This window comes from Leptosomus discolor, chromosome 1 (genome assembly GCF_034619465.1).
Source record: "Leptosomus discolor isolate bLepDis1 chromosome 1, bLepDis1.hap2, whole genome shotgun sequence".
Lineage (NCBI taxonomy): Eukaryota > Metazoa > Chordata > Aves > Leptosomiformes > Leptosomidae > Leptosomus > Leptosomus discolor.
The window spans coordinates 51,979,028-52,051,116 of NC_141391.1; the positions used below are offsets into that span (position 1 = coordinate 51,979,028).

The 72,089-nt window shown below is 35.5% G+C and overlaps 1 pseudogene; it reads left to right on the plus strand.

Annotated features, from left to right (window-relative positions):
* Window positions 1–1,197: 1,197 nt before the first annotated feature.
* LOC104349789 (uncharacterized) lies at window positions 1,198–37,541 on the plus strand (annotated as a pseudogene).
* The last annotated feature ends 34,548 nt before the right edge of the window (window positions 37,542–72,089 follow it).

A 72,089-nucleotide genomic window follows, 5' to 3' on the forward strand; every position in this document is an offset into this window, starting at 1 on the left:
GAACCTTTGTTCTTGTCGTAGGTGAGCATTGGCTAACAGACACCCACCTGCCCAACCACACGTTCTCTCTCACTCTTCAGAGGGATGAGGAGGCAACAGTATGACAAAGCTTATAGGTAGAGATAAGGACAGGCAGATCGCTTAGCAGTTCCTGTCATGGGCAAAACGGACTTGAGTTGGGGAAATTTAACTATTTTTTCCCTATTAAAATAAATTATGGAAGTAAGAAACAAAGACAAACATTAAACCAGCATTGTTGCTCCCCTCTTCTCCATGCCCAACTTTATTCTTTCATTCCTGACTCCTCTTACCTATACTGACTGGTGCAGTTGACTGGGGCTTGGGAGATTATGTTTATAGTTCACCGCTCCTTCCTTCTCACATTTATCTTTTCTTTTGTAGAGGGCTCCTGCACAGACTGAAGTTCTTCAGGAAAAAATTTGCTCCATCGTGGGTCCTCCATGGGCTTCAGGAATATCTGCTCAGGTACCATGGAGTACCTTCTTCTCCTTCTCTGACCTTGGTGCTTTCTCCATTGTTTTTCACCTTTTTGCCCTTTCTCCTCTTACTGTCAGGCATTTTTTGCCCTTTCTTAAATATGCTTTCCAAATACACCAGCATTTTGGCTGGGGGGTTCAGACTTGCCCTGTGATGGGTCCATTGGAGCCAGCTGGAAGCGGCTTTTTCCAGAATGGGGCAGCCCCAGCCTCTCCTTACCAGTCACCCCTGCAGCCCCCTCTGCCAGTGCCTGAGAACATGCACCCAATACAGTTTCACAGAGCAGAACTTTCCGCCTTTTTAAAAGCTTGTTTATGCTGCTTCCATTTGAAATAGTATCGAAAGCCACCCTGTATGGGATTCATTTGGCTAAGCAGAGACATCTAAAGTGTGAATAAATCTTATTTAGCTAAAATCTTGATTTAGTTCCAAAGAGAAATACCTAAGGTTATAAGAGATGCCAGAACAATCTTCATAATGACAGCACTTGAGAAAGATCTGCGTATTTCAGGGATGCCAAACCTGGTCACAAATGGTATTCCCCTGAGCTCAGTATTGAGCCCTGTTCCGTTAAATATCTTTATCGATTATCTGGATGATGGGATCAAATGCACCCTCTGTAAGTTTGCAGATGGCACCAAGTTGGGTGGGAGTGTTGATTTACTAGACAGGCTGGATCGGTGGGCTGAGGCCAATTGTATGAGGTTCAAGAAGGCCAAGTTCTGGGTCCTACGCTTGGGTCACAGCAACCCCATGCAATGCCACAGGCTTGGGGATAAGTGGCTGAAAAACTGCCAGGCAGAAAAGGACCTGGGGGTCCTGATTGACAGCCGGCTGAACATGAGGCAGCAGTGTGCCCAGGTGGCCAAGAAGGCCAACAGCATCCTGGCCTGTATCAGGAATGGTGTGGCCAGCAGGAGTAGGGAAGTGATTGTCTCTCTGTTCTCGGCACTTATGAGGCCACACCTCGAATACTATGTTCAATTTTGGGCCCCTCAGTATGAGAAAGAAATTGAGGTGCTGGTGTGCGTCTGGAGCTCGTGAAGTGTCTAGAGCACAAGGCTTATGAGGAGCAGCTGAGGGAACTGAGATTGTTTACTCTGGAGAAGAGGAGGCTGAGGGGAGGCCTTATCTCTCTCTACAACTACCTGAAAGGAGATTGTAGCGAGGTAGGTGTTGGTCTCTTCTTCCAAGTAACAAGTGATAAGGCAAGAGGAAATGTCCCCAAGTTGCTCCAGGGGAGGTTTAAATTGGATATTAGGAAAAAAATTCTTCATGGAAAGAGTTATCAAGCATTAGAATAGGCTGCCCAGGGAAGTGGTTGTCACCATCTCTGGAGGTATTTAAAAAACATGTAGATGTGCCGCCTAGGGACATGATTTAGAGGTGGACTTGGCAGTGTTGGGCTTATGGTTGGACTTGATGATCTTAAAGGTGTTTTCCAAACCACGTGATTCTAGGGTTCTACAGCTCTATGACCCAGAGTGAAGATAGTTACCAATTTTTAAGCAATAGTTCTAAATGTAGTGTAGCTATATTTGATTTGTAGTTATACTTTGCTGACAGTTAATAAAGAATGAGTTTAGACTATAATTAAGTTAACCATGATTTTGACATATATTTTAAGATTGATACTTTGCATATCTGATGCCCTAGAGTGTCTGAAACATCCACACAAGTCTGGCAGAAATTGCACAATGCCTGCAAAACCTTGTGACACCTGAAGGCTAAGCAAGATACCCATGTTAGCACGGCACCCTGGCTGAACTCACTCTTCGTCTTATTTAGACCTTGCTGTGATCTCTGTCATTATGCCACATGGACAGCCTGTTCATATAGGAAGGGGATGATAATGCTTTTTATTTCATGTTCAGATTTTCTGTTCTTTCAGAAAAGGGACATCTTGTGTGTTTTTAGAATTTATACCATAGTGAAGTTTTAGTTTCAATATGATCTTCTCTATGTTAGCATTATAAAAACAGAGGAAATTTTTTAGTTTTTTTTTTTTCTTCCCAAATGTGTTATTAACAAAGCTTGCATAAAACAAAGTCATACATATAGCTTCATGAGGCTAAAATATAATGACTAAACGTAGAGGAAAATGTATCACCATTGTTAATGCAGAAGTCTTAAACAAGGTCTTATTCTAACTACCTTGAATTACAAGGTTACACTTGAATATTGAAGGAGAGACTCCACATTGAGAAGAATTAAAATAGTCACTTTAGTAAAAGAATATTTTACCACTGTTCGTACAGAATTAAGAAGTGAAGGTTCTCTGAAGTTTTCAGTGAAATGTTTAATGTTTCACATTTGACTCATTGGCAGTGCTCCTTTCAAAGAACTGCCTTCAATCACCTCACATGGTAAAGTATCTTCTGCCCAAAAAGCCTTGACATTTTGTAGGGGCGATATAGTAGCTGAGCTTTCCTCAGCAAACAGTGAACTCTACACCTCTTGCTGAATGATTTATAAAGAGTCAATGAAAACAGATTACACATCCTGACTTAATGGTTGGACATTCTTTATCCTGGTTAACAGCTTTATCGTGGGGGACAAGGGGAAGGATAGCTTCAAAATCAAATAGTCCCGCATTAGGTATAAAACTTACACTATCCCAGCATATCACAAAATGCCGAATTGACTAATTTCCACGTTGTTACTTGTAATTATGTCCCTGAAGAATTAAATTTTAAGGATAAAGCCGCTATAATGCAAATTTTAACCTAATGCTTTACTTAATGCCATTAAAATGTAAAGCCCAGTTAGAGAATTGCTAGCATTTCTGCTTCTCTCCAGCTCCACACAGATCAGCCTGCAGTACTTAGAGTTACCTTAGAGCAGCATAAAGGGAAGAGGATTGACTTTGTTTTCAGATTTGTCCAGTCACCAGTGGTCATTCAAAGTGAATAACTGGCCTAGCTCTGTTATGAGAAATATGAACCTTAAGCATTAAGGGGCCAGGGGAGGAAGACCACTAGAATTGGATTACTGGATTTGGTGGGTTACTTTGAGAATTTCTTTTTCAGCATCCTTTTTGCTTCAACATTAACTTCTCAATCAACCATTATAAAAATGTCTACCTTTTTTTTCCTTTGAGATTACTATCATCTTTCTGCATCTTGCAAAGGACAGAAGAAACATATAATGGCATCTTATAGTACAAAGTTTCTGTTGACATAAGGTTGGAATTGATAAATCTTTTGCATACAGGTCATTCCAGATGAATATTTTATATCCTTCTATCATGTACGTGCTAAACACGGCAACCTGAAATGGTTGTTATTTATTCTCTACTCTTTGTGTGTTTTAAAACTAGGTATAATTTACCCAACAATATATTTTTTCTAGTTTCAATGGGACCAGAGCAAAGTGCAAACTAGCAATGGTTTCAAAAATAAATAGCTGTGCAACAGTCCCTTATGTCACTACAGACTGGATCCTGTCTGTAGGGCCTGAAACAGGCTTTAGTTGAAACTTAGATGTCTTCATCCAAACTGTGATCCAAATGTCTCTGCAGCTTTAAGCCTTGAGGCATCTCTTTAAAGAAATTTACGGGTTTATTTGATTTTTAGGTTTAGAAGGCTCTTAGGGTGTGATATTTGCCTTAGCTTCAGATAGTTGCAGAATAGAGAAAATAAAGAACTATACATATTTAGGGTCAGACTGACCTATTTTAGCCCAATATCTTAACATGGGATGAATCATACTACATGAAGTGACATTTTTCTCTTCATTAAAGTGAGATTAAGCGGCAATGTATGAATTTACAACAGAAGTGCCTAAAGTTGGTGCAGCGATATCCCACATCCAAAGGTCCTGCTTCTATCCATGTTAAAAACTTCTCCAGCCAGAGTAGGATATGGCTCACCTGTCTGTCGTTTTACCTAAGGCTGTTGAGGATCTCAATTCAGAATGTGTTAGTCTTAACTAATAAATGAATAAATATAAATACAATAATAATATAAAAATATGTAAAATAAAATAAATAAAAATTTAAAACAGCTCTGATGCATGATTTCTATAATTTACTAGTGATAGTATTTACCACTCATTTATAAATTCATCTCCTAAGAATATGCCTTTCAAAACATTATAAGAAAGTGAAGGTAGGAGAAATTGAATTCTCTCTCTCCTTTTGCACTACACTGCAACAAAAATTCAAGACATCTGTGACTGGAAGGTGACATTACAACTGGGAGGATGATTCTAAGGATGACACAAATTTACAGATTATGCTTCAGCATCAGGAGCACCTAAATTTTCATCAGAAGGCCTTCTACCAAGCGTAGTCTACCAAGTAAGTAACTAAATAAGTAAATAAAGAAAGCAAGACTCTAAAACTGGGGATCACTGAGCTCCAGATGGGTGTTAGGTTAGATTACTTTATTTGTATGATTTGATCAAAATTTGCAAACTTGTATAGCAAAATTATAGTTCTCAAAACTCTCAAATGTAAATATGCTTATTTCAGTACTTTGGGACTACTGAGGGAAATGTCAAAGATCTACAGATTTATTTATTAAATAAATCCACTGAATTTATGAAATTACATTTCATTTGAAAGTAAATTATTTAAATACAAACCAAGGTAGGGTATAGCAAGTTTATACATTCAATGCAATTTTATAAATATTTTAATCTTATAGGTCACAGTTACTACAGTAGAAGAAGATGAAAGACTTTAAGAGTACATAGTTAAGAAACTGAAAGATTTGTGTTATGAGTAGATCGAGACAATAAAGATACCCAGGGAAGTTGCGCACTGTGACAATAACAGAAGTTTTGCTGGAAATCCTTAACCTGGCACTAGTGAAATAAAGTGAAAATAACTGTCCATCTCCAGGTTTAGCTCACACCTTTGTCTTATTTTTGCTTTCCTTTAATTCTGAAAACTTTTTGTTCTTTTTCTAGGTATAATTCTTAGTGTAGCTCACATTCTCTTTTTCTGTTCTTTTGTTGTCTATTTTTATTTCTATTTTATATCCCTTTCCTGCTTTAAAATCTTTGTTTCTTTTACTTTCTTTTAATAGCTCTCAGTTATCTGTGCTCAAGCTCTCTTCTTCCTTTGTGATATTTCTGTTGCTTTTATATCACTGTTTTTAGATTTTATTTTTTATTTTATTTAATTTCATTTTGGTTTCTACTTTTCATTAGCTTGCTTTTTTAAAGAAGCTTTGCTTATGCAAACAGTATACTTTTTCAGCTGTCTATCATCTGTCTCACATTGGTAAATTCTGAGTATGATGGCTCATTATCCAAAACTGACAGAAGAGTACAGAGTCTTACAAATAAGGAATTTCCCAATAGGTTTGGGAAAATTGGCAGTTGGCTGGAGGGCAGAGATCCAAATCAATGTACCATCAAATGAAAGGCAGTTACTATAGAAGCCTATTCTGAGAAGCAGCAGCCAAAGATGCTGGTGCTGCTGTCAGCCAGCCCAGTGCATGCTGCAACTTGCCTCACCAAACAGGTGAGGAGCATGGTTGGGCGGCAGCCCCAGACACCAGCAAGAAGAGAACATATGTCAGCAATCTGCAGGAAATTGAGAAGCTTCTTTAGTTTTGTTGCTCATCAACTTTTATTTTCTCCTCTTCCTCCTACACTGCTGAAATTAAGCTAAGACAAATGCTTTGACTTTGGAGAAAGCTGTTGCTGTACTCAAGGTATTGGATTTATCCCTGATATATGCAACAGTGGACTTTCGTGTGCAGGTCAGGAGACAGACCTCTATTCCTGTGTGTACAAAATGGAGTGATACTGGGTGAGCAAAGCAGGTAGTTAGAATTGTAGTTACCAAATAAAAGTGTTTGAGGATTAATGGTCCTAAATTATTGCATAAGAGAAGTCACTAGCACAGTTTCTAAAAGCAGGAATATTTGCATTTCTGTATTTTTATTGTGCCAGAAACAAGAACATTATGTTCAATTTTGCAACATTTTACTTCACTTTAAGGAGTATTTGACAATCTTATTCATTCCAAACAATGAAACAAACGACCCCCTCTAATCTGATTCAAATTAGAAATTTAGGATTCCCAAGTCATCTGTTGCAACAGCGGAAGTACAGCTGAGGAGAAAAATCATGCACTAGGCACACTATAGCTATAGGGATGCTTCTGCTAAAGATACATGCATGAATCTTCAACTAAAGCACATGCAGCACAATAAGTCAATAAGAAGTAGCTAATGGGAAACCAGGCAAGAACATATTTTATAAATTCAGCCATTTAGAAATTTAAAATTTAAAAACAACAGAAAAGCAGAGATAACACTGCAAGAAAGGCCCAGAAGTCCATTCTCTGCAGAAAACAGCACAAGCACATACAGCCTGCTCTCTCTCAAACTCCAAGTGGCTTTATGAAATTACGCTTGTTTTTCCATTTAAGAGAGAAGATGTAGAGTTCCCCTAATTAAAGCCTAATCAATAGGTTTGATGCTATAGACTCTTGTCAAACTGAAGAATTTCATATTTTATTCATATGTACTGGAGAAGGCATAGAATTAAGGTTCCGTATTCTTGCCCAAATACCATAGCCGTAAACTGTATGTAAAAAGTGGGAATAATTTACTTTTCTTCCAGTTACCTCATTTTGAAAAGGATGCATCCGAGTATTTTTGAGACCACATTTTAGTCAATACACAATCCAGTCAGTATATATGAGGTGTATACAGAGTGTATCTCAAATCAGGTTTCACAACAGAAGCATGCAATATTTTATTTACTTTCTGGATCATTTTATGGTTCAGCTGAGAGCCAGGCAACTTGATGTAGATAAGTATGAAAGAACTGGAGAACTTCCAGATCAACAGGGAACAAGCTAGTGAGTTTATGAAATGTCAAGGGCTGACAGGTGTCAGTGTTTTCATCTTTCTCTTGAACAGGTGAGGGCATGAAAAAAAAAAAAAGATTTTTAGAGAAGAATATAAGAGAAAATTATCTGTGTTTTGGAGGAATCTATGGCCTTTACTGGTCTTATCCACGTTTCCCTGAAAAAATATTACTTTATTACAAACTCAGTATTATTTGAACAGGGACCTCTAGATCTATAAAAATAAATGAGAATACACTTGCCAAACAATACTGAAAGCAGACTCTAAAAGGAGATAATCAGGAAGCAAAATAAATATATATATCACACATAAACCAGTGGCTTACAGAAATGATTTGTCAGTTAGTTCTCTATTCACACTTACCTCTGTAATTCTGAGTTCTCTCTCCCAAATCCCTGTTGTTCTTATTCTCCCTTCACTACTCTGCCGTAACCAACCCTCACTGATTCTTATTTTTTCCATCCTATTCTCTACTACCCTTGATCACACTGTATTAGAAATGCCTGCAAGAATGTAATTTAATAAACTTCTTAGCCACTGTTCCTGCTGTTATAGCTATCACTACTTATAATTCTGAATCAAAGGAAGATTTTTTTTAAAGCTTTTATTTTGGTATTCTACCTAATACTAGGATGATCACTGTCAAAAGGTTCTTCTTCTTCATAATGAGGCTGCTGAGAAAGCCATGAGTGAGAATTGTTTTAATTTACCTTTTATATACCTGGAAAGCCTGAAATACTTCCTAAACTATTTCCTGTATTTACTTTTCATTTATTTACTCTGAAATCAAATAAATGTACTTTTAGTTGTCATAAATTAATCTAATCTAGATCATGATTTTAAAAACTAATTTTTAAAAAAATTTTGTACAACATATGTCAAGGTCTGATGCATGGAAATATTCAAACAAGTGAAACACTTTGGATACTAGCTTTCACAGATTAGAAACAATGAGCTATCTGATGCTCACCTAAAAATCATAGGAAGAGGTTTGGATATAAGCCTGTGTGATCAACTTCTAAGGTAAAGAGATGTGCAACTTTGTTACAAACTATAAAATCCACTGAGTTTGGATTCTGTATTTAAATCTTTATCTGGATTTTAAAGAACCAAAATGAAAAAAAAAAAAACACCAAAGTAACACACACACACAAAAACCCCACAAAAAACCTTGCAACCCCCCACCTAAAAAAAAAAAACCAAAAAAACCCCCAAAAAACCAAAAAACAGCACCCAGAAAACCTTCAGGGTAGCTTATCAATCACTGTGCCTCTAGCTAAACAAAGTTCTCATTTTTCCTCCAGCAACAAAGGCAGCAACTACTCCCTGTAATTTACATGCTTACAGTTGTGAAATGTTCATTTCTATACTCTTTTAAACATTGGCTCTTTGAGAAGAGGGGATCATTTTCCTCTTTTAGATCAAAAGGGTAGGAAATAGTGTATTGAATTTCAAAAAATCTTTCTGCTGGAGTGTAAGTAATGACTAAATGAGAAGCCATGAAGTAACAGCTTTATTTGGTTGCTGTTACTGTCATCACCCTGTTTACACACTGAACTGAATTACCTCTTGTACAGCATCTTTGTGTGACTTCAGCAAAACAGCCATAGCTGAAGCTTGTTTCACTACTGAATCAACTACTAGCCAAAGTGCCTGTAAATGCTCTTTGCCTACTGTTGTTGAGCTGGTGCTAACAGAAATAGGAAAAAATTACAGCACAGTTTAGCTAGAAACACACATGCCACTGCGGCAAGCACAGGAGGCACTGAGAACTGAAGCATTCCTTTTGTCAATAGTGAGACAACAGGGGAATTGAGAGCAAAGATCATGGTTTGGTGATCTCACTGGGACCATAATTTAGATTTTTGTTTTGTGTATGCCTGAAAGAGGACACTTATGACTGAGAAAAAAAACTTTGGGAGAGAGGAGAAATTATTTTTGAATAAAATATCTCATGCAAATTCTGTCTTTTTTTTTTTTTTTTCCTTAAAACTGTAATCAATCTCAAAACCACAATTAAACTCTAATGTAGGCTAAGTGACATGAGCATTATGTAATGACTACAGAAACAGAAATGCCATTCTGTCATTTGACAGAAAACCAGAAACTTATCTACAATTTAATTAAGATAGGGAATTTGGCATGCACTTTTTCACTTTTTTAATAACATATTTTTATATTAAAATTTCGAGACACCTTTCAGGCAAGCCACACCAGAAAATAAATTGACAGAAGCCTCTTTTCTACAATTATATTTGTATTTGGAGAAAAACAAACAAGCATAAAACACATGTTGCAATCCAGTACTTGGTTTCCAGTGGCGGTGCTACTTTCTTTTGATCTCACATCTTCTTTCTCATTGTCAGTCATGAGTTGTTGATTTTTTTAACTGTGGAGTTCTATAACGTTATTATGTAAATCTTCCTTTATCCTCCAAAGCAGCAGCCCTTTTCTGAGAAGTCAAGCAATACTGCAGAGCTCTGCGACAAGATTTGAGCACTTGAGATGTGACCTTCGGGTGAATATATTATAACCAAGAAATTTGATTACCATGCATAGGACCATTAGGGACTGTTTCTCCTATGCTTGATTTAAAAAGGCATGGAGCAGTTCCTCCATAAAGCTCAGGTTAGTAGTGCCTATCAGAAAATTCTTCTCTAAATTCCTTAAGTTATGTAATGCCAGGTTTGTCAGCCTTCACACAAAGCCACAGTGAGAAACACAGTACAAGGCTCACACAACCTGTTGAGCAGTTCCACCCATATGACTGACTATGCTGAGTCTATCAATCAACTTTCTCATGCAAGGCATAATCCTCAACTGCTGAAGCACAGAGGCTAGGCATTACATCTTAGTATGTTGAAATTATTCTTGAGGTTAAAAGCCATGTTTCAAGCAATACTCAGAAGCTTACTACATTTCCAGTGAAGAGGAGATAGGATGTAATAAGAAAACAGTTCTTCAGTCTTGCTCAGCTCATTATCTTACATTTTTTCACTCATCCTTCAGAAGTTGGATAGCTTGAGACAAAGGCAAATAATTCTTGGCATCTGATTTAGGTTCATCCTTCCTGTAGTCCTTATTAGTGCTACAGTTCCTTGCTTGACAGGGTAATGAGCAACTTAGATTCTCGCTTCATTCATTCTAAAACATGCTAGTCTTAGAGACATTTATCTGAAGTGAGCAAGTTGTGAAAAAAGACTTTTTTCCCCTTTGTTCAACGAAGTAAATCTATGACGTTTATCCTTGTGCAGTCTGTCCTCTTAACTGATTTTAAAAGAAGAATATGTCAAATTCATCTGGAGGCTTCAGCCAAATCAGATAATTGCCAGCTCATAAAATTTGCTTTTAGGGTCTGATTTTTAATTTACCATTAGCAATCTTAAACTATCCATTAAAGACACTACTGAAGGGAAAAGAAAAAGTCAAATGAATCCCTTACACTGGAGTTGTAATTATGTCCTCAGAACATAATTATTTAGAATTTCTGCATTAGCAGATCTTCTGAATAAGCAGAATTATTAAGAATTTGAATTAATTGACATCAAGCTTTTAACTTTTTTAATATGTATCTTTGGAGAAGAGAGAAGGGTCACCTTAAGGCCAGGATTTTGTAGCTTAACATGCTTGTTTCTTTTGGGCATCTGGGATGTGAGTATCTTTGCAAAAGACAAAAGCTTCCATGGACAAGCCCTAGAATTATTAATATGCATTTTTATGAGTAAAGGATGTAGAAGCTTTTCAAACTATAATTTGCAAACTCAAAAATAAAGTTAACGTCATGCCAAACAATAACAACATACAGGTTGATGGTAAGAGAATGGCTAATATGGAGTTGTTAAAAGCACGTGTTGCTCTATGTAGTCTAGCCAGTAAGAATATTACCTGTAGCGTCACAAGATCATAAAATGTAGATATCTGAAAATGAAGCTTTCAGTTAATTTTCCAATATTTTTTCCTAAATTTCTCGACAGGATTGAGCAATGACGATAGATGAATAAGGGTGTGAATCAGGTCCCTGACTTAAGAGAAATAAGAAGGACATGGTCACTGGCAAATACTGTAGAAGAGCAGAAAATAAAATGCACCTTAAAAGAAAATACATTTCTCACCCTCTGACTAAGAACAAGCATTATGATGGAATAGAATGGCCTGGCAAAACCTCTTATGACGACTCCAAGGTTGGGATTTTACAATTCATATACCAGCTTTATTATCTAATTCAATGCCTTGACTTTCTAAGTCAATGCCTTGACCTTACCTAAGGTCGTATTTTATTTTGCTATTTCAAAACTGATAGCATTTCTATTCACTTTAAAAGTGGTGGTAAACAGATTTCCATCACAATCTGATGCTTCTGTGAGTTGATGCTGCAAATCCTGTGGTTCATCTCACTTCTCTTGGACACTCTTTTTAGAATGGAATAGGATATTCCCTGGAAGAGTTTTCTTCACTGTCTACTGAGGGAGCCTGGACACCAATCTCAAAATAATTTCTGAATAACAATAAAAAGGTGTGGTGAATTATGTTCGTAAAGCCTTACACTGTTTTTCAGAACTGTAATGGAAAGATACTGCTCCATTCCCCTTTCAAGATTCCCCTACTATCAAACATTCGAAGTGATGATTCTTGCTGCAGCCCTTCTATTTATATTCTTTAATGAACATTTAAATATCCACAAAGATGGCCAGCATTTTTCTGGAGGTTTGCAATAAAGTGTTGAAATGGGATCCAGCCACAGGATCTTCATTAACATATGCTGATTATAAAAAATGACGAGAGTTCCTACGATTGATTGATAGGAATAGTCAAGGCATAGTCAACATACTACAGTATGTTCGCCCAAGGCTGTTTAGGGCTTGTGTTGTATAGGGTCTGCAACAGAGAAATGCGACTATGCTTAAACTAACAGTGATGTGTTTTTCAAATATTTAGCTATCGACTTCTGATTGGAAGGAAATTGAGGGCATTTTATATGCTATTTATTTCTTTCTTCCTTTTCTCAAGGATAACATCCCAAGCCCTGAAGTTGTGTGGAAAAAAAAAAAATGAAAATTTACGTGAGAAAAGGAATACCATTAAAAAATAAAGTCCAAGAAAAGGAAACATACATAACCTGACCATATTTAATTATTTTTGAGGTAATCTACATATTCCTATCACTTGTCAAAGTAATTTATTGAATATCATTTTTGCTCCTTGTATTTCATGCTTCTACTGAAATAAGCTATGCTAGGTAAAAGAGAGAGTTTTACAAAAGATTAGGTGCCAGAAATGTATTAAAAAAATATGTAAGCATTACTTTGACTACTTTATGAAAGAAAATTAACATCCTCTTCCCTTCAGCCCTGCTTTTTCTTCAAAATCTACCACAAAGATTTTTCTTTGTTAAGTGCATCTTGAAACATCAAGTGCCATATAAAAATATGCTGAAATATATTTCTGAAAAGCAAGAGCTCCTTCATATTTCAGAAACTGGTCACTGGAAGATTAGTCAAAAACAATCATATCATACTTTAACCTTTGACCTTTCTTTGGTGATGGAATGCTTTTTCTTTACAGCTTATCTACAAATGAGACTTATACTGACCACAGTACATCATGTCTGCCTTATTACTGTGAGTTAATAGTGGTCTGAGGACTCCTTTTGTTCTCAGCTCTGCTGTTTATTCTTTTTACCCAGAGGTCAATAGCTGCTAAAACCATCAGGAATTGCTAAAAACATGCTCACATTTTCTTTTGAACTAGCTGCTGATTCTGAGAGAAAAGACCCCAAATGGAAATACTTACCAGTGAAAGCTGTAACAATATAGTTTTCAAGCATGTGTTAGAGGAGTAATGGAAAGTTCGACAGAATTATTTTGTACGACTTACAGTAGAATTGGTCATTGATCAAAAAAACAAAGGTATTTTATATAGAAATGGAATAATAATACAAAGCAGGGGTGACTGGTGTAGTTACAGGTACAGTGAAATAATTAAATGAGTTATCCGATATTTCCAAAAGATGATGTTCAAACTATTTTTGTAATATTGTAGATAGAAGAATGAGGGAAAATATAATTTTCTAATATTTTGGACAAATTCTGAACTGATTAACTTGTCTTTTAAAAGTAAAAAAATAGTGGAAAACAATTGTAGGGCTTACTTTTCTATTGAAGCCAAATAGTTGAAAATTCTTTCTGTTTCTTCAGTTACAGACACTGGCTGATTTTAAATAGTGGAAAAATCTTTATAAGAATAAACTGCATAATTAGGTTATGTAAACTAGGTAAATCATGGTTCCTCATGTAAATCAAAGGGAAAAGATTTTTAAGCTAGTCCTTCAATGCAAAATTCACCCCAATACTTTGTATCACGTAAGGCTAAATGTGTTAATTTCAGCTCACTGAAAGGTCAGACTAAATAGCACTGGTGCAGAACTCCCTAGTCCTGAAACTGTCTGGAAACTTGCCTGACTTAGGACTGTAGCTTTCAGTTTTAGGATAAGAATAAGCCTAAGAGATGGATTCAGCAAAAATTTCTCTCGAGTGGGACTCAGCTGAAAAATAGGTCTAAGAGCTCACATTCTGATGGCTCTGAAGACATGGGCGGTCTGGCTCTCTGCTTGTTTTTCAGGCCACCTCAGTAAAAGTGCCTCTGCCCAAGTGAAGCATAATAATCACTAATACTCCTCATAAGGCCCTAGAGGAGCTGGCTTAGAATGTACTTAGCACATCAGTTCAGTCAGGGCCACTGCAGGTGGGTGCTACATCAGCAGGAGGCATTACTTTCCAGCGTTCTGTTATAACCAAATTAAGCAGCAGCACAACAGCTATTTCCCCTGAAGCCTGTTGTCTTATACAGATTGCCTGTGTACAATAGCTGGACTTACAAAATAATCAGAGCAAAGCGATTCTCTTACTAAAACGCATCACCGATAGTCTGCTTTATGCCCTGAAACATGATTCTCTGTCTTTTTACAATTTTTTTTTTGATTGATTTATTATGTATCTGTTGATAAACAGATAACTGACAGTCCATGGACTGTTTTTCTGTTTAGAAGTGTAGGTTTACTGAAATCTAAATAGTTAGGAATGAAGTATATTTTAGAAAGATTTTTTTTTTTTTTAATTTTTTTTAGGATAACACTTAAAGAATTGCAGATATGTTAAAATTTTGTTAATACTTTGATTTTTCATTAAATATATTACTTTAACATTTCACTTTAAAACATCTTCTGTTGTAGTAACTAGAAAGAAATTTTTTAACTAATCTGAAAAACATCTCCTTCCAAATTTTATTTTGAAAGTTTGACATTTAATATTTCTTTCAAAGGAAACTCAGAATTTGCACAGAAGATCCAATTCTAATCTGTCTGTATCAAAGGAAAAAAAATACATGTGTGCATTATATATTCATTACACACACATGTGTGTGCACACACACACATAGAAATCCATTAAGAAGATTGAAGCCTATTGTTTTCATAGACTAAATCATCTGTCATTCTTACTGACTAATGCTGGAGCAGCAGTGTTTGTTAATTAATTAAAAAAAAAAACAACCACAAATCAAAAGAACAGAACCAGCAATGGCATTTTCAGTGTTGTCTTATGCAATTTTGTTCAGAAACATAAATTAATTTACCAATTTTGTTCAGAAACCTAAATTAATTTACCATGATAATAAAGTGTGTGAAATCTGTTTACACCTACCGTTCAGTCCCTTGAGGAGCTGCACAACAGAATTATAAGCCACATGGAGACAAGTTGTAGGATTCATGACAGACAGAGAATGAATTGTCTTGTCAGTCTCACAAGTAGAGCGTCTGAGGATTGCAAACGGAGTCTCATCAAAATTAATTTCTATTCCACTTTGTATATCAAATGTCCCAAATAAAATTCCACATTCTACTGTGACTGAAGGACCTTGCTCCTTCTAGACAGCTACATTCTCTGAGCCTGTCAGTACTCTCAAAAGATAACAAAACTGTCCTTAAGAATTAAAAGTGAAAAATGAGATAAACAGAGGAAATTCAGCAATCGTTAGTGCTGTCTTTTTCCTATCTAACGGCAAAGTGAGAAAGACAGGTTTGTTCAGCTTGCATTAAGCATCCTATCATCAAGATCAATGTACTGTTTGGTGAAATGGTGTGGAATACTTGATGTTATGGTAAATTCCTTTGTAAACAAGAACCAAATAGGATAACAATACTTCACTGTCTTCTCTGATTTGCTTCTGTTTTATAAAGCTTTCACATTCTTGTTCCTCTAGAGACCATAAAGTATTGCTCATCTCCTCATAGATCAGGGGTTTATCTGAGGTAGTCTCAGCTACGGTTGAAGCTGCTAGCTATTTTTAAAATCACCAGCAATACCAAAGAATGCAGTCTTTACACATATATTAATTCAAAATTGTAACTTGAAGTTGGAGATTACTTAGGGACCCTCTGACGGGAGCTGACAATGTTGAATATCACCTTCAGCCTAGTCTAGCAGTGATGGCTAAGGAGACAATATCTAGTAGTTCACGTGAGGTGTGGACCAGTGTAAATATGTTTGTGTTTCATTTACTACAAAATGAAAACTGTGATTTCCTGGAGATCCTAACTAGTTCTGATTTGGTAATGACTAGGTTAGTATTTATGCCCATGTTCAGCAGCAAATCCCGTGATGATCTGACAAACCCTTTGAAGCAGGCAGCTTTGCTCTGCAGCAACTTTCCACCAATGGCAGCTCTGTCTTGTCTGGAGGTAAGACGGCACTGCTTAGCTCTCAGTGATTCATTTTCTCTCTGAACACAATAATTCTGAGCTTCTGATTATTCTTTATGTGGAAGTCTGTGTTTTTAATCACACCCAAAAATCACTTCTAACTTTCAGACAACCTTACATGGATAACTGCTGAAGAAATGTGCATACATTATATACAACATACATTTATAGATAAATATAATAGTAAATGGTACCGAAGTATGTAAAGAAGAAACAAACAAGTAAATCCGGATTCACTGTTACTGGAAAAAAAAAAAAAAAAAAAAAAGGAAAACTATGTTAAACTGGATTCAAGATATAAAGCAGATAATATTAGTGTAGGGATTCAAAAAATAACATAATGTTATCCTAAAAGACAAATCCGGAAAATTTAGTGGTAATAAATTAAACCTGAAAATCCATATATATTACTGTATGAAGATGCATTTTCAACAGCTGTAATTCTAGCATGCAAATAATTTGAGTTCCTCTGATGTCACAAAACAACCGTTTAGAATGATGGCTTAACTAACTTTGCTTTTAATCATAACATACAACTACATTGTCTAATTTGAGACTGTCTTCAATTTAGTTTCCACTAGAGTGGAAGTGTGAACACATATTAAAATAACATATTTTAAAGATGACATATGACATTTTTTAATTAATTCATAAAATAAATAACAGTCCTAAATACTCAGAATCCTTTCTTCCGAAGTGAACATCCTCAGTTTAGGGAAAATGCAACATATGCAACTTTTATTGCAAAGGCACTTATTCAAAGCTGGTGTTGACACCTTTTTGACATTTGGCATACAATATGCACCAAGATAACATTCAGATTGCTAATTTATGGATGGAAAGTTTAGAAGAAGGAAAATCGTTGTAGTAGTAATCATAGAAGTGTTAAATCATGTGTTATTTGTACTGAATGTATTGAAAAATAACTTTAGCTTTCTTCCCAGACATGGACAAGAAAATAGAATCATAGAAGCATTAGTTTGGAAGAGATCTCTAAGATCTCTAAGTCCAATCATCGACCGAACACCAACATGCCCACTAAACCATGTCTACAAGCGCTATATCAACACATTTTTTGAACAGCGCCAGGGATGGTGACTCCACCACTGACCTGGGCAGCCTGTTACAATGTTTGACCACTCTTTCAGTTAAGATTTTTTTTCCTAATATCCAATCTGAACTTCTCCTGTTGAATTTGAGGCCATTTCCTTTCATCCTATCACTAGTTACTTGGAAGAAGAGACCAACACCCACCTCACTACAACCTCCTTTCAGGTAGTTGTAATAAAGCAATCAGGTCTCCCCTCAACCTCCTTTTGTCCAGGCTAAACAATCCCAATTCCCTCAGCCGCTCCTCATAAGACCTGTTCTCCAGGCCCTTCACCAGCTTTGTTGCCCTTCTCTGGACATGCTCCAGCACCTCAATGTCTTTCTTGTAGCGAGGGGTCCAAAACCCATACTTCCAGATGCAGCCTCACCACTGCCAAGTACAGAGGCACAATTACTTCCCTACTTCTGCTGGCCACGCTATTTCTGATACAGGCCAGGATGCTGTTGGCCTTCTTGGCCATCTGGGCACACTGCTGCCTCATTTTCAGCCACCTGTCCACCAGCACCCCCAGGTCCTTTTCTGCCTGGCAGCTTTCCAGCCACTCATCCCCAAGCCTGTAGCGTTGCACGGGATTGTTGTGACCCAAGTGCAGGACCCGGCACTTGGACTTGTTAAATCTCATACAACTGGCCTCAGCCCATCAAGATCCCGCCTATCCAGATCCGTCTGCAGAGCCTTCCTACACTCAAGCAAATCAACACTCCCACCCAATTTAGTGCCATCTGGAAACTTACTGAGAGAGCACTCAATCCCCTCATCCAGTTCATTGATAAAGATATTAAATAAGACTGGCCCCCATACTGAGCCCTGGAAAATATTAGATTATATAAATGAGTCCATTTAATATTTTCAAATTGATCTTGATTGATCTGAAGCAATCATATAGTTCTACTGCAAATGGTTTTTTTTAGTCAGTCAATTCTGCTACTAGGTATTTATAAACAATTATCAGAGCCCTATGAGATCAATCAAAATGAACAAAATGTACTTTTTAATTATTTCAGCTAATTATACCAAGCAGAAACTTGGCTGAGAGGGTCAAGTGTCATCATACATGCTCAAAGTGCTCAGTATTCTGGAATTAATTTACTTTGATGTTTGAAAAATCTCATAAAACAGGAATGAACATCTCTAGCTGCATAATTGTATATTTTTCCAATATATGTATTTTCTCTAAAAGATTGTAACAGAGGTCTGGGACTCCACAAAATCAATTTAAGACTATTCACAAAAAGCTTGCTTTCTTGTCATCTAAGCAGAATTTCACAGATCTACAAAGGTCCGGAAAAATAGTCTAAAAATTACAAAATGTATTCTTTCTAAAAAAGTCTTTTTCGTGCAATGAATTGTTTGCCTTATAGGCCCAAACTGCAAATATTGAGGGGAAAAAGAGTGTTGTCTGTTATTTTTCTTTACTTCCAATGTACAGAATATAGCTTCCTATTTACAGAACAGAATAAATATTCTAAGTCATCTGGAAAGCTTGGGGTTCACCATTTGCTTGGTGTTATTTGGTAAGAGTATGGAGAGGGGAAAAAATTGCTCTGCACATGGACTGCAAAGCAAACTCACAGCCCAGTTGGCTATGTCTGTCGTATCTGTGCACATGGCAGAGCAAAAAAGTTGGTTCTTGGTTCTAGCAATGAGAAGTATGGAAAGCAAAGGAAATGTATACATTTAGTATTTAACCACGTTTAATTGTACACATTATTTTTGCAAAATGGACATCTGCTTAAAATTTTGAATGCCTTGTTTGAATTATTTTAGATACAAACAAATGTATGTGGTTTGTTCATTTAGTGCTAATGAATAACTGACAAAGATAAAATGTTATTAATCTGTTAAAAACCTCAGGAACCTACAAAAGAAAAACTTTTTCTATACATTAAATGGATCTCTTAAGAACTCCAAATTATTTGAGTCCTTCATCAGTTTTAAGCCAAAATGTTGAGATTTATATTTCAGGCAGGCTTGAGCAGTTGTTGATTTATTGACCTGCTTAGGACCACATACCACATCCAGACTTCCTAGACTTCAGTTAGGACTGAAGAACTAAACACCTAAGCAACTACTTTGTCAGTATGATTCCTCTTCTCCCCATATCAGAGACTGTCCACAGATTCCTTCCTTTAGAGGTAAACCTGCATCATCCCAGACAAAATTAAGAGTAGTTACATAGTTAGATGGCTTAAAGTACAGCCCAAATAAGTCGTTTGGACAGCAATGTCACTACACATTTAAAAACAGAATTCAACTTCAAATTCAGAACCCTAAATATAAATGTCTATAAAGGAGTTCTCTACATGTGACTTAGCTATCTATGCTTTCATTAGATCCAATGAAGGTTTCTTGAGATGCCAGACTCCCTCTATACTTGATTAAAATAAATAATGTCACTCCTAGCCATTAGAAGGCATGCACCTCTACAATGTTTTAGGCCTTAATTTAGGAATGCCTTCAGTGGTGCCAAGTGTTGCAATTCCAAAGCATGAGTTTGCAAGCATGGCAACTTTTAAATAAGCAACTGACTAGTTTATAATCTTAGCAACTCAGGGTATAGTGTTGGGATAGTAAAAGTATTTATGCAGGACAGCAAGAAGAGCTGGACAGTCCTTAGGTCTTCCCCACCCCCCACCCCCACCCCCTCCTAGACAGGCTAATAAGGAATATGTTTTGTTTGGGGAACCTACAAGAGTTATTTCTCCAGTATGTTCATTATTTGTAGATATTTGTCTTTAAAAATGCTAATTAAAAAATTCTAATTGACAAATGTGCTGCTAAATATCTTTGTCATCCAGATATATAGTATGAGCAAAACTCACCCCTAAGGTAATACTGCAGTACATTAAAGCTAAAAGAAGGAAAATATTTCTCTATACAAGTCACAGTTTCAGAACTGAAAAGCATTTTTCTTTTCCCAAAATACTATTTCACTATTTCACTGAAAGACTGAATTACATCAGAGAGCTTTGTAAGCTTAGAGCTTTGTTTGTTCGTGGATGTATATTTTACCTGTGAGTTTTTAAATTACCATGTTAATGACTTGGGGTTCTTTTTTTTTTTTTTTGCTCAATTGAGAAGAAAACCACAACCACAAAACCCAGAAAAAAGCACTAATGAAAGAAATACACTCCTAGAATGAAGAGGGTATTGCATAAAACTGAGCTGGAGAAAATGTGCGTCTTAACCAAGAGCTGTATTGAATTAATAAGGCAGGAAGAGTTTTCTTCCATGAGTTTCTGAGACAAAGATTTATCACTTGCTTGTTGAGTCTGACTAACTGTGAAAAGAAACAAGTAATTTTACCTCAGAGACAGCACATCTTCAAAATTTAGTGTGACATCCTGACTTTCAAATTTTTAAGTCAAGTCCTCACACCACGTTCTTATGATTCTTTTTGCCAGAACTCAGGCTTAGAGATTAAATGGGTGTCAGAAGTGAAATTTCAAATTTTCAGCTGAAACTGGACCAACTAAATTATTCAGTTTGATACTGCCTTTGAATTTCATCAGGAGATTTACATTTGTGTTAGCTTGTTTTATTGGCTTCATAGGATGTAATGCTTATTGTTAATGCAACATGCTTTGGGGGTTTGTTAGCACTCTCCTTCTGTTTCCTGAATCTGAAAAGAAGTTTCTGGGGTGCTTTGGTCAAGGCAAAGAATTGTCAAGAGATTTTTTTATGGATCAGAGGGCTTTAAAAACAAGCCTGTGCTATATATTCTGTAGGGCCACTGAGGTGAGATTTTATGCAACCGAATTAGAATTAGGTTTCATGAGAGCTCAGCTATTGAAGCCCGCAGAGTTTCTCTGGAGAACACTTAAAGAAAAATTATTTTCCTCAAATCATATGGTTTTTTTAGAGTTGAATATTGAGAGTCTAATTTTATTTCCTATGGAAATCAGGGTCAATGTGAATGCTTCTTGTTTTAGTATGTTTGGAATGTGACAGGCCCTGGAAGGTAGTTTCTCAATGTCCGCTAAATCCCTGCAGGGGATAGCATGGAAGCCAAAGGAAAGCCAAAATCATTGAAATAAAAATGAATTTGCTTTTTCTGCATATTTTTCTGCTCCTTAAAAATAAATCAGTCTTTATTTTTCCTTTTTATAGTTATATGAGACATATATTATATTTCATTTCTTGCTGACTTCATTTCTTTCAAACAAACAATACTTTTCTTTCAAATTATTTAAACCTGATTATTTATGTGCATTTTCACCCAATCTATGGATCCGAATCCAAAATGATAATTCTGCACTAGTATTAAGAATATCTCAGGTGTGATTTTGACCTTTTTAATGAAGTTACCCCTGAGCCTAAGGTTCTTAGATGTGCTGCTGTTTGTTGCTGTGACTTTGGACAGTGACTCTATTTTTAAGTTTTTTTGCTAGGAGTAAGGATTTCACCATAGTGCCTTTGTCTATTCAACAAGAAGAAAAATCCTAATAGTATCAGGCAAGAAGAAGAAGTAAGAAAGCTAACTGTCAAATATATCCAATGATTGCAAACAAAAATTATTGCCTTTTGGTCTTTTCTATGAATCGTCTTTCTCTAGTGTCTGTTATTACAGGACTTGAACACCCTATAATAATGAGTAGAGTTTTATAAGGCAAAATATACACCATACAGAATAATGCTGAAAAACTTTTTTCTGTAGGACAATTATTTTATTTCTACACAAGGAGGCTATGACCTTAAGAAAGCAGGTATGATACTTTGAGAAAAGAAAAGGCTAAAAGGGAAAAAGTATTCTTGCATATAGAAAGATACGTAGAAAATAAAGGAATTCAAAGTTTTCTAAAAAAAAATGAATCTTTCCTCTTTTTTTCATTTATTTTTAAATTTTAGAGGTTATAATTTACAAATGTCAGCACAATAATAACTTTAAAGAAACTTCTATTAATAAGGTGATAACCATATCTCTGGTTAATAAACTGCTATGCTGAAAAAAGAGCTCTGGTTTCGTGCCTCATTTTGGTCATAATTCCTGTGTCAAAACCATTTAGATTATAATATTACAAATTACAATAATAAAAGTTTGCTTAATTTAAGATTAGTCACTAAAACGAAGGTACAGCTTGTAAACTGAAATTTAGGTCTTCATTAGTCTGCTTGCTGCAGAAGTTTGAGTACCTCGTTTTGAATTTACTCATGAGAACAGTACTGTGACTAGGAAACCAGATTAGAGATCTCTGGGTCAATTATGCATACTGTTTTATGAAAATTTCTTTTCTTGGGAATCCCTAGCTCTAACTGTATGATACTTTGACTACAAATTTAGTATAATGATATCCACTTCCTTTGTTATGCAAATATTGATTAAATCCCTCAGAGTTACAAAGGTTCATACTTAATTGTATTCAGCTTTTATGTATGTAGTTGACTATGTGAGAGGGAAGGCAATGAAGCATACAAGTCCTAAATGAAAGAACTTCAATGAGATGATCACAGATTATTCTGTATAACATCTTTTCACACTCTTTCCACTCACGAATTTTCCAGAAGTAGGATTTAAAAGACATAATATTTTTCTCTGACACAGGTGGATTGTTAAACTGACTTCTTAGTAGAAACAGTACTGTAACATGGGCCATTTTTACCTCCATAATAAAAATTTGAGAGATAAGTGAAGTTTTGTGAAACATGCTTACAAAGTGTTTTTTTGGCAGTCATTTATCTGTAAATGTTGTATTTGTTTATTTTCAGTTTACACAGACACTTGTAAGTAACTCCTTTTAACATAGATTTCATATCCCAACCATTTATTACTAGTTTACTCGTTTACCACACATAAACCATTTTTGTTATTCCATTATTAAAATATTATTAATTATATCCTGTTCAAATGTGCTAGTAATATTCAGCAGCATTTTAAGTTAGAGTATTAATCCCTGAGGAAAGCCCAAGCAAATTGAGTTTCTAACCATTAAGTGTAAAAACAGCATCATTGTTCCTGTCTGTAGCCTACCAGTGAAGGTGTGTGTTACCGATCTTCAGCAAATTCACTGAAGGTATGAAATACCACTCACAAAAGTCTTATTCCAAGCAGATTTTAGTTCCAGTGTGGATAGGCCAATACTTTCCCTGTGTATTCCTGATGCCTTGGGAACTCATCCCATCATTTAGATTTTCGGTTAGAAAAATAAGAGGAACCTTCTGTTATTTCATGGATTTCTTCCATTAAATTAGTTGAAATTTTGGCTTAACTATGGAGTGATAAGTAAGTCAAGTAATGGGTAACATATTTGTATTTTGAATGAGTAACTGGCTGAATTTACAGTTCACTGTTCAAGTGTACTGCAGGTAAATGTGCCCGTTGATAACATTCACTGTCAACTGGCAAACGGTAGTTCACGGTATCAGGCTGTCTCCTGGAAAACAAGTGGTGCTGTTGATTTTAAAATAATAGTTTTACAGTTTAAAAGAAGAGCATGAAAAGGCCTATTGTTTTCTTACTACAGTTCAGAGAGCTCCCTCCAGGCCTGAAACAGTAACTGTCTCTCACACTTTCAAGCCATTGTCAGAATTAAATTTTTCCTCCTTTTTAATTTGAGAAGTAAATATAGTTTAAATACCACATCAGAACACAAGTTCCGCTCAGGGACACAATGAACTGTATTTTCTGTCATGGATATACTAGAGATATCTAAAAAAAGACTAATAGTGATAAAGAAAAAGGATATGAGTTTCTTCCTGTGCAACTGACTTCAAAGGGTGATCTTTGAAATTAAAACACTATAACACATATCTCATAAATTATTTTGGGGTGTGTGTGAGAAAGTAAGGTTTTAGTTCTACAGTAACATGAAAATAAAACAAGTCTTAACTGATCTGTATTTGATTGTCAGATGGGTAGTTCAGAGAGGTTCATTACTGACTTCATAACTCAGTGGTACTAAAGATCCTTTGTGGTTAATACTGAAAGAACACTGGCATGTGTGTCTACTTTTCAGACTAGTAAATGATGTTCACCTTAGCTGCAGGCACTATAAAGGCCAGGTAAAGATGCCTTTTGATTTTCTTTCTTACAGAAGTGTGGGCAGGTATGTGGAAAAGGTCATTAGTTTCTGTGACATACGACGTCACAGTTGATATGGTATCACATTCTGCTTATCTATCATGTTTAATTTGATTGTCTAGATTATTTTTGGTGGAAATGTTGTAAATATTGGATGGCAAAACAAAAAGCATAGCCCAACATGCTGTCTGATCTTAATCGGAAGATTGAATATTTGGGCATAAATGTACAAAATGAGTATGTAGTTGGTGTGTGCTTCAGTTTGCATATCTCCAAAGAGAGATGTTTATGCCTCTCACAGCATCTTCACCTTCTACTCTGCTAGAGATTTTAACAGTTACAAAGATCCTATCTTTTCTACATTGATGACACTTTACAGCATTAAAAGGTGTCTTTCTGATGGCATACCTTACTAGTATATTTATTCCTATGATGCTGTAAATATATATGCATGTATGAATCAACTTAATTTGTTCTGTGTGAAGTAGATCATTATGCTATACAATCAATTCAATCTGGAAAAGACAATATCTTTATTGAAAAACTTCTAACGTCATGGTCCTCAGTATGAATAAACGTAAGCATGAGGGAATATTAACAGGATTCTCTGCAGAAGCCAGGTTGGAGACACCTAATAGTGGGATCTATCACCAAAGCTGTTCATAGAGTTGCTTCCTAGATCCTGTGACAGTAACCTTTGGAGAGCCTAAAAAGAGGTCCTGTCTCCTCCTATAGGGGTGTTTGTAAACAACAAGCACAAGTTTAATGCTGGTAAGCAAATACAGGACACAAATTTCAGGAAAAAATAAAAGGAGTGGACTTAGAAAGAGAAGGCAGATTTTTTTTCATTACAGTTTTCTTCCTTAGGTTAAGAACAACTCTTGTATGCTACACTGTGCCAAGTGAAAGAAGAGTATAATTTCACCTTAATAGTCAAAATCTGTGCTGTAGAACCGTGAATTTGGTAGATTTTCCATTAATTATTTAAAGTTGTTGGCTTAAATAATACAAAGTGTTGAAGTTGCTGTCTAATGCTAGTGTTGAGACTATGCTCAAATATGACTTTGATGCTTTAAGAGTGTTTTCATTAAAAGTCTTCTTTCCAGATAAAGAGAAATTTCACCTATATGTAATGAAATTATAACATTTATTCATGAAAACTGTGTTTCTGTTCTAAATCAGTCTTGCTGATTCTAAATATAGTTTATGCAGTCTAATGTTCTGAAAAGTGTTCAAAGAAAAGGAAATAAACCAGTTCAAATACATATGCCTTGAAATGACTTCAGAGGCTTAGCTAATAGGAGTAAAAATTTCCATGACATAAGCATACATGTGCCATCCAAATGAGGGCCTCATTAGAAAATAAAAAACACATGCTGGAGCAGTCTGCAATAAAGCTTTTTTATCACAAAGCATTTGATTATGCCAACCATGTAATCATATCTTGTTCCTTCCCACAGTTCGGATGTGTTACTGTACAGACATTCATGTATTTATCAACTGCAACAGAATTACTCTACAAAAATTATCCCCATGGTTATATCTGCGCAAGACCAGGTCTTCTATAGAAGTTAACAGTGAAGATTCAGAGAACAAAATATAAACAGGAGTCATACTTTAAGTGGCAGTAAATATGAGTTAGTGTATGTGATATTAGATTAAAAGATTTCCAGAGCTTGACTGTGAACACTCCAGTTACATTTTAAGTTAATAGAAAAATACGTGCAGCGATAGCAGTAGTTCTCAAACAACCCATCTCAAGGTGCAAAAGTTAGCAGTGAAATATTTACTCAGTCATTTGTAGGAGAGTTAGAAGTTTTAGGAGAGAAGTAGAAGAAAAATTCTTAAACAGTGTGCATAAGAAAGTGTAGGGAATCATTGCTTCTGTGCTACACAGAGGAATAATAAATACTGGAATAAATCAGGGACTTCTATAAAACATTTTAAAAAATAGTAATCACTAGGATATCTGGAGGGCAGGGTAATTTCTCAGAAATCAGACAAATCAGAAAAGAAACAATTGTGCAAAAAATGGAAAGAGTAAAATGTGCAGTATCAAAAATCAACGCAAAAATTATTTTAAATATGATGCTAGTATGTTTGGATCACTTTCCACCATAGAGGTTTGTTTTATATTACCACCATGTATAAGAAATAAGGTAGGAATATGACAGAAATTATTGAAAAAGGTAACTACAGAAACAGTGCTGTACATTGAAGATGATTTATTACTCAGGTTTAAGAACGTATGAAGTACGGGAGCATTTTTTAATGTAAGGAATTTATATGGGTAATTTACAAATGAATGGAATGAAAAATAAGTGCTCTAACTTTCAAAAAATCAGAGATTTTGAAATTTGCGGCTGTTTCTAAACCTTAGACCCACAGGCAGATCCTCTTAAAAATTAATTTAAGTTCTGATTATATTATTTTTCTGCATTTCCATTTCAATTAAATGAAAATATAATTGTTTAAAACTCTTTTATCACCGTGAGACCAAGTTGTGTATCCTGTTTTCAAATTTCTTTATTTCTTTGGCTGCATCTGCATCTGGTCTATGTGGAGGGTTTCCTGCCTTTCTGATGACAGTGGTGTTTGCTGCTGTCAGAAAATAACCTGAGTATACATACTAGCACTAAAGACTCATTTGTTTCACGTTTAAAATGCATTTAATTGTATTTATCACACATACATGAATGCTCTTGTGTAATTTAGAAATTAAAACAACTTGCTTTTTGTTTACTTTAAAGTGCATTTTAGTTGAATTTTGAATGATGCTTGAGATGTCACCTATGTAAATAACTTTTTGAAGTCAAATCTATAGAGACTCATTTTTTCTCTGAAAAGCTTTAATTGTACATGGAAACCATCTGTGTTTTGACACAAATATTAAAGTACCTTTTCTTGTACTGATTGTTCAATCATCTGTGAGCAATTCTGCTTTTAACTACTCTGGATAATGGAATGAGATACTTTTAAAGTGCATAGAAAGAAAAGGTTTTATCCATTTCAGCAGAACCAACTAGTATTGTGACTTTAATTCTAAACAAAATGTGTATGTTTAATATTTTGCTAGCATATCTAAATAATTATTAAAGTAATTAGAAATTAAAATGTTAAAAATATTTATGAAATCATCTAAATTACATAGTGAATGTAGGTGTGCATGTGTCTGTAACGTGTCTATCCTGGGTGCCAATTCTTTAACATTTCTTTTGATTTAGTTTGTTCTTTTCTAATGAGGGACTTCAGAAACCAGGTTCCTTGTAAAGCATTCAGGAACCTGTCACGGGTTGAGGCTGGGCCAGTCATTAACAAATGAAAGACGCTCTCTATTATTAACCCCTCTCCCCTTCCATAAGGGAAAGGGAGAGAGAACAAGGGAAAGAGAATTTACAGTTTGGAAAACTAAACCAGCTTTAATGAAACAATAACAATAAAAGAAAAGATAATAATAAGAAGAAGGAAATAATGAAATATATACAACATGTACAAATATATACAAATAGATACAACACCAATACTGAACCCAACTCCCCCCACCTGATGACGATACGTCACCACCGACACTGAAGGGCAGGCACTGGGGCAGACAAGGACGGGATGCAGGAGCTGGACTCAGGCACTGGGTTCAGGGATGCACAGATCAGGATCGATGACAGAAGAACAGACAGAGTCCTCAGATGTCGGCCATTGAAGAAGAGAGATTGACCCTCGTGATCTCTCAGCTTTATACCACATATGACATATGTGGGATGGAATACTCTGTTGGTCAGGTTTGGGTCACCTGTCCGGTTCGCTCCTCCCTGCAGGTGCGACCTTTTTCATGCTTGCGACCCTTTTTACTTACAGCACCCCAACATGGAGTACAAGATTTAGCAGTTACCTTGGTCACTACAAGAACAAGTATAAGCAAGGGCCTCTCTGCACACCATTCCTTGGTACGAGCTATAAACATCAGGCCTTATCACTGCTAGAAGCAGTCACTGTCTGGAAAGAAAGAACTGTAATGAAAGTTCCCACATTGAAACTTCTAATTTCCAAGCAGCCAAATTAAGTGCATTACAGCTATTTCCCCACTCGATTATACTTCTGCATCAGTATAATAATTCTTTTCTCCTGGAAAATTTGTAATTCCTTACTGTATTTCATTACATAGCTCTTCACAGAATCACAGAATGGTTGAAGTTGGAAGGGGCATCTAGAGGTCATCTGGTCCAGCCCCTCTGCTCAAGCAGGGCAATGTAGAGCTGGTTGACCAGAACCTTGTCTAGATGGCTTTTGCAGATTTCCAGGGGTGGAGACACCCTCTGGGCAAATACTTACAGTCTTTGACCACCCTCACAGTTAAAAAAGTATTGTCTTATGTTTAAATGGAATTTCCTGTATTTCGGTTGATGCCTATTGCCTCTTGTTCTATCACTGGGCACAAGTGAGAAGAGTCTGAGTCTGTCTTCATTATTCCTCCCCATCAGGAATTTATACACACTTATAGTGTGTTCCTGAGCCTTCTCCAGGCTGAACAGTCCTAGCTCTTTCAGCATCTCCTCATATGTCAGACACTCCAGTTCCCTAATCATCTTCATGGCCCTTCACTGAACTCCCTCAAGTATGTCCAGGTCTCTCCTGCATTGGGAAGCCTGGACATGGATCAAGGAATCTGGATGTGGTCTCAACATGGCTGAGCAAAGAGGAGGATCATCTCCTTTGGCTTGCTGAAAATGCTTTTCCTAATGTACCCCAGGCAGTCATTGGCTTTCTTTGTGGTGGGGGCACATGTGATGCTTGAGATTTGATTGCCTTTCATTTCTTCTCTCTCAGATGCTGCTTTTTTTTTTTTCTTTTCTTTACTTCATACAATAAATAATCATTAAAAATATTTTTTCTCATTATTTTAAACTTTTTCTCTATTATTTGTAATATTTCATTTTTTCATTACTATAATCAAAGGATGAAGATGAGGAAACAAAATAGATCATCAAAGTGAACTGAACTAAAGCACTTACTGTTTTGGCATATCACTTTACCTATGCATTTCTACTAGCTTACTGTTATTAGTGTTTCTATTTCTACCATGAGAAATTTCAGTCAGAACTTGTTTGGTGATGCTGAGTAGTGCATAATCATGCTTAATATACTCTCTATGGTACTCGAGCTCTTATGTGCCTTTGTTATATCAAATCAAATGTGTTTGTGTATGTGTAGTTATGGCAGATTGATTAACCTCAAGACAGGTTTGTCTTCTTTCTTTCCTGTATGGAGTCATGTTACACAGATGAAAATGATCCGTTTCTATGGAAATAGGGGTCTGATTTCTCTCAATATGGGAAGAAAACTGTGGTGGCTTGGCCCTGGCCAGATGCCAGGTGCCCACCAAAGACACTCTATCACTCTCATCTCCTCATCTGGACAGGGCAGAGAAAATATAACAACAGGCATGTGGGTCAGATAAGGACAGTTTAATGAAGCAAAAGCCACGCATGGAAGCAAAAGCAAAACAAAAGATCTTATTCTCTACTTCCCATCAGCAGGCGATATCCAGCCATTTTCTGGGAAGTAGGGCTCTGGTACGCGTTGTGGTTGCTCTGGACAACAAACGTGAAACAAATGCCCCCCCCTTCTTCCTGTTTTCCCCAGCTTATATTGCTGAGCAGACGTCATGTGGTATGGAATATCCCTTTGGTCATTTGGGTCAGCTGTCCTGGCTATATCCCCTCCCAAGTTTTTACCCACCCCCAGCCTACTGGGGAAATGTTGGGGAAACAGCCTTGGTGCTGTGTGAGCCCTACTCAGTAGTAGTCAAAACACTGGTGTGTTATCTAGCTACCACTGCACAGCACGATGAGGGCTGCATCTCAGGCAGACCCATTACAAAGACGAAGAAAAAAGGAAGACTTCCCATAAGTTAATATAAACTTACAAAATCTGATCTATGAGACAGCAATGACTGCTTCTTTCCTGTATTTTGGAAGGCTATGTAACAAGGGGAATAAAAATCCTTGCTTGCAGTAGAATCTGGTTTTTTTTTAAGAAGAAATGATTGAAAATTCTGTAACTGTCTTGTGAAAAATCAAGGTTGTTTCAAGAAGTTTTGTGCTTATAAGGAGTCATATAAAGATTTTTTTAAAGACTTTTAGATAATTATATTCACATAGGTATATGTTCTGTTTTCCCTTATCAAAAATTCTCACATTAAGCTTAAGAAGAATAATGTACTCTTCTGGGCATAAAAGAGGAGCAGAATCTGGAAATGAGTGGATATTCCTTTTTTTTTTTTTTCTTTTTAATTGTATAATGAATGCTAAGGGGCTCTTTTTCCATTTTTAAGCAAAAATTAATCTGTGACATCTGTGGGAACCAATGTACTGTGTTGTTGGAAGCAAACTCTGCAGTCATATTAAAAATGTTCCCCTTTTCACGGTTATTTGATTTATGAAGTTGGGGGGGGGTTATATATTCTGTTAATTTATTTTACTAATTACTACAGAATCTGTGCCATTATGTTGTGGTATTTACCAGAAATAAGTGAGTTGAAAAACAAATCAAAAACATCATATATTAAATCCTTATGTAGAGTTGATTTTTTTTTTCTCTTTTCAGCTTCATTTAGTTGATACAGAACAGAGAGTCATACTGAAGAAGAAACAATTAAAATTAAGCAACATACAAAGAGAAAGACTCTTAGCCATCAGAGAGAACGAAAACCTACAAAAACACAGTGTTTAATCAAAGACAATGTTTTTTCGGGAGAAGATACTGTTCACAATGTATTACTCATTTAAATGGAATCTTACAGGAAGCACCAGAGTCTGTGTCTTTAATAATACAGCACACAGCACTCAGGAACATTCCCGAGCCCTGAAATGCAGCTCCCCATACTACTGCCCTGTTAGAAGGACCTCAAACATGTTTTGTCTTATGGTTAATAGAATTGTCCCTAAAGTTTCTGGGCACAGTGTGGGAGGTTGAATTTTCCAGGGACAATTCAACAAAGGCAGTTTTCATGAAGTAACTTTAAGCTAAAAGCACAAAGAACATACCAGAGCACATGCAGGCCACTCTGTTTAGCCAGTTTCAATGCTCATGAACACTCTTGGGCGTATTTAATTTACTAGTATAGACACAGACAAATATTTTCTAGCACAGTTTTCCAGTAAAATATCAGTGATGCTTATTAAGGTGTCTCTGAGTAAAATTGACGGTTTATTTTAGAAGAGATTTAGCATTTGTGGCAGCCAAATAATTGCAAATGGTACAGATTTAGCCAAGCTCCCTATTACTTTTTAAGGGAGGTTAGTTCAAACAGGTTTTTGCATGAACCAACAGCAATGCACACTACCTGTAAGATCAGAAGAAACAGTCAGCAGAATGTGACTACCAAGCAAGTTGTATTAGCACTATCTTCAGATATTTGTGGAATGTTCCCTGACAGTTGTTTGTGGGGTGGTTTTTTCCCTCCTTGAAGTTGTAATAGTGTTCATTCAATTAGAGTTCCATCACACAAAACAGATTTTACCAAGATCTCAATATATTTCAAAGATATCACATAACTTTGTGTTACCTGCCTGTCATAAAACTCTGGTTCAAGTAATTTTTCAGCTATGTGGTCTAGGATTTTGTTCCTGTCTATCTGAAACATCTAAGCCCTGTAAAGAACCTTGGTGTTTTATTTACAGCCCTGCCATTATCTCAAAATATATGTGCATGCATATTATGTTCTCCTTTTCTTTCTGTTGTTGGAACAAATACACTACAGCTGAAGTTTTCCTTGTTTACTTTTAAAATAAATATATTAACAAACGGACATTTTTCAGAGGAAAGATATAAACTTTTTAAAATCTGTTTTGACAATGGAAAGTAGATTAAGAAATGCAGAGCAAAGAATAAAAAGTTTACTTGCTAGCCCCATGTAACGCGGTAATGCAAATTGTACTGTGGCCTGTTTTCACTCTCTAATTCAGGTCTTGAATACTGGTCACAATTCAGATAATTTGCAGTCATAGTAATAAAATCAAGCTATATATCTCCAAAAGTTATACAAATTGTCACAATTAGATGCATAAAAATATATTATCTGAGCTATTTCCAAAGTATTGAGGAATGTGAAATATGTTAAAGATTACAATGATACATACTGCAAAAAAAATCATGATCGTAATTTTCCAAGATCAGGGCTGGGAACTGGTAAAGACTTGTGCAACAGTTGAGACAAAGTGAGGAAGATACATGTGATACAACATGGCAAACAGTCCATAGAGCAAGAAGGAAAGCAAGATATTATGAAGAAAGGTATTTTTTGTCATAGGAATTTCTAGTGTGAAGACAAAATTGTCTCAATTTCTGTGGAAACAAAATTGTTGTCTTTGCTGTTGATCAATCACTGACACAGGAAGTGTACGACTCAAAATATCAGGTAAAGGGAAATGGAAACAAAGAAATACCTGATACAAATACCTGACATCAGGGAGTACAACAAATTTTCTATAAACATTTCACAGAATAAGTAAAAAATAATCAAAGTGCAAAGTTCAAAGATACTGGTTTTAAGTTGTGAATTTTATTTATAGAAGGGGTAGGATGAAAAAGGAATTATGCAGCAGCATTGGTTTGTATCTACGCACAATCATGTTGTTCTTAAAAATATATATATATTATAAATGTATAATTAAATAATTGTAGTCTGTATTTATAATCATATAAATTATATGCAATTAATTACTGTATTCGCTGCCAGATTCAAACAGAAAGTGTGATTAATTTTCTTTTTTGCTCTTAATATCCAACCTGACTTCTTTATTTGAGTGAGATCACTTGACAAAATTGAGAACGTGATGGAAATGGAAACCATATGTTCATAGACAGCTATAAAGGCATTACAGATAGTGAAGAACTGGGGAAAAAATATAGCAGACAGTGATTTTGTTATTGCATAGAGAAAAAAAAAAAAAATTTCCTTCAAGGTAGATATTGTGCCCTTTTTAGCCAGATAGTTTTATAATTTTCAGATTGTTTTCCATCACCTTGGGTGTCTGGTTTTCAAAACATATTTGGAAATGCATATATGCAAAAGAACATGTTTGTGCAGGTGTGTTTAAATTTGTAAGTATGAATCAAGAAAGGCAAAATGTATAGACATTGCTTTCTTACCCTCACAGTCTCTGCGCTTCTGTTCCTCAGTTTTTGCTGCTTCAGGAAGAGTCTGCCGTCATGATGCTCCGCTCTGGAGCCCTTCTCAGTGACTATGTGACCCTTTCATGACCCTTTTGATTAGGCACTATTATTTGGTTGACCATAAAGAATTGTAAATGGTTTTTTTTCAGATAGATTGAAGCATGGATCTTTAGGAATTTGGATAACCTGTGAGTGGTAATTAATGGACAATGAAGCAAATTCACTGTCTGGAAACAATCATGTCCCTGAAGGAAAACATAAACAAATAAGTCTTTCTCAAGAGAGTTCCAAGGGCTTTTAACACTAGTAGCTTTAAAAACTGAGAGGAGATAGGCATGGTGAGGTTGAGATTCCTGCCACAGATGATGTTGATATCTATATCTGAGCTAGTTATCCACAGCCTTCCTTTATCCTAAATGGAGTTCGGACCTTTGGATACAAAAAATCTAGTCCCAGTGTTAACATCTAAAACAAGTCAGAAAAATTACAATCTTAAAATGCCCATTTGTCTCCATTTTCTGTAGACAAAACTAGGGGTAATTAGTTCAGACGCAGATACCAAAATTGTGATAGACACATCCCTATGACAGCCACTATAATTTTGTATTGATCACAGACTCTCACAGAAGCCTTTGGCTGGGTTTAAACTTACTTTGATGTAATGAATTATGTATTTGATAAAAAATGAATGCAGTACTTTGACCAGTTCAGTCAAAAAGTGATGTGTTATGGAAGTCTCATCTGAAAGATTCCACTTAGAAAATATTTACTGATGGACATTAATGGAGAACGTCTTATTAAATTCTGTGTTAGAATAGATTACATTTAAAAAAAAAAAAAAAAAAGGCAAAAAAATCTGGTATGTGTTCTGTTTTCAGATTAGGACCATGAAAATCATACTATTCCACATAATGAAAGTGCACATTGAACACATTTAGCAAGTAGTTTTATTTGCTATGCACTGGCAAGCCCTATGTGAGGCTGGTTTGGGGGGATTGTTTTTTTTGTTTTGCTTAATTCAAGAGCAACATAGAAAAAAATGTATTAATCACTGTTGATGAAATAAATTAGAGGGGAAAAGTAGATGAGATTTGAAAACTAATACGAAAAGAATGGTAAGTAAGTACTTCACAAGGCTTCTCAAAGCTGAATATGACTGTCTGTGAATCTTGGAAGAGAGGAAGAGAGACATAAGCAGTAAGAATATAGAGATGCTTAAATTACAGAACGGATTTAAACAAGTAAATCAGTTGTGTGAACTGGAACAATTACATGCTTCAGTAATAAGTAAAAGCAAGTGTGCTGAGTCTGAAGTCGTTATATCAGACTCTAATCTTGCAAGCCAGTGTGAAACTACAATGAACAAGTGTTATTCGTAAGGACATAGAATTTAATTATATTTGGATTAAAACTGTGAAATAGATATCCAGTATAAAAACACTGCATTGATATCTAAAAGATAAGCGATCAAAAGTAATTATTTACATGATTTTTTTAATTAACAAATTGCCACATAGTGTGTAAATTAATTTCTATTCATTCATAAAAACATTAGATATTGGTTTACAATAGGCACATTCTCATCTATTTGCATGAACTATCATCAATTTGGAGACGATTTAAAACAGTTTCATTGATTACTAAAACACATAAATACTGAATCAATCAATGTCTCTGGAGAGATCTTATTGCGGCCTTTCTGCATATAAAGAGGGTTGACAAGAGAGAGGCTTTTTATCGAGGCCTGTAGTGGTAGGACAAGAGGCAATGCTTTTAAACTGAAAGAGGGTAGATTTACGTTTAGATAGGACATCAGGAAGAATTTTTTTACAGTAAGGCTGGTGAGACACTGGAACAGGTTGCCCACAGAGGATGTGGGTGCTCCATCATTGGAAGTGTTCAAGGCCAGGTTGGATGGGGCTTTGAGCAACCTGATCCAGTGGAAGGTGTCCTTGCCCATGGCAAGGAGGGTTGGTACTAGAGGGTCTTCAAGGTCCCTTACAACCCAAAATAGTCTATGATTCTATGATACTATGAAAATCTGGCCTGATATTTAGCTATTGTGTAATCTCTGTGAAGGCACTGAGAACCTTTTCCAGTAGAGAAGTTAAACTAACTGAAGTGGGTGACTACTATCAAAATGCTTACAGATTTACCAGCAATAAATGTTATTAAAATTTTAAACTGTATTAAGAGAGCATTATTAAAAAATCTTTTGGGTTTTTTGGTGGATTTGCTTGGGTTTTTTGTTTGGTAAATGTGTTTCTTTCTATGTGTAATTTCAGCTTTCAAATGTGAAAAGCTATTCTTCCTTTATTTTAACATATTATTTGTTTTCTATACACTTCTTTATTCTGGACACAGTAAAACTGGTCATTCAGGAAACAAGGTATTACCTACCCAAAGGACATCTGCTGCAGATGGTTTGTCTTTGGCAACCATACGGCATATGCATTTTGGCGAAAAGGTATGTGACATTTAATTTGCCAGCTACTGTGCAGTAGCCAGATATTTTTGAAGCAAACCTATAAATAATATGTTTTTCTACCCCTTTCTCTCTGTTTTTGTCTCTTTATTTTAAACCTAGTAATACCCTTTATGAAGAAATGTGTGCTGCAAAATTACAGAAGACAGAGCTCATACAAATTCAAACTTAAAAAATACAAAAAAAAAAAATTCTTCAGGAGTTTTTTGCTTCCAAATCCTGTTTCACAGAATTTGAAACACTGACCATTAATGTCTCAAATCGGATGACATAATTTCATGTAAGCAAAAAGGAAATTTTTCATTTAAGGTTATGTCAGAATATTTTGCTTTGCAAGGTGTCTCTTATTGTAACAGGCTGCATGCATGTAACAGGATCTAGAAACTCAGCTTGAGATGCATGTTGCAGTCATGTTGTGACTCCATACCAGGACATGACTTGGCTACTGTCATTCCTTTTAACACCTCCTCCATGAGACAGAAAATCACTTGTGATTGTAGCACTCTGCAATAGGTGTTCTGAGAGATGGCAAAATATTAGAAACCTAGTGTAGGAAACACTACTCCATGACACAGAGTTGCAGTGTAACCTTTCTGCTTTTTAAGGCGAATAGAGCTCATAAGCTTGAAATCACTATAGCAGCACTATGTTTGCACCTAAAATTGCTTGAGACAGTTAGGCATGAGCAATGATCCCATTTGTCTTTTCCTTTCTCTTTTAGTTGCATGGAATAATCCACTTACTTGTCCAGTACCATGTGTGAAAGAGGGCTTTAGTGAGAAAGTGTGCTTGTTTGACCAAATGTAAACTTTAGTATTATACAGCTGAGGTAGCTAGCCAAATTTGTCTTTGATGTTGATATTGACTCTTGAAGGCACTATACCTTTCCCAAAGCAGATATAGCTAAAATAAGTCAGATAATTCATGCCCTAAAATTGTTTTTTCCCTTTATTGATATGAAGATATTATGGTTCAGAAGTAAACCACACTGTTGACATGTTGACTTGAACCCCACTGAGGGTGATCTAATTGCTATTTCCTAATCAATTGCACTGAAACATCTTCTTTTAGTATAATTTAGTAATCAAGCACTTTTGAACAACTACATTTCATAAGAAGTTTTCTCAGGGTTTGTAAAACTGTAAGACACATTCCAGTCTAAGGAGGGTAAAAGTTAGAAGGGACACACCTGTAGTTACACAAAGAGAACAGCTGAGTGTGAAAACTGGTATTTTCTTTAAAGACCTTTCCTGAAGGAGAAAATGTTAATATTAAATTTGATTTTTAGTTGCAAATAGGGTTATTTTACAGATGGGTTTCTGGAGCAACTTAACACACCAAACAGAAACAGCAGTTTTATGTAAAACTCACATAAAATACTAACCCTTCTGGGAATATGTATTTTAAGTATGTTTTTTTTTTTTTTTTGTCTTTCATTCTTTTTATTTCCTTTTTTTCACTTTATGATCAAGACTGTGACCAGGTTTCTTTCCTGATTTTGTGGCTTTTCCTGTTGTGTGGATCCAGCATAATAGTAACACACCTCTTTAGTACAGGACACTTTTATCTAGGCACCATGAAAAGGGCTGATATCTTTCTGAATTTCTTTGTGTTTAGATACCTGGTTTTAGGATAATATGATTTCTTCTTCTTTTCAGGTATCTGCATGAAACAAACTATTTTTAAAACAGGCAAGACATGGAATTCAAACTTTAGAAACAGTTGGCATATCATTTATCAGGTTATGATTCTCTTATGCCAAACTTAAAAGGATAATCTTAGGTAACTTAGAGAGTAAAATATGCACGAGTGAATAAAACACATGAAAATCCAACTGTCACGGCATCTGTCAGCATCATTGCCAGCTAGATACAACTTGTTGTTTCCAAAGTTGTATATTCCTAAATCCTTCCAGGGTCTGCCTCAACTTACTTGTTCAGGAGAACTCGCTTTGACTGAAGGCAGCCACCTCCGTTCTTCTACTCAGCGGTCTCCTGCAAGTCACATATAATACAGAGTTTCACACTTGGGGTTTTCTTTGTCTGATATTCTGCTGGGGTTACAAAGCTCTTTCTGAGTTGCCCTGAACCTTCATTTAAAAAGCTTTTAGCATTCATGAATGCAATGTCTTTGTTGTTTATTGGATCTGATCCTTGTATAAATGTAGTTTGTCAGAAATACAGTCATAAGGCAGGACACAAAAAAACATGAATACTGAAGCTGAGGATTCTAGAGATAAAGTTTTGGGCAAAGTAATACGGTAAAGCCAAGAAAATAAACTAGTTATGTTATTGCAGCAGTGTCCATCATGACCTTAGGTGAATGTTGAAGGTACGATCTTACAGGTGATTTCTATAGAAGAAGCTTTCAAGAACACTGGAACTGACAAAGTCCGATTTTCTATGGCTTTTTGTCATGTGGTTGGATTCATTGGTATCTGGTGCAAATCCAGTTAAAAACTTGTTTTTCTACAGTTTAATTAAGTTTAAACGTTCACTGAAGTCTTACTGTATGAGGGCAGTATGTATGCTTTCCTTCTCATTTGGCTGGCTATTTTCAGAAACTTGAAGCACATCTTGGTGTCTGTCTCTGTGACATCTTGATTGTCTTGCTCTGTAAAACGTCTTGATCTTTCTAGCAGTTCTGATTGAGGTTAACCAGAGAGTTCAAAAGATACTGAGATGAAGCAAGGCAGACAGAGTGTTTTGTGCATCCAGCTAGGAACAGAATAATCACATAAGTTTAATTTCCTTAGGCTAAAAGAAATCACACTAAAATGATATTCACAATTCAAATATTCCACCATTGTAAGTTAACTTATGTAAGCATAAAACCAAGAAATCTAAATATTATAATTGTGCTGAAATGAGATAGGCTTTAAAATATGACAGATAAGTAGTTAGATACTGAAGCATCATTTCTGATGTTCAGCAAAGTACTAGTGAAAGTGTATGCTTACTGAAAGACAAGTAGAATTTTAAAGAAGAGATTTTAAAGGCCCCTAAATGTCTATGTATGTCTTTTACAGATCGGTAGCGTGAACCAAACACAGAACAAGCAGTGACTGAAACTTTTGTATATACTTCTTTTACAGACAAAGTAGAAATTAGAAATCAAAAGCATATGATGGAATCGTATTAAAGGTAGTAAGTATATAGAAGAATGCATAACATAATGGAATAAGAGTTGATTGAAATATGCATAAATTGTAGATATAGCTGAATTCTCTGTATTCGAGTTCCTGAACAGTTTAACCCACTATGTGATACCGGTACAGAATGATATGCTTGCTATTGATCATACTAACATAAGTAAAGAAATCTCCATGAAAAATTGTTCAACAAACCTGTGCTGCTAGGCAAGTCTGGGGAAGTAGCCAGCAGACCTTGGAAGGAGCTATCAACACTACTTACTCTCCATGGTTTTTTTAAGATTTTACAGTAAACATGATGTTACTCGGTATTCATAATTGTGTGACTGTGTGCCTAGACACATCAGATTTATTGATTCCTGCCTAAGCTACTAAATGTAGCTTAACAGTGACCACATCAATCTAAAATATAGTAACCTTAAATAGATATGGAAAGCATACATATTCACAAATAGTCTGGAATGTTAATAATCTTGGACTGTGCAAGAGAACAGCTACAATAGAAGAAAAACATCCAATAATTTACAAACAAAAAAAAAATTCTCAACTATCAGTTTTCATGAAAGCTTGATTTTGATCAGTTGTTGTTAAAGATGTTTTTTTAGTGCAAAATAGTTAATTCATATTGTCTGCCTTTTTCACTTACAGTACTTACACAGAGACAGCCTCGAGTCACATGGCTGGAACAAAACAATGGATTCTATCATAGCAGAGACTGAAGGAAAAGAATAAAGCCTTGCAGAAGCAAGCTGTTGTGGTCTTGGGTATCTTCCATAACTGAGTCTGAAGAGTAGGCAGAAAACTTTGACAAAGTAAACAAACGTCAGATTGTCAATGAAAGCATCGTTGCTCCTTCAGTAAGAAGATGGACCATGAACCTATTCTGAAAACCTCTTTTTCTGTTTTCTGGGGTTTTCTCACTTACCTTTAGTGATATATTCTTTATCTCCAGCCCCTCACTTCAGAAAACTGAAGAAGAAAAGCCACTCAGAAGTGAGAAATGCAATACACAGCTAATGTTTACCACTTGTCAGGAAAGTGGCGTGATGAAGCGAAGCTATCATCTTTATGCTCTCAAATCCTTTCAAACATTGTGCTTATTAGTCCTATGAGGCCACATATGCTGGTACATCTGGATGATCAGACAAGATCAGACCTTTCCTGCTCACCAGCCGCTGAAAGAAACATCTCAGTGAATGCAGATTTTAGACTTTTTCAGTGGGAAATTTCATTAAGTCATCTGGTTTGAAATGATTGAAATGATTGAGTGAGTACTCGGTTGCAATAGACAAGACCAGGACATTTTGTATTCTTTCCAAAAGAACAGAAAAATTCTACTTAATGATGAAAACAAAAGCTAATTCCCATAGGAAATTTAATTAATGTGAACTAGTTATTTTGAGGAATAAAAATTTTTACAAATTAACAACATTGAACTATATAGGTTTGTTTTCTGGGAGGAAAGTGAAGGTACATGAAAAAAATTAAATTTATGAGTCTGAAATTTTCAAAGTGAAATTCTGTATACTAAGGAGGTAAGTAGAAATTCTCTATTTTCCTTTCACAAAACTACGGAACATCTCAGGCTTGTTAAAATCCATTATGTGTTAATAAGTTGTTAAAATAAAATTTGCAATGAAAAGTTGATCTTTTTTCAATTTTTACCATTAAAAAAATGTAATTTTACATTGAAAAGCACAACCATAATGTTAGTTATTGATAACAAATATAAATAAAAATGTCTAAATTAAATAAATGCTTTTTTTAGATATGGTTATTGCTCTCTCCCAAAAGACTATATAATTATTTCTTGTAACAAATTGAAGTAGTATCAGCGCTCCATGTTAAGAGGTTTTAAATAACAAATCATTTTACCCAAAGGGTCTGGATAATTTCCACATAAAATTGGCCCTTAAAAAATGTCAGAACCATTTACAGTGATTAATGAAAAAAACACTTTTAGCACTCATAATACCTTACAATGCCAATTGCTTCAGCATGTTTCAATAAATCAATTATGCAAATGCCTGTCTTTTGGAATACAGAATATTACTGTTTCCGTTATCCACCAAAAGTACTAGGTAACTTAGAGATAATGGGCTGTTAAAAGAAAGGGAGAAAAAGAATAAATGAAAGAAAATATCACATGTTGGAATTTTTTTTAACTTCATGTTATTATGGAATAAAATTAAAAGTAGAGTGGAAGAATAACAGATATTTTCAAAGTGGAAGGATGAGTACTTTTCCATATATTTTGGATACAGCACAAGATAAAGTTTCCAATGTCATTATTTAAGTACTCAAATAATTGTTTTTAAGGGACTGAACCAAGACCATTTTCTAACAACTTGTTTTGAAAAGAAAACAAAAGTTGTAAAAATTATATTTTCTATTTACCTGAGAATTCACCACTACTCTTGTGCAAGGCTGTGCTCTTAATGGTACCCTTCCAAAACAATGCAAGTTTACAGAGTTATGTCTGAAGTATTCATGCTTTTTTAAGAAATTAGTGTTTATTTTATTTTCAGTTGATACAAAGTTTTTTGACTCATTGCTTGAAGCACCTGACTGTGGTCACTCTCAGAATCAGAATATCTCATTAGATGGGAGAGAGTTCTGAACTGTTATGAAGAGTTCATGTTTCTGTAATAACAGATCTCCAGGAATCTTTGTTACAGATCATTTTGTATGTTTTAGGCAAATTTTTCATCATAGGAAATCATAGGACAGATTTTTTTTTGTGACTGTCTGCCAGCTGCAGAATAGTTTGCTGCTTCACCTTCTCTTTGCTATTTCCATACAGATAACGTGTGCAGATTCTGTAGCCTAGATAATGGCAAACAACTCACTGGAATCTGTTTTGTCCATCATACAACAGCTCAAATGTTTGAGGATTTCACCATCAGATCCCATAAGACTTGTTACTACACAGCAGTGCATGCTCCTTCAGTCTTATCCCTGTATATTCATTTCAATGAGGCCAGTACACATTGTCTAGAGGTGGCCTCAAAGGGCCACTGCGCAGGGACCTGGTGGTCCTTTCCTGTCTTCCCAGATATGATCAAATGGACTGCCTACTTACTCCTGTTGGTCTCACACGAACAAACCTTGTGGTTTTGCTATGCATGGGATCCATAAAACTCTCTGCACAGGTGTTAATACAAATAATGAAGGACCTAGGACCCTGAAACACATTGTGATGCATATTAAAAGTCATGGAACCTACCTCTTGCCATAAATATAACAGCAGATGAGCACAAGATGCAGCTATCCCTTTTTTACAGAAAGGTGAAATGTTATTTATCCACTAACATATAGCTCACTGGGCTAGGATTGAAATTCTTCATGACTTTTCATTATAATCTAGGGTGATAAACTTGCTGAATCATAATACCTTCTAGGGTTTATTATCCAGGATCTCATAGCTAGTGGTCAGCAGATTTTGTTTTTTTCATTAGTTTGCTTCAGTTTAACATTATTTGTCATGTTGCTGAACATCTTATACCTGTGAACCCCACAGGCAGTTCTTGTATGCTTTATTTCTGGTAGTAAATAAAGAACAATCTAACGGATTTCAAGCAGTCTTCTTGTCTATCACATTATGTAGGATGAAAAAGTAGGGAGCATGATCAATTTTCATTGATTTCTATGATTTCGGTCAGGGTTTCACTAGTTCTTTTCCTGTCTATTAGTATGAGGGTTTGAAATGCTTTTCCTCAGCCAGACTCTTTTGCCAAGTTATGAAGTTATGTGAATTTACATCAATTTCTACACGTGTTTAAAATGTGCTAAATCGTAGTCTGCAATTAATTACCCTAACCATCAAGAAAATAAATATATTTATGCACACGCAAACCATATGCTGTCTTACACGTTTATGTCTGTGTGTGTGTATGCATAACTTTAAAAAGTTAAATACATCCTCACAGCAATCAGAAAATCTATCACCTATGTGAAAGCACTTTCCATTCAAGTAATACTAATTCGACATATTTGAAAATTATGGTAGACCCCTCAGAATGAAGAAACAGCTTACAGATAACAGTAGCTGTAAGAAACACTTTTTTTTTAATTTTTAAGATGCAGTGAAACTTATTCTCAAACTTTTCTCCACTGCAGTAAAAGCTAGAAATTTAATTTTATTCAAGGGAAAAACTTTATTAATTATATGGATTTTGATAAGGAGGCATTAAAAAAAAAAAAAAAAGAACTTACTTGTGATGAGATCTGGCAATGTTACTACTTCTGCCTGCAAAGAGAAGAGAGCAAATATTGTAACATGCATGATCCACTTTCAGACATAAAACAAAGAGAGGTTAATATCAGAATAAAATGTACTTGCAATCAATCTACTTATTCTTTAAATAAATAGTCTTACTCAGATATTTTGATGATCAATGCCATGAATTTCTCATAGTCCAAGATAACAGAGTAATATTGATCGTGGAGATTATTCCATTGGTTTGTATATGCTTACTATTTTTGCTGAACAATTCAGAGTACAACTTAGTTAAAGTAAGTACTTGTACGTCATTCTTTAAGTTGGATTTTTTCCTATGTAATTTTTTTTCATAGAAATCCATACTTTGTAAAATTTTGTTTGTCTGGTGCTGTGAAGCTGCAGCTAAGGGCCTGGAATACATGACTGGTAATTTGGGTTAAATTAAGCATGGCTCTAGAACATTTTCACACTTCTTTGTTGGGCAAATATGGTCATACTTGAAAAATTCTGCAGTTTATTGTAAATGAACTACTTGCACCTATTGCTTTGTCAAGCCGAGACATACATCTGGTGTCTTGTAGGGTCTTTCTTTTTCATGACTCGGTAGACTTTGGGACATCCTGTGTGAGGCTTTGCTGCTAGTCATCCTGTTGTGCCATTTCACTTCAAACTGGGGGCTTCTCACAGAACACAGAACATCTTCAGCAGAAATACATAGTGAAAACTTCAGAAGAGATATATACACAGTATGTCATAAACCAGTACAGCAATGTGGCCAGATTCATCTTGCCTCACTTAAGAAACAAATTTCTTTTACTTTCAGTGTGGAGAAAGAAATTTCTTAAAAGTAATTCAACCTGCTGAAGATCTGGAAACAAGGACAACTTTCTCTCTGGAAAACGAACACTTAATGTAATTCCCCGTGAAATGATATTACTGTATGCTGAGTAAAAGCTATGTCTTTTGTAAGCTCTTTAAAGTCTTAACTGGATTAACTTCAGGGAGAACATGTGTAGCTTGGAAATATTTCAGTTATGTCTGCTCCTATGTCTCCGTATTTAGGGGAAATCCTGAGTTCTTTTTATGTATACCTAGGCATTTCTTTCCATTGAGATGCTTATTTGCAAATGTTTGTATATTCATGTGACAACTCTCTGCTGCTACTTTTCTACCATATAATAAAACATTTTCTGTACAAATACAGCCAAGTCATTGAACAATAAAGCTAAATATCTTTGTAAGAATTGTAATATTGGTGTAACTGTATTTCGAATCAACTTGTGTAAAACAGCTGCCTACTAAATTTGGAAAGATAAAAAGATCCTCTACAAAGCTTGTTATGAAGAAGAGTTTATGTCTTACTCAGTGACTATTTAACAGAAAAGATTTGAAATATTAAGGTTTAGAAGAAATATTTTGAGAACTGAAACATCTCTGTGGACGGTATTAGAACTAAGTCATCTGAGGCAGGAATTCAACTCTTGTTTTTTTGGAACTGAAGGAATGTCTTAATATACATAGTGGATGAAAAACATAATACTTTACAAGTGTTCTGAGAATTCCTATTACAAGACCAATGGTAATTATCAGATTGCAAATTTATATGTTGAATAGCCAGCCAAAATATCCTACAAAGCCAATGAAATAGGATGATTGGACAAGGAATAATGATAGAACAAAGAGTAATGGTTTTAACTAAAAGAGGGTAGATTCAGGCTAGATATAAAGAAGAAATTTTTTACAATAAGCGTGGCAAAACACTGGAACAAGCTGTCCAGAGAGGTGGTAGAAGACCTATCTCTGGAAACATTCAAGGTCAGGATGGATGGGGTCTGAGCAACCTGATCTAGCTGAAGATGTCCCTGCTCACTGCAGGGGGGGGTTGGACTAGATAACCTTTAAAGGTGCCTTCCAATCCAAACTATTCTATGATTCTATGAAATAGTGATAGTATCTGATTTTTAATATATCTATCTTTGAAAAAACAATGTCACTTTTTCTTTCAGTAGTATAGAAGTATAAGAAATATAGAAGTATAGAAAATCGAAGATGTGAAAGGAAAGCAATATTCTGCTGCTTTTTTCTTCCAACTGAAACATGTCCATATGATTTTAAACCTTCAAGACCTCACCTTATAGCGAGGCCCAATAGTAATCAAACAATAGCTCTTGAGGAAGACAGCTACAGAGCAGCTCCAGTCTATTTCCAACTTAACACTTCAGCAACAGTGTCTTACTTAACACTTCTGCCAAACAGTGTCTTCAGTTACAAAGTTCACTAGAATTAAATTTAATATGAATGTACTTAAATTCATTTGAAAAGTAGTCAAAGCTATTTGCACTATACATTTTGTTGAGCATGAATGATTTCAAAATATGAATCTATCTCAATTTTACCTTCAGAAGACATTGTGTTATCAGGTTTTGTATTTGTGTTACTTTTTGAATTTGGTTTCACTGTGAAAGTGAAAGCCGCATGCAATCCTGAAATATCCAGTAGCATGATAACAGTATAAGAACGGAAAGAAATGTACAAGTCTTTCTTTTTGCTGCTTCTCATTCTTTTCAGGACTTAGTTATCACTGTGTGTAGTTTATATTTTCCAGTTTTTATAATTTGATAGTGAGATTAAAATAAGTAAGTATAAACTCAGCAAATCTGTCTATCATAATCTGTCTTTGAATAAATATTTCATATTCCTTTGTACCTTATCAGGTACAAAAATCAGTGCACTATTAGATAAAACACTTATATTTCTTCAGGAACAAAATACAGTAGTTACACCATTCTGAAATTTATGTAAATTAATAAACAATACAAAATTACACAATTTATGATTCATTCATTATCTCATTTTTACAATAGTCTTGGATACAATCCCATTTAAATATTCGTCTCCACAAGTGAAATGTGCGGTTTTATTATTAAAAATTTCAAACGTGTTTCCTCCCTGGTTGAGTTTACTGTTTCCATCTCATAATATATTTTGAGTTTCCTTTGCAGGAGTTTATTATTTAACCCTTCATTGAACAATCTGTTTCTTTTCAAAATTGTGGCAGATCAATAGATTTGGAAGAACAAATGTATTAAAATAAACCTCCCAATATTCTATGAGGCAGTCTCACACACACATTCTTATAACATCTGTGGCAAATACTGTGTATGATACATTGCTCTGGTATGCGGTTGAACCAATTGACTTAAAGTTAAGCATTAAGAAAGTCTTCCTTTTGTAGTTTTAGACTATTTTTTTTTCCTTAAATAGGCAGCTTTTCCCAAACATTCTTTCTCAAATTTTTTAGCTGAATGTCTGAGAACATGAGGATGCTCTTGTCTGTGTTATTGGGCCACATCAGTTTAACCCTGATTTGTTTGTTTAAGAAACAATTTTTCTCCCATGTTTACATTAGTAGAATGAACTGCTCTATGAATTACTTGGACATTAGCCAGACTGAGGGAGTTTTCTCCCAGATCCTTGTATCTGAGCAAGTTGGTTGTTAAGGTGTGATCACAGAAGATGATGCCTGCACCCTGCCCTGGGGGCATGCAATGTTTCACTAGAAAGGAATCCAACCAATCATAAAAGGCATTACTTGTGCTTTAGATCAAATAATCATTTTGAACATTTTCTACTCTGTTTCCCCTACAAATTAATCATCCTCTTTATAAGTGGAAATTGATACTACACCAAGAAAAAACTTTCCATAAACTGGTTAGAACATTTGATAGATTTTTTACAAGTGCACAGAGATTAATGACAAAGGTGCCTGCCAAGCTGAACTCTCCTTTAAAACAAGATTATAGTACTTTAAGTTTTAAAGAAACACGGATTTTTTTTATTTTTTTTTTTAATCTTCAATGTGTAAAATAGTACCGGTCTGTTTCTTCTAACTCTCCAGGGACTTTTTTTTCCTCACAAAACATTCTTCACAGAATTACAAATAAATAGGCCACCGTGGATCCCGATTAATTACAGGGAAAAAGTATTCACATGTCTATAGTTATGACTTGACTAAACTTTTGATAAGAATCAAATAACTTTTTTTTTTTTTTTTGCATAATAATATGGAACTTTAATGAAGCAAGGCTGAGGTCACAGAAATGAAGCTTTCAAACACCTTTCTTTAAGCCTTCACAGTGGAATGCAGAATAATCCTCACTGTTAATTTCCTATACCATAAACGATTTGGGCATTTATCTATCCTTAGTACTTATATAATGAACAAAAGCAAACTGAACAGCAAAGCTATTACGGAATTTTGCATGCTGCAAACTCCAAACAGACAAAGGCATCAAAGTCATGCTGAAGGCAATAAGCAACCTGTAAAACAATCAAATTTCAGGCCAATTCTCATGCTTATTGGCTTTCCCATAGAACTAATTATATTTAAACAATACCTTGTTTAAATATTTGTAATTTGGCAATTGCTACTTACAACATGCTCTTCCTACATACTATAAAAAAAGACTAAACAATTCTTCCAGTATTGTATATTTTTCTGCAAAAAACAGGTGCCCAGAACTTAAGTTCCTTGTTACATCCAGTCTTTGTGTGTTTTAACTTCTCTTCTATCAGACAGGTGATTATAACTGGTGATGAGGCGATGAGAAATAAATAAATTTTGTTAAACAGAGGTATTAACACAGTGGGACAAGGGAAATAGCTAACTTTGCTCAATTCTGATTTTGATTGTCCTTTAATGTTAGAACACAAACAGTAAGTTACAAAAAAAAAAAAAAGGGAAATTTATGTCACTCTTTCTACATGAAAGGTTTTCTTAATGCATAACTTCATTTTCAGTGTAAACACATGAAAATCTTTTTTAGTGTGACACAGTAGCTCTTTTAGCTGCTTTCTGCAAAATCAGGCTCCCATGCTGTGTTTCAGCTTTTGGCACTACTGCAATGCAGATTTAAACAAAGAATACATGCAGAGTCAGGGTTAGAAAAGTGGAAAAAAGAAAAAAAAAAAAGTATAAAAGAGGTGATCCCAGAACTACTTGAAAGTATTGCTGCTTTTGCTCAGAGAAAAACCCCTAACATCTAATCGAATTAATTGTAGAGGGGAGTAACAGTTTCCTATTCACAAGCAATAAGAGTTCAGAAGAACATTTTATGAGATTTAAACTCAGAATACTCTGCCTCTCACTGTGGGTGACTTAACTGGCAAGTACTCTTTTCCTGTAATATTTGTTACTTACCAGAAGTGGAAATGTCTGTTGTTTTAAATTTTTATTGCTCTCCCCAGTCTCATAAGGTACTAAGTCTGAGACAGACATACTAGAAAAAAAAACGGAATGCAATCTTTGCATCACTTTCTCTCAACTCAACTTGCAGAGGTCCTTATGTAGGCTTCGTTGCTATCCCCTCCAGAGTAGTGAGTTCACTGTAAACAGAAGGACAGAATGATAATTCATATTCTGTCCCAAACCCTCATCCTTGAACATTTGGTATTTCCCACTGTAGCTTGCCTGGTTTTTTTGTCTTCTTCTGTGAAAATATCTGAATAGTTTCCAGGTGAGTGGTGTTGCAGGTAGAAGTGTTGAGGAGAATGCATGCAACTATCCCACAACTGTTATAATTATGCCAGTACTGCACACAGATTGGCCTCCAGGACCTCGGAGTGTAAATTCATTCCTAGCTTGATTTTATCTTGGAGTATAGTATTTTGCACATACACAGGAATACTACCGTAATTCATAGTAGGCCTACAGTTCATGTGCCAACAAACTCAGTTTGCTTCTGTTATTCTAGTCTTTAGTAATTTGTGGGCAGAATACTTCCTGTTCTGCTCTTCCCATCCAGTTTTGTGTGCAAACCTGTTAGACTATGTATAGGTGTCATCTCAGAATCTGTTATAGTTATTATTCAGAGCAGATTTTATGCACTGGCTTGGTGGGGTTTGCTCAGGAAATTTGGAAATAATGAGCACAGCAGCTACTGTCATATAGCTAACTTCCTTATATGCTGATATGCTCTTACATTACTTGGAAAAATCAACAAGGACTGCAGTATGTGATCATCCTTATATGTCAAAAGTAAGATTTCCTAAATTAATCCAAGTCTCAAAAAGCAAATTATAAACAATTGGTCTAAATATAGTATTTTTAAATTAATATTAAGAATGTTTTGGAGTGAATAAATGGAAGGGTGACCTCAGAATTTCATGCTCAACTCTTCATAGGTATATATCCTTCTACTACTACTACTATTAACTTTATGAGCAGCACGTACTTTCCGTTGATTACATAAGGAGTTTGTCATATACTTACAAGCATCAAAGATCTGTATTTAAACATTGGTCCTAGTTTGTAGTACTGTAATGTGCCCCTTAGCAACTGAAATTTTTCATGTATGGTCCGTTCAGTTTCTTGCATAAATTAGCAGGCAAAAATGTATCTGTGTTTTGTTCTAAACCTTGTGGTTCTAAATTATCCCTACACAAAAAGTAAAATAGACGCATGACTAAAACATTGGATTTTAAGAAAAAAGGAATCACAGAATTTAAGGAGAAGTGAGATGAGGTCTGTAGGTGGGAATTGGACTCTATATATCAGAACATTGCTACTTCTAATTTTTAAGCATCTATTAAGCTAACACAATCCACAGACTTGAATTAGATAGAAAATTGTGTATAGACAGATACGTTGGATTGAAAGAATGATCATGCTGACCAAGGAGACATGTAAGTTTGACAAGTGGAAAAGCAAGTGTATTTCAACAATCAAATGTTAATGAACTTCACTTTTTTTTACCATTCAGGTAGCCTTCTAACAGGAAATAGTCCTGGTATCAGCTCCTTTGGCTATGTTATTTTAAGTAGGATCTCTCTTTCCATGGGCTATTAGACTAGATAATCAAGTCTACCAAGCCATTGACAAAGTAGCACTATCAAGACGTGTTTAAGAACTTTATATCCTCATTCCTGTTTTATTCAACAGTTTCCTGATTAAACTGGTTCTTTAAGAGGTAGTCACTTTCCAAAAGCAGAGGTAGTACATTTCCAGTGTGTAGCTGAATGTTAAAGCCAGCAAGTTGTTGTCAGAAAGAAGAATTACCTCTGCCTTCACTTACTGCTGTGTAGTACTACCCTCATGAGTTCAGCAATCACTGACAGTACTCAGCAGGTAGTGCCTTACATATATTTTTAAAAAATCAGAAATATTAGCAATATCCTTTGTTCATGAACTGTAAACTAATGTTTATGCTTAACAGTCAGTATTGTTATGATTAAGGGAGTTCTGTTTCCATCCAGAGGCAAGACTACGGACTAGATCCATTAAATAGGATGTAGCAAGATATGAAGTTTGTTCTCTACCTTCCAAAGTATTTTTGTTTGGTTTTTACGTGTCTGGCAGAAGATTATAAACAGTCTAACAGGGAGGAACCAGAACCCTGATATGCCTTTTCCTCTGCCAACTTCTCTGGTCATTAGATTGATGTAGTGGGAACCACATCAAGCAATGTCTCTGCAGAGACATCAGAGAATCCATGGAGGAGCCAAGGATAGGAGGCACATCAGCTTTTCAGCCTGCTGAAAGGGTAAGGTGTTGCTTGTGCTTTGCATTGAATTCCTCCATTATATTAACAAGGCTTTGCATTAAGCAGCCTTTCACAGGCTGAGGTATTACATTTCATAGCTGCAAGGACACACCGCTAATGAATCCTAATTCACAATAGAACTTGGATAAGATGTTTATTTGCCTTCTAAGGTGCCAGTACCTCTGGGCATGTAGTGTAGCAAAACTGCAGACACCCAAGTATATAGAGAATGCAGGTGTTCTGTTGGTTGTCCAAGCAGTCTGGTGTTTGTTTTTCATCACTCTTACTCTTGGCCACCTATGTAGAATTTTGATTCTTAGTCCCTTATTCATGTCCCTCAATTTGTGATGTGTAAAATGTAAATCAATAAGCTATTCTGATCCCTCAGGAATTTAGTGAATAGATATAGATATAGATATATAGTTATATATGGTTTTTTGCTAGTAGTTAACACCACATGTTAAGTCGGCAGCTTGGTAGATGTGAATTATGTTTAGCTTTGAATTTTGTGACAACCATGCAGTTCTGAAATTCTTTGCAATTTATCAATATATTTGGCTAGCAATAGGAAAAGATTCAGCAGAAATCTGCTTTTAATTATTTTTCAATTCCTGCTTGTTGGATTGTAATTGCAGATATGTACCAGATGTGTAGTATATATCTAAGATTCTTTATCTTATGTACTGCAGGTAAAAATATTTTTTACCTTCAAATATGGAAATTAAATTGTAATCAAAAAGTTAGGGAAAAAAAAAAAAAAAGAACTTTGCCTGAAATTTAGCTGACCTTGACCTTTTGTGTGCATTTTTCTCACAAAACTCTATTGCTTTTGCTGGGCAGATATTATGTACCTGTGACTGAACATAATTGACAGTTCTGGGTTATATACAGACAGAATTCTCAGCTAAAGTCTTCCTGTAAAACTGGTAATGATACATAAAACTGAAAAAGCTGACTGTGATTCCTAGACCCCATGGTGAGTTTGCAAGGCTGGTGCTTAATGATAAAAGATTTTGTTCTTAAACTGAAAAAACATTAGAAATGCAACACAGAGAATCCTAAGATGACATGTTTAGCCACTTTTCAGGAACAATTGGAACCTAGTTTCTCTGAAAATTTAATCTTCATTCTTATCATGTACAGCCTCTCTGTTTTTTTTGTTTAAATAAAGCAACCTGCCATAGGTATAGCTGTTTTCATAGTACTTGTAAGTAGCTCTCTCCGCACTTTCACTGATGATAATTTCATTCTCTAAAACTATTCTGTTTTCTGATTAAGCTTCATTTTACAGAGCAGTCTCTAATTATTTTGTCTTTACCTCACTTTCCTTTAAGCTATTCAAGCTACTTTTCTTGTCTATCATTCTTAGGCAGTACATTGATCTTGACTGAAACTATTTCAAGCTGTTCTCCATTGAGGTCATGTAATGAGTCACTTCTAGAAAGTAACTCTTTAGTCAGATCCTTTTGAAGAATTATTTCTAGCCTCTGTGAGAGCTGATATTGCTTAATGGATCTGCAGTGCAATAAAGACAGGATTACAACCTGACAGGCTGGAATGATGTCACTCCCATTTTCACCAAGCAGAAGCAGAGTATTGTCCTACTGGCAGCAGACCTAATATCCCCAGAAGGGTCAGCTTCTTGTGGAATGTTTCCTTAGGATGAAGTAGCACATTTTCCTCTACAAAATAGATAGGGCTCTCTTAAATGTTGATATTTCTAAAGGAATACTTTAACAGGAGAGTCAATGATGCTGATGTTCTGCCTGTGTAATCTTTGCCAGTTTTTCTAGGCCTTCTTGGACAGTTTGGTGCATCTGGTGGAGGTCCCTTTGCCTTTGTCAGCACTGGGGGAGCACAGGCACTTTCCTTGTTGGCCTGCAGCATCAGACTCTTTGTTTATCCTCCCTGACGCTGTCAGTCTTGCATTCTTTGCAGGGCAGTCCAGTTCCAGCAAGGGAAATAATGAATGTGTGTTTCTTCTCCTTATTCTTTTCTCCAGTCTAGCCTACTCTATAGAGTGTTAATGAAGGCAAGCTCTGGGAGGTGGGAACAGAAAGATGCAATACCCCAAGGGATTGGAAAACTTACACAAAGTCTCCAGCTCCCTAAGTGCTCTAATCACTAGGGCCATTCAGACTGTAGCTTTCTATCACTGGGCTTGAAGTTGATGTTAAAGCCCAAATCAAGTGAGATTTCAGCCAGTGCATCTCCTAAACGACCCAGTCACTCCTTGCATGCTAAAGGAACTCTTCTGAAACTGCTCTTAGTTGCCTCATTTTTGAAGCCTGCTGGTGTTCATTCTTAAAACCAGAGGTTTAGATTTCTGATGTTCCAATAATGAGTGACAATGCCCACAGGATTTCTCCTTCAATATTTTGAGTGATGATGCCTAAAAATTTTCTCTAAGTCTAACCTCTAGCATGTCAGCTACAATGGCTTAACTTGATTCTTGCCTTAGATCACATGAGAAAACAAATCTTAATCCATTTCATGTTCATCTACCACCCAACAGTCCACATGGTTTGGTGCAATTTAAAAGAGGTCTATATCAGCAGTAGCTGATGTTGGAGCATAGAATTTCTGTTCGGAAGTAGATTTGTGCGAAGAATTTATAGATATTTTATATTAGCTAAAACAAAGTCACCTATCCATGTGTTTAACATGTGTGACTGGTTATTGGGAGCCACACTGTCACAGGTGTGGAATATCACTGAGTTTTTGGATGATGCACTTCTAGTTGCCAACTGGAAGGGATTGAGAGGGGACTGATGGTGGATCTCTTAGAAAAGGTACTGCTAACAATTGGTACCTGCATACTCTGGTACTGCTCTACAATGAATACAAGCAAAAGAATGAAGGTGAAAAAACAAGCAATAGAAAATGTGCTGATGCTAGTTTCAGAGAGGCAATTCATATGTGAAAATGATTTTTCACAGCAGCTGAGTAACTGAGTACGTCTACTGTGCCAGAGTTAAAGAGTGTGTTTCTGTGTCAGACTGAACTGTGGGTTTTGCTGGAGGGAGAGGATTTTGTGTATAAGAATTGCTATTAGAGCAGTCAGGGGTGAAAAAAAAAAAAAAAGAATAAAAAAAAAAAGCTAGTAAATACACTGTATTTCTCAGCAAAGTGTTGCCATCTACTTGCTCTCTGCATCAATTCCATCTTGCCATCTGTCACTGCCTCTGACAGGTCCTACTGATCGCTGAGCCATGCTCTAACACTATTATTAAGTCCTCAGCAGGTATAGAACCTTTTGGTTTTTTAAGATAATGTGAATTTTTAGTATTGTTGTACTTTGTCATTCTACTTACCTTCTGATGATCACTTCAGGCATGTTCTCTGAAGTTAAGGGATTCTCAGATTGGTACGGGTTTGTAGGGCAGTGACTGATATTAGTAAGGATGTGAAGCCGACTGACAAATTGTTAAAGAACCCAAACAGGGAAAGCCAAAACCCAGGGAAGAACTCCTGTGGGAGGAGAGGGAGGGGGTTTTAAAGGCACAATATTGTGATTATTTGCCTTTTTTTTTTTTATATTAAGGTTTTTACTCCAAGAAGACTTGAAAAGGGAAATACCTGGGTTTACTTTGGGTTTCTTAGAAGCCTTTCTCCCAAAAAGAGTGCCTGCTGGAATATGGAATTACTGACTACATCCCTGTCTTTGAAAATATGGTCAGGCATCAGTGGTAAGGATGTGAATGGCTCTATGACACCTCATGTTTTATTTTTAACATAACTTGTTATTGATTTCTTTCATGTAGAAGTGACACAAAATTTTCAGAAAACCGTTTCTCTTTTTCTTTAAATGTGCCTTTATTAGATCTGGAATTATTTTTTTTTATTTATTTGTGTATTTGCTTTCTTTTAAGTATTTTCTTTTGCAGGTTCAAATGACTATAAATGAATATAATGTTATGTCTGCATGTTGCAATCAAAACTGTTATCATCATTTCTCTATGAAGGGAACTGTGCACTGTAGGAAGTCTGGATAGCTAATACACAATCACCAGCTTAAAAAAATGTTGCAGTCATGTGAAACAGAAAAATAATTACTTTACACAGGCTCATGAATCTCATAACTATTTTCAGATAGTAATTTTAGCCTTTTAATGTCACACAAGGTATTAGACATTGTCTGTTTATAACACACACACACAAAAAAAAACATGAAAAAAAGGTGAAATTTCTGATCATATCTTCTCCAGTTTCAGTAATCCCTTATCCAGACTAATGTTGTACATTTGGAAGCTGTTAGAGTAAAGCTTAATGCAGCTTGTGAATTAGACAAGCAGACTAATGAAAATGTGATTGAAATTTGCATGATCAGTAGGGGGGACTCATGATATGGTATCAAAAATACTAACTGAACTTACGGAAGTTCAGAATTTCTAGATTAAAACAAAGATTTCTTTTAAAATAATATAATGAAGTAGAACAGTAGTGTTTTAGAGTGGCAATGCTGTTTATCGCCTCCTGTCTGACTCTGGATATTAAACTGATCTTTGAGACACACAAATGCCTTCCATGCTCTGTATTATGCTCCTCTTTATCTCTTTCTTATGCTACGTGATGCAGTAGTAAAATTGGATTCTCAGCTGGTGTAAATTAGGAGAGCTCCTTGAGCCAATAGATCTTTTCAATGTCTGGACTGAACAGAGAAGAAGAATCCTTTTTTCAAAGATCAACTGTTTCTTAATTGTAAGTAGTACCACAAGTTTATTAAAGACACTTGTTATGGGACATGAATTATCAGTTTAACAGGGATTGGTGCCAAGGTGCCTTATCAGTTTGTGCTTATTCATCTAACTTTGTTCCACTTGACTGTGCCTCAGGTACTCAAAGTAAACCTTGCTTATAAATTTTAATATCTCACAGTATTTCTGAATTACTAAGTATTATTGTACTTTCATTATTGTTATTGTCCCTTAGGTAAATTATACATACCTGACTTATTTTAATTTTTCCTGCAATTTTTCACCATTTCCCCGTTTTTGTAGTTGACCAGCTCTTCCCAAATGCTTTTAGAATTAAAATTCAGATGTTACAGTTTTCTGATTATGAGGTAAAAAAAAAATGAATACTCCAAATGTGATCACTTTAGAGATTTGTAATGAAGGCTGTATCTTTCCTGTGTTACAATAAACTTCTCATGTGGATAAAACCCAAAAACTTTTTGTGCTTTCCTGTCATAAAAATACTGCTAATAATTTATGTCTGTTTTGTTGTAAAAGGCACTCTAAGGAAGATCTATCACTGAAAGAACATGGCTGCAGAAAAGAAATAGCACTGTGATCACAGCCAGAAATTCTTCAATTAGCTGCCTAGACTGTGCTGTCACTCTTACTAAACAAATGAGAAGTTGAATGGGAAAACAGGAAAGAGGGAACATAATTAGTATAATTTTTTTTTTGTTATTTTATTTTATTATTTTCAGTAATATTTTGGAGTGGTACAGTTGTTTTATAGTTTGCACTGGAAATAGTATGGTGTCTGAGAGTCGTACTATTTGTACAAGGTGCTGTTTGTACCTTATCAGTAGATGCGTTATAGTAGAATTGCTTTTTAGTCAATACACCATACATACACAACATCTGCAACATCTTTTCTGTTTTGCAACATACTTTGACAACATACTTTTGACTAAAGTGCCTTATCCACTTTATTGCTTTTTGTATAAATTGGTGGAACAAAACCATATACTAGAGGTCACCAGAACCATGACCTTTGACATGCACTTCCATTTTTTCTCTTCTCTGCTTCATCTCACATGACAGGCAGTAAATAGTTTAAACAGGGAGTAGCTTTAAAGGTCGGTGTTCTGCAAGTGCCCAAGGCAGGACTAGAAAGTCTCTCACACTTTTGGGTTATCAACTTGTCATAAATTCTCCGGTACCACTCTCTGCTTTAACAGAATCTATTTATGTAAACAAATCTGAGATAACTGATTTGTGATTAAGGTTGACTTCACAAAGTCAGAGGCTTCTTTAGTTACTGATTGTATTCTATTTGCACACTATTAAATCCAAAGTTTAGCTGCTGGCTGCTGGTCCTCTTTTTTTTTTTTACTGAACAGTAAATCAGAAAATGAATGTTAGTTTAATGAAAACATTAACACCTCAATGGTGTATGAAAGATTCTGACCTATGATGTGACCTCCTAATACCAAAAAAGAGGTGTAACATAGAATAAGGATCAGTCTACACTTGTAAGAGAAGCTGCAGGAAGACAATGTATTGAAAATGATGGCCCTTCTTCTAACCCTTCTGGTAAGTTTCCTGAAGATATAATATATGTAGATACAACCTGGAGCAACCTAAATGTCACCCCAAATGGTACTAAGCTGTCATTTCGAGCACAGTGGAAATGTAACAGTAGCTGAAGCTTACATTGTCCTGTTCTTTGTGAAGTAAAAGCATCCAGAATATCTGAGTAATAACCTATGAAACAAAACTTTGAAGAAATACATCACAGCTTATGGTTCAAATATGTTCTACTCTTCTTTTGTGACACATCCTTTTTTTTTTTTTTTTTCCTAGCTGAAAATCCACAGATTACTAAATTTTGCTGGTTTTCTTTTCTGCAACACAACAAATCAAAATTATACACTGCTTCTTCATCATAAAATCAGTCTTCAGAAATATTTCAGCTTCTTTTCAACAGTATTTCCAAATCTAAATCCAGTCCAAAGATGTTTGGATCAAACCATATTCTTAACAGCTCTATCTCATTATCTGTCTCTGGCTTACTGTTTGGGCAAAGTGCCCATGGCAGACCCAGCATAGTCAATAATGATTCAAGCTTTTTAGTTTCTGTCATCTGGATTAGCTCCCTTGTTAACATCTACTCTGAGTTAATTTTTAAAACAAATCTGAATGTGAGCCTACTCATTACAATCTTCTAGGTTTTTTTGTTTCACTGTCTTGAAAGTTCCTTATCTGACTTGTCTGAGTATCCTAGATAACAATGGTCCTTTCTTACTTTTCTAGGTTCAGTTGTTTTCTTAGTTGCAAAGAGTAAATCTAAAACTCTCTTACATTAAAAAAAAAAAAAAAGACAGTGACTGTATTTTTTTTTTCTAGTGTATTCATTTATCAATTTAAAATTTTACAATTTTTTCCATGTCTAAGTCTAGAGGATGGACAGTGTTCCTTGTGTCATTAGTTATCAATATTTTATATCTTCATTAGGATTACTTTCTGAGATACACTTTTTCCATCTGGTATTATCGGCATTCTTCTCTCTGAGATGTATGACTTCGCTTTAGACCCCAGTAAAATGAATCTTTTCTGATCATGCATATTTTGCTGTGAAAAGCAGACTTTTTAATCTTACTAACCTATTTCTCTAACGTAACTTTCACAACTGTCATCTGCAAATTTCACCAGTGATTGTTTTTGTTATGAATCAATGATAAAAAGGTTAAACTTTGAACACAAGGAACTGTATAATATGTGACATCACTTACTGAAAGAAGATAGTATGTTAAATATGTGTGTCTATATAAAGGCTGATGCATAATGCATCCTGCATATATGCTGTGATAAACTTATTCATCTAGTATCAGATCACTAATCTAAATAATCCTCTTTTACTTAAATTTCTACTTCTAAATATTTGAATAAATGTATCATTCAAGTGCTTCTACCAAAGTTAAGTCTCAGTAAAAAGAAACACTGAAGATAGAGAAAACCAAGTCTTATATGAGCTCTGCCATTATTTTGGGGTCAGTGTCAGAACTTTAATGGCCTAACTAACCTCATTTATGAGTTTTTAACAACCTAATTCACCCTATTCATAGTTTTCAGATATTGGCACCATACTGGTTTTCTCCCAGGCAACTGCAATTTCATTGTTTCCAGGCTCTTATAAAAATTGACCTTTATCTTCCAAAGCTTCCAGCAGCTAGCTCTTTTAAAATTGTCTAGAGCACATTACCTAGATCTGATAACATTAAGATTCTAACACTAATAGATGCCTTTTATTGGCCTCTTAGTTATGATGAAGTGGGAAAATTTTCGTCATGTGATATGAAGGTCACCTGGCTTTTCCTTGTAAGCAACCAACAAGATATTCATATTTTATATATGTGGATATATAATGTGGATATATATGTGGATACATAAAAATAGTATATATTTACAATTAAATGTACATCCTGATATTTTTACCAATCTCTTTGCTACTCTTCAGTTCTTTTTGTGCTTCCTCCCTACATTTTCATTACCCATATTAATTTTCTCAAATTATTTCTAGACGTGAATCAAAATTATATTTTTTTTCAATTTGTTGTGTGCATTTGTAAGTGTATGTGTATGTGCATGCATGTGTATGTGTGCCATTTTATACATGTACATGTATACATATTTTTATATATATATGTACACTTAATGTTACCACAACTGCAATAGTATCCTAGCTAATCAGTTCCTCAAAATGTCTGTAGTAGTAGCTAAGATGTGCTTAAACAGAGACAGTCCCCTGGCATCATTTTAGTTATGAGTACATTATGACGTTCATCTTTTCTTTGATCAGTGCTTCTGATCTCGAGATGCTCAAGATATATATCTTTCTGGTTCTGAATGCACTTTTTAATTTAAAACATTGTTTTGTGTCTGTATCTGATCTTTCAAATCTCTGTTAGTGTTAGTAGCGCAAGAGTGGAAGATCTCAAAAATTAAAATTTTATTACATATTATGAAGGGTTAAAGAGTCTGGTCTTATCACTCTCTTGCATAACTTTATGGCTTGTGAGGTACACTTCATACTTTTTCTTAGGCTGCTAATCTGTAAACAGCAAGATCATTTTTCAGTTGTCAATGACTCAGAAAAAGTTAATGTATTTTTCATATATATTATAATTTTCCATTGTTCATGTCATCTTCCTAATAGTTTGTAATCTTCTTTTCATTAATATTTGAGCCACATCAATCTTTCTGCACAATTTGAGTAATACTGCTAGGACATTTATTCTCATAAACCTAAGGACTGTAGTGTATAAGCAACTAAATTTTTTCTTTTCTTCCTTGCTTACTCTTGTGCTTTTATTTCTTTAGTTCTAAATGCATGGTCATTTGTTCCTTCCTTCTTCCATTCTCCTTTATTGTTGAGGAATTCTTCTGTATGAATGAATATTCAGCTGACAGACATGTCAGAGCTGCAAGAGGATAAAACATGACTGATCTAGAAGTTTTCGGTGAACTTAGCAATTACATTCTAGTAAGCATGTGAGAGTATATATCACATGAACAGAAAAAAGCTCCCTTATAAGGGAAGGCCTACTCTCCCTGAATGTGTGCTTGCTAGGAAATATGGTGGCACTAGAACAAGAATTACTAACCTCTGCTATCTCCTCTCCAGGAAAACAAGCACCGCAGGTCATATCAGAAGTTTGCCACATGGGCTGAGGCTGCCTGTGTGAACAAGGAGGCATGAGGGAGCTCTGACCAGCATTGGATTGAGTTGGCTGAAGAGAAGAGGGGCCCAAATGCACCAAAATGGTCTGTGAGGGCTTGGTCGGGGGGTGCGGGTGCAACCGCCTGCTGGATATTCAGCCAGCAACCCCCAGGGACTCACCTGGGCAGCCTGCCAGCTGTAAAGCACAGGGACCAGGCATTGCTGGGGGATTTATTTTGCTGTGCACACTGAATCAAAGCTGCAAGGCACCACATGAATCAGGAGTGCAAGGTCTGCAATGCTTTCTTCAGGCCAGCCAAGCATCCAGGAGTACTATAAGGTTGACTGGGTATCTGTGTGCCTGAGTAAGTGTTTTCCACTGACTTTGTCACAGTTGTGCTCTCTACTTCAGACAACTACTCTCAATAAAACTAAACGAAGAGTTGCTTGTATCCCACTGGTCACTTCCTTGGATACCAAAATCTGACTGAACTTTTTGTCATGACTTTTCAGATTAAATGAATGATATCTTAAGAATTTCTGATTTTCTACTCTGATTATAAAGTAAGTCTGGACTAATTACATGAGAATTAAATTATATATACATAATATATTGCAATTATCCTGTCTATATCCTTAAAAACCATAAAAAGGGACAGGATTTTGAGCGGAATCAGTTCTTCCTCTCTATCATCTTACTACCTAAGGCAGTGAAAAGGAATCCAAGCTTAACTTGATTCTTCTCTTTCCTATTTAAAGACTAATTTGAAGAACCACATGAGTTACCTGTTTTATGAGAATCGGATGCCTAAAGCTATTTGTTCTACAAAGCCCTGAACACATGTATGAAGTGTTTTGCACCATGACTACTGCTACAACAGTGGTTTAGGTGGTTAAAACACGACTCATAATGCAAAGTGCAAAGGTCCTGTCCAGCCAACATTCCTAAAATTCCTATCATAATTGCTACCAGAAATAGTCTTACCCAGATGCTATATAATATTAACCACCAGGCTACAGTGGAATTAAGGCCAGATGAACCCTGGCTAGCATGTAACTATCCACTGTTTTGTTTATTAAGCTGCAGCACAATTTTAGATTATGGCCCTAGAAGAGTTTAGGTCCCCACAGGTATTACAGTGCACCTCCATATTACAGTTGTTGTTCAGATCAAAGCATAAAGTGGAGGGGTCTCAGAATGCAAGAACAGAATTTTGTTTGGATGAAAGTGAGCTGCAAGGTTTTCCCAAGAGTGTGTTTAATGAACACCAGTTGTAAATGGGCATCAGACTAACCCATGTGAAGTTTTTTTTTTAAAAAAAAAAGTGAAAAAAATTGTATAAGACTTGAAATTTTTACATTGTGTTAAGTAAGGTTTTTAACACCAATAATTCTTGCTACAGATCCACTAGTTTTAGTCTCCAGAATATGTTGACATAACCATAGCCACGAAGTACTATGTTTCTCATATGTGCAATGTGGTTTCTCTGCACATGCATGACCCCTGCCCCCACCTCTTGTGCATGAGGCAGATTCTTGTTGGTGACTTCTAAACTAGTATGCACATCCAGGGCCCTTTTAAGAAAGGCCTGAAGTACCCTTTAATATAAGATCTGAGATGATGATGTCACCTCACACTTCCTTGCTTTTGAGAGATTGTGTTCTCTGAATGGAACAAAACTGAAGGATACTGCTAATAGATCCATCTTTCATATGATTACCTGAGAATACAGGAAAAAATAGGGCATATACATACTCCTGACACTTTAACGAAAGCCTGCATGCATTGATTACATGTATTTCTTCTCCTATCTTCCTCCTGATTGCAAAATCTTGAACAAAACTTACCGAGAGGTAAGTAATTGTTCTTTTCATAAATTCAACGTATGACCCTATAGAAGGGTAACTGCATGCTTGACTGCAGATTACCTATTTACTCTTCTTCATGGTCTATCTGGCAAGGTTAATTACAGGAAACCAAATAAAAGCTTTTTGTTTTTTCCTACTGAAATGAAGACAAAATGTACACATGGTCCTCATATTACAGCCAGTGGACACATTTGACCCTTAGCATGGTCATTTACAATATCATCAAATGAACAGGCAAGGGCAGCAAAGGCAGAATCTGTACCTGAATCTACTAGAACACTTGTCTGTTCTACTAAATTAAAACCACAGGTCTGCTTACTGAGGTTTGCCTTACACATCCAAATTCCTCCTCTATGGCTCTTAGTAGATATGCAGGAGAAAAGGAAGACTACTCATTATATGGAGTCCCTGTGTCAATGTTAAACAATTCAGATTCTTCCTGGCAAATCTTATATTTGGCAACATCTGTTACAATTATCACTTTAACCACTGATATGGCTTGCTAAAAAATTATTATATTATTAATTTTAAAATTTGATGCTCTATTACTGTCTTTCTCATAAGACTTCTATAAAGCACTACTCTTCAAGATGAATGTATTTATTTCTGTGATTCAAATGTTGGGGAAAAATTAGGGGAAAAGATATAAAAGAAATGTGACTTAAATCTCCTGAATAGGGGTATGTCACAGACATTTCTAAACCATCTACGGTTTTCCAGGCAGGAATAAAATTGCGTCTAATGTGACTTTGAAGACAGATAAAAGTTCTGAATTTCTAAACACACCTCTGTGATGTAAACATTTTAAGGAAAAGTAAAAATGTACCTATTTTGAAGAGAAATAGCAAAAATATGCTATTTCAATGGTCTTACCTTTCTGTCATTCTTTTTGTTAAGAATGGCATTTAAGGTGCAAATCACCTCCATCCCTATCTTCAAAAGGGTACTTGGTATATTATACTTCTGTTCTCAGCAAATCTGAATTTATGAAACTCCTGTAGCCTGATTCCCAGAGTTTTAGATTGCTTCTTATGCAAGTAGCCTTTTTTAAAACTGACTTTAAAACTTTTCCTTATTTTAATGAATTTTCAGTTAAGCAGAACTATTTTCATTTCTTCAATGATCATTTTAATGAATTATAATTTTTGAAGCACTGACTGAACAAGGAAGTCACTAGGTGCAAAAGCAGGAATTTGTGTGATCAGAGTCTGTCTCTGAGATAATTCCCCAACCTCCCTGTATAATCAGTGGAATAAAGAGTTTTCCTTTCTCTTCACTGAATGTAAAAGTAGCTGAAAGGATCCACCCAGATGTAGATAGGTTTTATCGTACTCAAAGAAAGTAAGAGAATAATCCTTTCATAATTCTTTTTTTCTTCCTCTTTTCTGCAGCAAAGCACAACATCCTTGTACTTAATGGTTGGGACTCGTATATTTAAAGGTCACAGAATCTTAATCTGACACGACCACCTGCATATCATAGAAGTTTCATTCATAACTTTTGAACTCAGGGACTTATTTGACTATTGCAAGCCTTCCAGAAGGGAAAAGTAACCTTGAAATTAAGTTTACAAAGTACAGAGAATCTTGTTCTTGGATAATCTCAAGAATCAGCAACTAAAAAAAGAAGCCAAGCTGATTCAGACTACAAGAAGCCAAGCATTCCATGCTACATAAAAACTGAGATCTCGAACACCCTAGCAGCCTTCTTCCACTGAATTCCCAGAGGAGTGTTTTTCCCCCACTGGAGTTCCAGAGGACCTTCTGGAGCTACCTACCTACCACTGGACCTTCGGAGGAAGACCAGACCCTTTTACTAGATCGCTGCTTCAACAGAACTACATCCATCATTTCAGGACTGCAGCCACCTTCTTATCAGACTGCTACTGCCACCCTAACAGGGTGTCAGGTGGTATTTCTGACTCTGTCAGTGTAAACCAGTGGGTTGTTTTTTTTTTCATGCCTTGTGTTACATATATATATATATATATTAGTAAAGAATTGTTATTCCTATTCCCCATATCTTTGCCTGAAGGCCAGTTAATTTCAAAATTATAATAATTTATAATAATTTTCCATTTCAAGAGAGGCTCCTGCCTTCCTCCGCAGACACCTGTCTTTCAAACCAAGACAATAAGACAAGGGTTCGTAAACTGTTATGCATAACATTAATGGCATACAAGCCACGCACCTGCACAGAGCTGCTTCTGCTGCTATTTTCTTATACAACGTAGGGCTTGCATCAGTTGTGGCTGCTGCTTTACACCATCTTTGCAGCCATCATTAATCCTCACATTCTAACAGATACATGAGAGAGCAGAATGTCTAGAAATGAGTAAGGCATACTTACACATTTATCGTGATATAGAGACAATGTAAAGGGACAGTTTTCAGGTCATTGTGCAGCCTTCAACCAGAACTATATTAATTAGAAGTGTCAAACAGCCTGGACGATTTTAATTCTGCCCTTCCATCGGAGGCATTTTGACAAGGAGAAAGGACTTTGAAATTTGAGCTCTAGTGTTAATAGTTGCCATATCCAGTCTCTTTAGAGAGGCTATCTTCACACCTAGAGACAGCCATAGATAAGTCCCTGCCTCCAGGACTAGAAAGTTTATGCAGAATTTTCTAGGAATTGTTTGCCTTGATGACTGAAAGACTTACTTAAAGATTTAAATATGGGGGACACAGGGTCTTAACGAGTTGCGAAGTGTGAACCTTCTGATAGCAGAGCTCTCTCAGAAAGACCCAGCTCTAGACTTGCTTGCCTGAACCCACATCTTTCAGTTGCTGAAAAAGCAACAGAAAATCTAAAGGTGGAGCTTCAGAACTTCTAACTTTGTACTTTGTAATGTCAAACTGGATCATTCAGAAGGAAAAAAAAAAAAAGGGCCTGGTTCTGGTTCTGACTAGTAATGAGGACACTGTTCTGTGCATTCCTTTTTTCCAGTTCTGCAACACATGTAATTTAATGAGTGTTAAATCAAACGTGTAAAATAATGCCTTTAATATATTCAAATAATAGCTGACACCAGCTGTTTCAGTTAAGAAATTCTTCTGGGTTTAGTGACCTAAAGAACAATAATAATAGTTCATTTCAGGACCCCAGTATTTTCTGTTATGTAAGATATTCTTTTTAGAATCAGTGAAGTTATGACAGATTATCATTTGCCAGGTGACGCAGCCAGAACTCTCCACATAGGAAAATCCTGTTCCTCAAAATTCTAAAGCCAAAAAAGTTATGCTATTTATAAGCAAACTTTAATAGTCTCTTCTAATCATCTTCTTAAACATTGGATTTTCAAGTCATTAGAAATTTTGACATGATTTGGGAAGATGGAAGTTAAATTGTAAAAACAGACTTTTTCCTTTTCCTTCCTTCTTACCTAAGAAAGTTGCAGATGCTCCATCCCTGGAAGTGTTCAAGACCAGGTTGGGTGGAGCCTTGAGCAACCTAGTCTAGTGGGAGCTGTCCCTGCCATGGCAGAGGGGTTGGAACTAGATGATTTTTGAAGTCACTTCCAACCCAAACCATTCTATGATTCTATGATACGATTCTATGCTCTGTCTTTACTTTCCACTGCAGTCTTTTTCATGAGATTTGTTTTCCATGTGCTCATTTGCTTCTTTTTTGGATGTGTCTTACATGTTTACATGAGTGCAGAAACTCTCCTGAGACAGTGTAAAAGCAATTAGAACAGTAAAGATAAGCTGTAACTGACTTGATGGCTTCATGCTCACCAACTAAAACGAAGACTGGAAAGAAATTATTAGTACAGAGAAACAAGTACTGTTCCACATAAATCAATATCAGGGATTCTATTTCACAGTCCTTATTTATGTTGACTGCTATTTTATGGTCAGCCTGATTTTAGATTGCATATGTAAGTATTGTTCAGCCTTAGTTTATATTGTCAAATAAGGTCCTATATATTGATTAGCATTATGCCAATATGTGCAGTGCTGTCTGGATACCAAATAGAATTCATACTTAATTAAATTAGTAATCACTCAAGAGCTAATCTGATACCAAAATGAAACTCAGGAAATTCAACATTAAAATTATTAAAATTAAAAAATCCCCCAAAACACTACCAACAAAACCCAACTTGATCCAACCCTAAAACTAGAACTTAAAATACAAAATACAGCCACTGGAAGAACTTCAGACATGAAAGAAGAGCTTTAAAATGTAGTCATATTTAATTGAATATATACACATAAATATCTGGAACAATATTTGGAAAAGCTGAAAGTGTCCTAAAAAGGATCACATTAAAATGGCATTCAGAACAATGTGGACTATTCCCATATATAAAATTAGGTCATTTCTTGTAGTCAAACTTCTACTAATTTTGAAGGGAAGACTTATATGTGTGTATTATTATGTGTATTCGACTCCTCCCTGAATCTGTTTCTCTATACAATTATTTTAAATAAAAAGCATTATATGCTGCCACTTTTTTCAGTATCTGTTCAGTTTCTGTGTTCTCTGTTTGTGCAAAATCTGGATATTACTTTGTTTACTAACGGGTAACTAAACAGGTAACAAGAAGTTACTTGTGGCTGCCCCCGCCCTGGCAGTGTTCAAGGCCAGATTGGATGGGGCTTTGAGCACCCTGGTCTAGTGGAAGCTGATGCTGCTCATGGCAGGGTGGTTGGACTAGATGATTTTCAAGGTCTTTTCCAACCTAAACCATTCTATGATAAGTTACTTGTTTTCTAGTTTGTTGTTTTAAATGAAGTTTGCATAACATCCAGCTGCCTAGGAAAAAGGAAAAAAAAAAAATTATGGTATATGCAAAGGCAAAAATATGTGTTTATAGAAGGCACAACATGTTGCTGAATTTTTTGCATGGCATTTGTATGTAGAGCTAGAGGAATAGCAATTAATATTAAATAATTCTACACATCTGTTATTAATTCTAGGACATTTAATATCTGTTACTTCAAGACTAGCAAGCCAATAGCTGTGGTGTGTCATTCAGTTAAGTAAACAATGGTCCCCTGTGAATAGGAAAATTAAAGTCATAAAAACACCACAACAACTTTCTGTGCTTCTAAGTCTGTTGCCTCTTTCTGATGGGTCTTTTCAAATGCATCAGAAGTTTAACTTTTCAAAGGTACTACATGTCTAAGAGATCAGTGAAATTAGAAATTACTGCTGTTGTGTCTGGCAGGAATTCTGTGTTGTGATGGAATTAATTGAGATTGAAGGCTTGCAACTGAACTGAACCAAGCTGGACTTTTAACAAGTGTGTGCCTAACATCCATAGATATTATACTAGCACCAAAAGGCCACTGAAAGCTAGAGTATCTCCAAATATGACAACAATGCATGACATACATACATAAAAACAACTGCTGTGTATGTATCAAATAAACAAAAGTATTTTGTAACCAAGTAGCAAATCTATACTGTTATGCATAACAGTATTTTTTTCACAGAAAAATGTAGCAAAGTCCAGCTTTAGCTTATGGAGAAGTAATGAACATTTTTTATTCTCTGGTCAGCCCTTTGGTACTGTCAGATTTGGAGAACAAGAAGGACAATAGTTGCTGGCTGGTGGAAAACACATCCCTTAGAAACAGCTGTACAGAACACGTCCTGCATAAAAAGCTCTAGAGAAAATATCACCATCTAAACAGGACTTTTGAGTTTGTACAAAATATGCATGCTGCCTTTGCCTTTTGGGGGAGAAAAGGAAGGAGTATGTAATAGCACTGTAAGGAGTGCTCTATTTCTTCCATAAAAGTGTGTTGTGTGTTTTAAATCTGTGAGATACAACTGGAGACGAAAAGGATTTATGTGTCTTCATTTCCTTCTTTTCTTTTATTTTTTGGCAGTAGTTTGCTTGTTTTGGAGGAAATCTCTAGTTTTAGAAATTACCCTGGGAAGGACAAGGCTAATTTTCTCAATTGCATAGAGGTGATAGGCAGATAACAATGCTAAAAAAGCAATAAAAAACAAAAACAAACAAACCCAAACCAAATTAGGGTTTGGGTTTATCTAGTAGTCTTGAAATTCTATGTGGACTACGGAGTAAACTGATAGAACTCCAGATGAAATAGACACAGCAGAATGCTCTTTGTGAATTGGCTTACAAAAAAATACTTGCCATATGACTTTATTCAGAGCAGAAGAAATAAAATATTTCATCCATCTCTCAAATTAGAGTGTCATGTTTGAATAAGCTAGACTCCTCCATTGTCTGGGAACAGTGCCATATAGTACCAACAGCTGACCTCTGTAGTGAAGGAATGTATGGTTTAGTTTGACAAAATGACTGTTCAGCTGGTAAAGTAAAATGAAGAAATCCTGCATGGTCAGGAAGCATATCCTTGCTTATATCTTCCAGATATCTTACTTTCCCATTTTTTCTAATGTTAGTTTATAAGAATTAAAAAAAATAATAATTTAGCTTTACACTTCTATGCTAGATTAGATCACAAACTCTGGAAAGTAGAGTACCTTATGGACTTCCATTCTAGACAAACCTGACACAGAAAACTGAAAAGATACATGGTCCTGATGTAAAAAATATTACCCTATTGTTTTGGTTTGATTATTAAAATTACCTAAACGAAGTAATACTCAAATAGCTAATGTTGACAAATGCTACTTTCTTTCCCGGGAAGACGGAACCTATGGAAGTACTAGCATACAGCTAAGAAAGATAAGATATCATGTCTTGACATCTTATTGTTCATGCTTAGTCTGCTGTTTGATGTGGTTATTTCAGGTAATATACTTCTTTTATAATTGAGGCTGACTCAAAATTTCTTCACTGTCAATTACAGTTTTACAGTAGATGTCTTTATATATGGTAGCACAACTGTTCTCTATCATGTACCCTTACTTTCAAACTAAGTGTGCAAGTGTGAGAGAGAAAAGGATCTTCATTTTAGGCACTAGTCCTCTGCTTGGGAAATTTTGTCAACAGGATGTTACTTGTGTGGGAAACAAACAATTGCTCTAGTATTAATGACATAAACCCACTAACTGATGTAAACTGAGGAAAGCATAAGGAGAATCTAGTCATGCAGGAACAAGCAAAATATTTTAGCCTCCCTTGGCTATTGCTCTAAGTTGAAATCTTCCAGTTTGACACGGAAAGCCTGCTAAGTCTGAGACTAATTTGGATATTTATTCTGCCCTTTTATAATTGAATAATGTTTAGTTCTAGGAGACCTTTTCATTCTAATTTAAACATTACATTCTCCATGAATAAATATTTATTCATTGCATATGGTCTTTTCATTACATGCAGACTGTTTAGTTTTCAGACTGAAAAAGGTCAGTTCATCAAAGAATACAGGTACCATAGTGAAAAAAAGCACAACCATTTGTTTAATTGTAATGGCAGCAAGCAGTCCAGGTTAACAGTATGACTAACAACTAATTTATCTTCATTCAAAATCTGCAGTAAGGAACGTGTGAAAACATCAAACATTTCTCATAACAAAGTGTTAAAAACGTGTATCTTTTAGCACCTAGAGTACAGACTGAAGCCTCATTTATTCACAAAACTGGGCAAAACCCCCAGGGCTACATGTGTACTTGTTTACTAAATAGTGCTTTGGAACAATTTGGGACACTGGAATGGGATTTTAAGTTATGTTAAAGTGTTTGAACAGTTCTTTGTATGCTTTTATGCTACATTGATGATAATCACCCCAGTCCTTTTTCCAGTCTGATACTGCCACTTGTAATTTTGCAGATACATTGATATCACCTGCACATCTTGGATTATAGAGCATACTAACTCAGAGATGAAATCAAATTAACAGAAGAATCATTCACCCTAATGATAAGTATGCTTTTGTTAAAGGCAGACATACATGTGGTTTCACATTTAATGTTTTTATTACTTTCACTGATTTAGATGACTATTTATTAATAAGATGAACTGCAACTCACACCAAAAAAAATTTTTTTTTTCCTCAAATGTTTCACTCCAGTTGCAAGACACACATATAATGGAGAGAAAAGGGCTCTAAAATAGCTAGTGATAATTATGAATATTTTCAATTACAGACTGAGACTATCTTTATATAATTTTTATGTTATATAACCCCACATAGATGCCTGTCAAAAAAAAAAAAGAACAAAATGTTGGTACAATAAGACTGTAATGCAATACTTCTCTACAAGGTCTGAATAAGCTTGCAAAATATTGAAACAAATTTTCACATAGATAAATTTGCAGCTGTCATTTTTTATATTTTTACAGTAGTACTTATTCAGAAAAAAAAAAAAAAGGTTAATACATTTATTTTTTTTCCCCTTTCCATTTTTTTTAAATTTCCTTTCCTTTTCAATTTGCATTTTAATAAAAGAAAATGAAGGGAATATATGGAGGTAATGTGCTTATTCCTTTATTCAAAAATTTACAGAGAATCAAAAATAATTTTACTTAATGTTTTAAAGAACAATAAAATTATTAAAGAAAGATGCAGTGCAGATACAGCCTGAAATTCATGTGTTAGAAACACATTACATTAAGTGACCGTACACACAATGCCCATCTCTCAGAGTATGGTTTACAAATTATCTGAAAGTCACAATGCTAATGCACAGTTCTATCAACCATACCCTTAACCATACCAAACCAAAGATTTAACTTAAACATCAAATCCCACTCAACGATGAGATGCCTGTTTATTGCAACTTGGGGAAATAAAGGAAATTAATTCTGACAGTGCATTATAGATGTTTATATTAAAACTTCTGTGGAACTAGAAAGAAGCAGTCAGTCAATGTGAATGAATGATACAGTATATAAAGCCTGGTCTATAAAATTTTCCTGCTTTCTCTCCAAAACCTGAATATTGTACAGCAATAGACATGGAAAACAAATACATCACTGGGTGGGTTTTTTTAAAGGCAACTATCTTTATGAGGAAACATAGTTATCCAAATGAGACTTTTTTACTTTTACAGATATATTGTTTCCAGAAAAACTGCCATCATCTGACAGCTATGCTCTCATAGCTGCAATCATCTAGGAAGAAAAAATATTGGGGTAGCTTCTGTGGGGAAAAAAAAAAACCACTTTCAAATCTGAATTCCTCAGTTAGTGGACTACTAAGTGGCATTGTTTTATGGTCCATTGCAAATTTTTCACCCTCACCTTCTGCTAACCCTCATTATTCCACCAGAATCAGTTACATCTCTCTCTCTCTTCCCCCAGTGTGTAGTTTCATAAAACAATGGCTTTTCTTTCAAAGTCAGTTTGGAGTAGCTGTGCCATTTGCTTCCTTTGATCATAGCTCACCTGCACAACAGCTTGAGCAGCAGCTGTAAACTGGCTCACTGAAATTACCTGCACTGGGAATAAGACACCATTTTGACCTCTACAATTTCACTCAGCTACATTTGTGGGGGGTCAAGGACAAGGACAAGATGGGGAACTCATAAACTGTCTTTCCTGAAAAAAACAGCATAATGAAATTACATCTTTTACCCACTGGCTTTATCTTTTACTTCTCTCCTTGTTAACCTGTCAGTCAACTCCAAATGCTAATTACCCTTTTCTGTCAAACTGATCAGTTAACATAATGAACTGAATTTCATAGCAACTGTTCCCAGCTTTTATATAGTATCAAGTTTAGGTCTTCCTTTTCAGACCTGAAGAACATTTGACAAAACATGCCTGCTTCCTTTTTTCCCAAGTGTATCAGTGGCACTAATAAAAGACACTGTCCCCCTTCCAGTTTCAGCAGCATGTAATAATGTAAAATAGTGATACTATGAAATGCATATAGAAATGCAGAGATAGGAGGAGGAAGAAGGTTTTACATCCAACCTTGAGTTGAATAAAATTTCTTATTTTTCAGGATTTACATTTCTGTTGTCCAAAACATCATTGTAGCCACAGCACAAAATTCTAACTGCTAGTTTGTAAGAGCATGTGTTATTTTATCATTTAACAATCCACCTCCATTATAATCGCATCTACAAACTTTAATCATGTTTTGATCTCACTGAGATAAGGCAAAATCATTGGGCTGGCTTCTTACTCTTTGCAGTTGCAGGG